This window comes from Cryptomeria japonica, chromosome 2 (assembly GCF_030272615.1).
Source record: "Cryptomeria japonica chromosome 2, Sugi_1.0, whole genome shotgun sequence".
In the NCBI taxonomy this organism is placed as follows: Eukaryota; Viridiplantae; Streptophyta; class Pinopsida; order Cupressales; family Cupressaceae; genus Cryptomeria; species Cryptomeria japonica.
In genome coordinates, this window is record NC_081406.1 from 422,958,895 (window position 1) to 423,030,983 (window position 72,089).

A 72,089-nucleotide genomic window follows, 5' to 3' on the forward strand; every position below is an offset into this window, starting at 1 on the left:
TAACTTTTTTAGCTTAGATCATATTTCGAATTGGTGCTTTAAAATTAACCAGTGTCTTTTGTGTCTTGAGCAATAGGCTCTTTTTGTTTTACCTTTTAGAGGGTCTACCTCCCGAGAAGCCCTTAAGGCTCAGTGAGAGGGAATGACCCAAGTGGTAATGGGCTAAAGCCAAACTCTTCCGAACCATTATAAATAAATGTGTTTGTGACGAAAGTTGCAAGCAACGAGTGCTGATTAGTTCATACCGACGGCATGTCTCCCCATAAACCCTATAGAGCGCAACCTCTATAGGTTGGGAGCCTTCCTTAATAGAGCGTATGCCGCCACATGTATGGCCACTCGAATGGATGCCCTTACTAGACACCTTTTGTGTTAGAAGCCAAAAACCTTCTAGTTGTTGACGCAGGAGGTCGGACCTCTGAAGTGGCTCACATTCTTATGGTTCTTAGTAGAGATACAAAGTTCGCCATGAGGAGTTTTCATGGGGATTGATGCTTGGCTGCCTTGGAGAAGTGAGTGCCAAGGGTGGAGCCAGTGGGGTCAAGCATCTAAGTATCCGCTCTGAATTGCGTAGCTCGGGGTAACCCCCCAAGTGAGATTCAACAACTATTGTCCTGACTAGCCTTAGGATTGTGCTTTATTGTTCTCTGAATTGCGTAGCTCGGGGTAACCCCCCAAGTGAGATGCATAATCTCCTTAGATCATACCCATAATCTTTGCATAGCCTTCCATCATTCCTTTAGGACATAACCTTAAACCCTGCACAAGTTCCTTAGGTCATTTCATCATTGGTCCTAGCATTTCATTATTATTTGCATACCAAAATCCAAAAAAAATTCAAAAATCCAAAAAAACCAAAAATATTGCTTGCACTTAGGATTTCTCATCTTAGGTCTGACATCAACTTTTGATCATCAATTACCCTTATCACTTGAGGTGCATCTTCCTTGAGTTAGGGAATCTATTAGTATCTTTGAGTTGGTATTTCGCTTGGAGTTCATCATCTCATATCATAGCATGCCCTCACTTTGATCACTTATTCTTGTGTCTATCCTTCATAGCACAAGTCAAACCTCACATTGCAAATATTTTCAGACCTAGAGTATCCTCAGTCCTTGCATCAAACATCCTCATATCTCATTTAGGGTTTAGTTGCACATCACTTTCCTATCATATATATCACATTTTTCATCAATCCTTTAACACATTCCCATGTCAATCATATTACATAGTTTGCACCTTAATCTTTGTATTGATCCTTATTTTCATCCTAATCTTACTCATATCATATAGATTGGTCTACATTTTTAGGATTTGCATCATACCATAGCTTCTTGTGTCTGCCATGTTTTCTGAATGTGTGCACAAACAAACAAGAGCATTTCATAATCAACACCACACTTGAAATTGAAACACTTTACAAAAACCTTGGTCTAAGCTTTGAAGTATCCATCCACATTGTACAACAACATTGTCCTTGAAACGTTGAACTTGTGTTCTCAAAACAATCATTTCAAATCTCTTGAGACATCACTTTTGAAGTTCTGATCTTTTAGGTCCTCACATAGTCACATCATTATAGTTTTCCATACCCTTTTCGATCCTTGCATAGTATTCACCTATTTGCACCTTTCATCCTTGCATATCTTATTTAATCATACCTAGTCTTTGCATATCCCCCCTAGATCAAACCCATGCATAATCCCCTTGGATCATACCCATAATCTTTGCATAGCCTTCCATCATTTCTTTAGGACATAACCTTAAACCCTGCACAAGTTCTATAGGTCATTTCATCATTGGTCCTAGCATTTCATTATTATTTGCATACCAAAATCCAAAAAAAAAAAAAACCAAAAATGTTGCTTGCACTTAGGATTTCTCATCTTAGGTCTGACATCAACTTTTGATCATCAATCCCCCTTATCACTTGAGGTGCATCTTCCTTGAGTTAGGGAATCTATTAGTTTCTTTGAGTTGGTATTCTACTTGGAGTTCATCATCTCCTATCATAGCATGCCCTCTCTTTGATAACTTATCCTTGTGTCTATCCATCATAGCACAAGTCAAATCCCACATTGGAAATATTTCAGACCTATAGTATCCTTAGTCCTTGCATCAAGCATCATTCATTCTCATATCCCATTTAAGGTTTAGCTGCACACCACTTTCATATCATATAAATTGCACTTTTGCATCAATCCTTTAGTAGTCGTATCACATAGATTGCATCTTTACATTGATCCTTAATTGCATCCCAATTTCACTCATATCATATAGTTCCCCCTTTGCATTTTAGGGTTTTAATTGCATCTAGAGTCTCATACATTGTCCTAGGTCAAAGATCAGAACAATCGTTTATGTCTCCTAACTCAAGAATCAAAATGTTTCAAAATCATCTATTTCAAAATGGAGATGACCTTATTAATTTTTATGAAGATGACCACATTAGTGTTGCGACCAGTGAAACTAGTGAAACAAGAGATGAAGAAATAAATCAATCCACTATTGACGAAGTGTTTCACAGCCATATATTTACTAAACTTCTTAAAGAGGTGGTTAAACGTGATCCACAAGCATACTTCAAAGCCCTTGCTGACGAGGGAGTTAAATTGCTGCCTGATTTTGACGTATCATTGCTCACAATTAAGGACAAACTGAGAGTTAGTGAGTCTAGACCTGCAAGGACAAACAATGAGGAGAGGATAAAAGATCATAGACCTTTCTACTTGCAACTGGGATACAAGAGATCTACGAAAACATCGAGACCTATGCATACCAATGATCCCATTTTGAATGAATTAAGAGCATTGAGACAAGAAATAGACACTCTCAAGAATAAGAAGGCATCATCACACAAGTTTTCTATTGAGGACATATGTCCCTATCCTTTTGATTTGAGTATTTCGATGCCACCTTTTCCTAGTCATTGGGAAATACCAAAATTGGATAAGTATAGAGGAAATGGAGATCCTAGAGATCACTTGAAAGAATTTTGCACCGCTACCTTAGAATTTGCAGTAGGTGAAACGTACCTCATGAGACTCTTTTCTAATAGTCTTGGAGGAAGTGCCATGGAATGGTTCTCATGATTACCTTTGACTATCAAATCTTTTCAAGAATTGGCTGATAAGTTTGTCTCACACTATTCTTACAACTATGAACATGAGGTGACCATGATGGACCTCTTCAACACCAAACAAAGACAAGGAGAATCCTTCATATCATTTTTACAAAGATGGAGACATTTGACCAAAAGGGCACCTTATGACATTCCTGATAAGCAACTCGTTGACCTCTTTTGTTGCAATTTAAACAAGGAAATTGGAAGAGAACTTTGCCTCAAGTGTTTGGACACCTTTGATGAGGTCATAGACATGGGATTCCGCATTGAACAAACACTTATTGACGATGGTACTATAAAGATAAATGATGATAAAGATTACAAAGGATCAAGTTCAAATCATAAAACACCCTTTTGGGCTAAGAACAAGAATGTGGTTAATGACAGAGTTGTTGATGCAAAGAATACTAAAACATCATCACCTATTTACAACCTTAAGGGTTCATCCTCAGACAAAGGAAAAGAAAAACAAAGAAGCTTCCCTAAATGAAATTTTACACCATTGGGACAACCACTTGAATTAGCATTGAAAGAACTTCTTGAAAATAATCTTATAACATTGCCAGAGATACAGGAATACAACCCTCAAGTTAAACCCCCATGGTGGAATGATGATCACTTTTGTGACTACCATAGACACAAGGGTCATAAGACTAATAGTTGTAATAAAATCCGACATGTCATACAAGACCTTCTTGATGAGGGAAAAATTTTAGTTGATGGACATACTCCTTCCAGTAACTCCGATCATGAGATATTCAAAAATCCTTTCCCTAAGCATGACCAAGATAAAGGGAAGGCCCCAAAATCTGGTGATAGTGTGAATTATACCAATGCTAAATATGACTATACCATAAACAACATCAGAGAGGTCGAAAATCATGTGAACACTTTTATCATAAAGGGGAAAGAAACTAATTGCAATGTTACCACCCGCAAAGGCACATTTATTCTTAAGGGATCTAATTCTAAACTTGCTAAACCATCTTCACAATACAACCTTATAGAGCATTTAGGGAAGACGCCTGCACAAATTTCTATACTTGAGTTGCTACGCTTATCCCCTGAGCATAAATCCATCCTTGATAAAGTGCTCGCTACCACTACTGTGCCTATAGACCTACATGTAGATCAATTTCAAGCTATGGTGGGACATATTGCCTCCCCTCATACCCTCACTTTTATCGAGAATGATGACTTGTCCATACAACAACCTCATAATGCACCTTTACATATTGAATTCCTTGTCCATAGAGTTAAGATCAAGCGAGTTCTGATAGATGGAGGAGCAGGTCTAAATATTTGTACTCTGAAATTGATTAGAGAGCTTGGATCTGATGAAAAGGCAGTTGATCTGAAGAAAAAGATTACAATAAAGGCATATGATGAAGAGGAACTCTCATCTAACGGATTAGTTACATTTCCTATCAAAGTGGAACCAGTGGTGAAGGATGTGGTTTTTCAAGTCCTTGATCTCCCATTGACCTATAACATTCTCCTTGGAAGGCCTTGGATCCATGCAATGCAAGCTGTACCTTCTACCTACCATCAATGTATTAAATTTCCATACAATGGTGTTGAAGTAACTATACCAGGAGATCCAAACCCTTTTATGTATTGCAACAATTTGAGTTCTAAGACTGAATCCATCATTCCCAATAACCGTGAAGCACCTCCTTCCCAAGCATACATTGATCTTGAATCCTTAAAAGCATCCACTTCCAAATCCAACGAAGCTGAGATTAGAATAAAAGTAAAAGACCATGGAATAGGAGAGTATTCTATGAGTCATGCTCTGTACATTGGAAAGCTACCTTTGTCCCCTCGCACTTATGGAAAACCACAAATGACTGAGACCACATCAGACACCACTACTATAGTCTATAAACCTACTATTTTTAGAAAATGGGGGGCTTTGTATGACGAAATGGAAGAAGAGGACCTCTTGAAATGGCTATACAAAGAGGAAGATACAGAGAAAGCACAAATTGCAGGACCTAAAGTCAAAATACCCACTGAGAAATATGGAAAGGGATTGAACATAATGAAAAGATATGGCTATGATGGTCACAGTCCTCTTGGTTTACACAAACAAGGTATACTTGAACCGATTAAACCTGACGGTGGACATAAGGTTCTTGGTCTAGGGTATGATACGCAGAACAATAAAACCTTGAGTACTAAGGGTAACTCAAGTGAGGTAGGGGAGTCTTCTAATGAAACACAGACTGATGAGGAAGGTACCATTGATGACTCTAATGATTTCATTGATATATATGAATATGATTCTATTTGTACCCTTGAGCCTGTTCATAACCTTGAACCTAATCATGATCCTTTACCTCTTGTGCACTCACAACTTATTGATTGGGACCATGAGGGAGACCCCCAGTTAGATGTTTTTCAAAATGATGAGGCAATCATAAAATTTCTTGGAGCACGAAGTGGTTTACCCCTTGGAGATCATAGGGCTGGATTCACCATAGAGCTCAACAGTGCGGCTTACTTTGGAGAAGGTGCCAAGCCTTTCAGTCGCAAAATTATGGAAAATATCAATAGGTCTTCTAGTGAAAACTGCTTTGCGGCACAATTAGACCCCAAAAAATTAAAAATAAAGGATGTATCCAAAGGTGAAAACCTCTCTGAGGTGCCTGAGGATGGAAGGCTTGACACGCTTCCCCTAGAATTATACCATGAAAAGTCATCTATGTTAGAGGAAAAGACAGTACTGGCAAACTTGGGCACAAAAGAGAAACCAAAGATTATACATCTAGCAGAATCATTGATCCCTGAAGAGAGAGTAGAGCATATCCAGTTTTACAAGGAAAGACAGGTTAATTTTGCATGGTCCTATGCAGACATGCCCGGACTTGACCCTGATTTAGTTATGCATCACTTGTCTTTACCACAGGGGGCAAAACCTATCAAAGAAAAATTGAGAAAAATGCATCCTCATGTGGCACTATTGGTAAAAGCAGAATTACAAAAGCTGCTAGATGTTGGCTTTATAAGACTTGTTGACTATGCTGAATGGATTTCAAACTTGGTACCAGTTTCAAAACCTAAAGGGAGTGTCCGTGTTTGCATACATTTCAGAGATTTAAATAAAGCTTGTCCTAAAGATGACTTCCCACTTCCAAATATTGACATGATAGTGGATTCCACAACTGGACACGAGATGCTATCCCTCATGGATGGGTTCTCGAGCTATAATCAGATCAAAATTGCTCCTGAAGACCAGATCAAAACATCATTCACTTGTCCTTGGGGAACTTTTTGTTGGAACGTCATGCCCTTTGGATTGAAGAATGCTGGAGCTACTTATTAACGTGCAATGACCACTATCTTTCATGACATGATGCATATATATCTGGAAGATTATGTAGATGACTTGCTTGGAAAATCTTACACCAGAGAGGGACATTTAGAAATCATGGATAAAATCTCTACAAGGTTGGAAAAATATAAAGTTGGATTGAATCCAAAGAAATGTGTCTTTGGGATAACCTCTGAGAAACTCCTTGGATACATTGTATCATCTAAGGGAATTGAAGTTGATCTTGAAAAAGTAAAAGCCATACTTGAGATGCCACCACCGAGGAATATTCGTCAGTTGAGATCTTTACAAGGGAAACTCCAATGTATCTGCTGCTTTATAGCACAACTGGCAGATAAGTGTCAACCATTTCAGCACCTGCTACATAAAATTGTTTCATTCAAATGGGATGACAAATGTGAACAAGCTTTTCAATAGATCAAAGAATACCTAATGTCACCACCAGTGTTAGTACCTCCAACAGATGACAAGCCTCTACTACTGTATATATCTACAACTGCTACAACACTGGGGGCATTGTTGGCTCAACATGACTCTGAAGGAAAAGAACGTGCAATATATTACATCAGTCATACCCTAGTGGGATATGAGCTTAAGTACAGTACTATGGAGAGAGCATGTCTTGCTGTAGTTTTTGCCTCATAGAAACTGCGACATTACATGCTTACACACCAAACAAAGCTCATTGCAAAAATTGATCCACTTAAATATCTTTTGAGTAAAGCAGCTCTTACAGGACGACTGGCTAAATAGGTCATGATTCTTAGCAAGTTTGACATTGAGTATGTATAAAGAAAATCAATCAAAGGACAAGCTATAGCTGATCAACTCGCTAATGCTCCTGTCACAGATGATCATCCACTTGTTACACAGTTACCTGATGAATCAATCTTTAACATGGAATCTTCAAACCTTTGGACTTTATATTTTGATGGTTCCTTCACACATGGTGGCTCTGGTGCTGGAATTCTCTTTGTCACATCACAAGGGGATTGCATACCAAAGGCTTATAAAATACAATTTCCTTGTACCAACAATATTGCAGAATATGAAGCATTACTTTCTAGGCTCCGTATGGCTGTACAATGGAAAATCTTAGATTTACATGTTCTTGGTGATTCCCAGTTAGTGATCAGATAGGTTAATGATGATTATAAGACAAAGGATGAAAAGCTTATGCCATACAAGAGAATGGTGGATGGTTTCAAGGCTTACTTTACCACAATCAAAATTGAGAAAATTCATCGGGACAACAATAGAGCAGTTGATGCAATGGCTACAATCGCCTCCCTTGTAATAATGCCAAGTAATGCCAAACACTATGAGTTCTTGGTTGAACCGCTCTTGGAGCCTACCTACAATGTACCACAAACTGAAATGATATGCCTCATTGTTGGTCCTAATTCCCAGTGGTATGGAGATATTAATGCCTACTTACATGATAATACCTTACCTCCTGATCTATCCAACAAAGCCTGAAAAACTTTTATTCATCTAGCCACCCATTATGCCATTTTAGCTGACACCCTATATCGTTGAGGTCTTGATGGTACCTTACTTAGATGTCTTGAGCATGACGAAGCCAACACTGCCTTGCAAGAGGTGCACAAAGGTATATGTGGGGTGCATTCAAGCGGTCCTACCCTGGCTAAGAAACTCTTCCATAATGGTTATTACTGGCCTACTATGGAGAAGGATGCTTATCAGTTTGTTAAAAAGTGCAAGCAATGCCAAATACATGGAGACTTGATACATGCACCAGCACAAGAATTGCAACCGCTTGTTACATCTTGGCCTTTTTGTCAGTGGGGACTTGACCTCGTGGGCAAAATCCATCCACCCTCATCTAATGGGCACAAATTTATCATCATTGCTACTGAATATTTCACAAAATGGATTGAAGCCATTCCCCTTACCCATATCACTGGAAAACAAATTGCCACCTTTATTTTGAATTACATCATATGTCGGTATGGTGTCCCCCTTTCCATCATTACTGATAACGGTCATCCCTTTAAGAACCAAGATGTTCATGAGCTTTGTGATAAATTTCATATCCAGCACCATTTCTCCACACCGTACTATCCTCAAGGTAATGGCCAGGCTGAGGCCTCTAACAAAAACATCCTTAGAATCCTCAAAAAGATGGTCAATGAAGCTGGTCGTGATTGGCATATCCAATTGAACCCTGCCTTGTCGGCCTACCGCACGAGTGTCCACACTCCCACAGGTGCCACTCCATACTCCCTTGTTTATGGTTCTGAAGCTATATTGCCCATTGAGGTTGAGATACCTTCCCTATAGGTCTCTTTGCATAACTTGATCAGTGATGAAGACTACAAAGTCTCCCGCTTGCATGACTTAGAATTGTTGGATGAAAGAAGACGAACTGCTTTTGATCACCTCAGAGCATATCAACAATGCATGTGTAGAAGTTACAACCACAGAGTCAGATCTCGCACATTTAAGGTTGGTGATCTTGTCCTTAAAGAAAATCCAAAGAACCAACAAGATAGAGAGAAAAGAGGCAAGTTTGAACCTAATTGGCTTGGTCCATATATTATCACTGCTATGTATGGATCAGGAGCATATCAACTAGCAACTCCTAAGGGTGAACCACTTGAAGATCCAATCAATAGCATTCACCTTCATAGATTCTATGCTTGAATTTAGAAAATTTTCATTAAAAGATCCTGAAAAAATACAAAAAAAATGAGAAAAAGATCCTGAAAAAAAAAAAAAAAAATTAAAAAAAGAAGAAAAAAGTTCGTCCATTGGTGAAAACTTGGCAAACAGGCGCCTTGGGCAAGTACCATGGTGAAAACCGGGCAACTAGCGCCATGTGTAAAGATTTGGCTCCTCTTTCCTTCAGTACTCTACTTGATCAATGCCTTATCCATATTTGCTCTCCCATTCCATGGTAGTCTTCCCCCCCCCCCCCCCACACCATAGCTTGTGGATTGTTTGCATACCCCGTGCAATACTTCTCGTGCATACTACACTAGTCTTATCCCTCATTGGGGCATATTCTTAAACTTAGGAATGGGTTGGGATAGTCGATGTCTCACGGTCAGAGGAACTATCTTCTAAAATGTCCTGAAAAAATCTTAAAAATCATAAAATGTCCTGAAAAAATCTTAAAAATCATAAAATGTCCTGAAAAAAATCTTAAAAATCATAAAATGTGAAAAAAATCTTAAAAATCATAAAATGACCTGAAAAACCCCTAAAAATTAAAACATTCATAAAACCCCTAAAAATTAAAACATTCATAAAACTCCAAAAACACGCAATAAACATTGCGATGACACAAACACTTCGGACAAGCATGCAAATTTGGAACATCAATAGACTCATGATAGGATGAGACTTAAATTGAGTGAGCAAACAGAACAACATCTGATCAACTTATACACCCGAACCCATCAACTGTGAAAAAAATAAAAAATCATTCAACATGAAACATATTGTTTGCTTATTTTCCTTTTTGGTGACAAGTCTTTTAGCTTTTCCGGGATGTCTCTGACTAGAGATTTTATCTCCAGGATGCCTTTGACTAGAAAGGCGAGGATGGGGCATGTTCACTTGTTTGCTGCTTGCGGGATGTTCCTTAGGAATATGACGACACGTCTTAGGACATGATCACTTAAGATCATTGAGGACATATTGGTCTGATACACACTAAGGCATTCCTTTACTGTCTGATATGTTTTCTTTCTCACAATTGGTGTGACTGATTCATTTCGATCTAATTTATATTCAAATGATTTTTAGCCTTTTACCATAATAAGCTCGATGATGATACAAGCACTTAAAAAGCACAAGAATTCTCATCACCTTTCATAACCTATTTCTCATCGTTCTTCATAATCATCACTTTTCTCTTCTCATCCTCCTTTTCATCTATCTTTTTCATCATTTCTTTCATCATCTTCTTCATTCTTCTTATTGCAGTGAGATTGATCAAACACTTTATCCAACTAATGCATGTTTTTGAATCTTTAATCTCTTTTTCAGCCAACTTGCTTCGTGCCATCTCAATGCCCCTGGAGTCAATCAATCAATCAATCATTGGATCACCTTATCTTGTGCTAGCATCAATCCCTATCAACTTAATCAGCTCAATCAGCTTAATTAGCTTAATCAGCTTATCAACTTGGCTATACTGTTCATTTCCATCAATTGTTCAATTATGCCTCATCAACTATACATTTCCATCAGATGTACATCTCAATCTCATTACTTGCACAATATCAATCATCCAATCTTCTCTCCCGTGATCTATCGAGAGATCAATCCCCATCATTCTATTTGATCAATCTCTCGAGGGGGCATAACCAATCAATCATCACCCTTACCAAGATACCTCTAGGGCATATATCAGTTGATCATTTTCTTTGAAACAACGCGACACACTGCATTGTCTCAAAGAGGGGCAAAATGTAGACACATAAAAATTTCCATTAATTTGTCTGCATTTAATTTCAAATTTCTCTGAACATCGGGTGAGTCATTATTACACTATTATTTCTCAATAATTCATTATTCATAATTCCCATCTTTTATTATATTATTATTATTAATATCTTACCATTTATCCATTAAATTTAGTAAATAAAATATTTTATCATATTCATTTATATGCCTTCATGCATTCATGTTATACACATTCCTCTATTTATTTAATAAAACCCTTAAATATCCCCTCCTACCACTTACCATTTCCCACTTACCATTTACCATTTACCACTCATCTTCCCTATACCACTCATCTTGCATTATCCCATATTCGTCCCACAACATGAACTTGCCTGGAGAAAATCTATTTAAACAAGTCCCTCTCTCTTATTTGAGCATCTGATCTTTATGCGTCGAACTTATGTCAGTTTGTATTCTTCAGCATCTTGGCATTTCATTTTCTTTAGCTTCCTTTCTATCAATCATCTTGAATCTCCAAAAAACCATAGCTTCTTGTGTGTGCTTCTGAGAGCAATATTATCTACATAAGATCTTGGTTTAAAGAGTGCAATGGAGTGGATTATGTAACATGCATGTGTGTTTTTGATAGGAAAAACTTCATTGTTGGATGTTGGAAGATTGAATCTTGTGTTCAAACCCATTTCCTCCATCTACACATAGAAATCTTGCATCAACCAAAAATATTTTCCTTTTTGTTTTGCTTTCTATTTGCAGTTTCAACATTTCTTTCTATATGTCCCGGTTTTGGCTCACCGGATCCTATGGAGTTGGATTCTACTTGAAGACTTGATCATCTTCCTTATTCCCAAACTGCAAAGCATTTGGATCTTTTTCTAGAAATTTACCACTATCGATTTCCATGACAGTTTCCTATTACTGGTTGACGATTTCCTATTACTGGTTGCCTAGACCTATTTGCATTTGTGATCTACCAGAACCCTTCTGTAGCTTGCGGAGCCCTAAGTGTTGATTCTGATGTTCCTTGGCATGTGGCCGACCTTTTCCCATGATCTACACTTCATCTTTTTAATTTTCCAGAGGAATCTCTTGGTGGAGGTCGACCTTGTTTGGTTTCACACGTTAGGTATTTTTCTTCGGGTTTTGATCCCTTTTTGCATTGATCGGATCCCCTTGGATCGTATAAATCATTGTAATTGAGCATTAGAATGTAACGATCAAACAATGAAGTAGTTATATTAAGGGTAGAAGATAGATCTTAAGATTTAAGGTCCCGGTTGTGACCTATTATGTACTTTGAGCATGTTTTAGCAGGTCTGTGAGGCAATTTCTGTAACCCGGTTGTTACCGGTTGATTGTAATCAGTTTTTATGAAATAAATCAATCTGTTATGCATTTCCTCCATCATATCTTTGTGTTTCCATTGTGTTTCCATTGTGTTTTCTCTTGCTGACTGGTCTAGATTGATCTCTTTGAGGTCCCTCCTAACTGGTGACTGCTTTAAGTGGTATCAGAGCGAGTTTTCATTTTGAAGGTTCCGTGTCCTGAGATTTTTGTTGTAGGGTGGCGGATTGTGGATCCAACTTGTAACTATAGAGGATTGGCATAAATGATGACGCAAAGAGGAACTAGGAATGATGGAGTGTGTGGGAATGCAAACCCTGCTATGCTAGAAATGTTGCGAGGGATAGAAGCCTGGTTTGAAGCCTTGGAGACAGCCCAGAGAAGAGGCTGATGCATTGAAGATGTAAGTGAAGATGATGTAGAAGAAGCCTCGACAGAACAAGTAAACCCACCAGCGGTTCATCTGGATGAGGAAATTTTTTTAAGGGTTTTGAGTAGGGTGAATACTAAACCTCATTTTACCCCACCAGAATATGATGGGAATTTGGATTCAGATGAATTTATGGATTGGATCTCAGAGATGGAGAAATATTTTGATTTTGAAAACACTGCAGAAGAAAGGAAGGTGAAATATGTCTGTACCCAGTTGAAAGGTCATGCATCTCTTTGGTGGGAGCATTTTCAAGTTGATAGATAGAGAAGAGGTAAAAAAAGATCAAGACATAGGATCAGATGATTGCTAAGTTGAAATTAAAATTTATTCCAATTGATTATCAAGTGAATCTATTCTGGAAGTTGCAAAATTTGAGACAAAAGGAATCTAGTGTGAAGGAATACACTGAGGAATTTTACAAGTTGAGTATCAGATCCAGACATGTTGATGATGAAGTTGAATAAGTTGCAAGATATTTGAATGGATTGTAGGTGTCTATACAAGATAAACTTAGTTTGATCAAATTAAAGAGTGTTGAAGAGGCTTACCAGTATGCCCTAAAGGCAGAACACACGCTAAACAAAAGACATGAGCAGAGGTGGAGAGACAAAGGTGGAAGGTTTACTGGAGGAATATTTCAAGGAGGAAGAGGATATACTAGAGGTAGAGGAACCTGTGCAGATTAGAAAAAGGACAACAAAGTGAAAAAAGAAGGTAATTCATACCAAAAAGATGATAGAAATTTCTACTGGAGGAGAGAACCGAATGCTATCGGAATGAGAATTTTGGAAGACAAGATGAGAATATTTAGAGGAACTTTCTTTAAGTGTGGAGGAGAAAGACATTGTGCTTTTGAGTGTAAGAAGACAAAGAATAATGAAAGATCAACAGTGGTAGAAGAAAACCCCACCAGATCAGATAATAAACCGGAAGATGGAGAACTATTGATGATGAGGAGAGGTTTGTGTCATACCGGGAGAGATGAAGAGCCCTTGCAGATGAAGAATTTGTTCAAGACCAGATGTAAGGTATCCAGTAAGTGTTGTAAAGTTGTTAATGATAGTGAGTTTAGATAATCTTTTTAAAGAAGAGATGGTGAATAAGTTAAATTTGGAGAGATTGAAACACCCTAAGCCTTATCAAACAACATGGATTCAGGATGAACATAAGTTGTTAGTAAGTGAGCAATGTTTGGTGAAATTAAAAATTGGGAATTATCATGATGAAGTCTTGTGTGATATTGTGTGTGTGAAAAGTGGATAAGTATCTGCAAGCTGTAAGACACAACACTTCAATTAAGTCATTACATGCATGGTTAGAAAATATAATCATGAATATAAAAACCATAAAAAATGGACCTATTGCCTTCTAAAAGATGTGAGTATAGACTTGCTCTCAGATTTGTCTAAGCAATACCAGTGACTAGACTACACCAAGACGAAGGATTTAATATATATGAGCACAAGAATAAGCTAAATGTATGCAAGATTAAGCTAGATGAATGAATATTAAGATAGATGAATGCAAGCAATAATGATTAAACTGAGTATGCAAAATGATAAACTAAGATGCAATAAACTCAAAGCACAATATCTTCAATGAATCCAGAGCAAAAACTGCACAATAACAATAAATCTCCAAGGTGCTTTGAATGAGAGATGAAGGCTGAATTTATAGAGACTCAAAAGAGAGACCAACAGTCAAGATCAATTAACAATGAGCGACTGAGATTCCTTAAGAAAAAGCACAATTCAGGATAATTGAAATAATTGAGAGATAAGATTACGTTAATCTTGAGATAGATTCCAATTATAGCTTGATTGAATGCATTCAGATTATAAGTCTAAGTCTCCATTGGAGATAAAATTTAGTTTATTCCATGCACTTGAGATAAAAATAGTTGATTCCATGCACTTGAGATAAAAATAGTCGATTCCATGCACTTTTCTTTAATTTGCTCAAGATTTTTATTTAGAAAAAGGCTTTTCAATGCAACTGAACTTCTTTCTTAAAAATCTTTGAGTTTTAACTTTAAAGAAAATGATTAATTGAATTTAATTGCTTTTTCTGATTTTTCAAGATCTCAATTTTAGAAAAAGAAACATCTTAAGTTTGATTTCTTCTCTCAATTTAATTCTTTTCTTTTGTTTTCAATTTAACTATTTCTTTTGCAGATTAATTCCTCTTTTTGTGATTAATCTCTTTTTGTAAATTAATTCTCTTTTTTGTTTATTAATTCATATTTTTGTAATTAATTCCTTTTTGTTTTATGTTTAAATGGCAAATTTATTTATTAATTAAGTATGCTAGGATATTTAATTAAATAAATAGAATAATTAATCAAAATGATTTACTTGGAATGATTTAATTAATTAAATAAATATTTAATTAATATAGAGTGATTTATTGCCATGTAATATTAATGATTGAAGAATTAATTAATTAGGTGCTCAAGGTTGATTTATTTGCCTTTGGTTAGGACCTTGGTGATGTTGTTGAGATTAGGGGTCCATGGTTTAGGTGACCATTCTTAGGGTATTACATTTGCCCCTCTTTGAATTAATGTGCGAGCAACGCGTTGGTTCAAAGAATAGTTGATGTCAAATAGATATCAGTTATGAACCTGATGGATCACAACCCGATGAAGAGAGAGATGTTCAGCTTGATTTGAAGCGATGAAACTGAATAGATTGATTAAAGTGATACCGATCCTGAACTTGATTGAACTAGGATCGACAAAGAGAAAGATATCGTTCTTGAACTTGATTGACCAAGAAACAAGAACCAATCTAGAACTTGATTGAACTAGATTGAGAAAGAGACGCAACCGATTCCGAACTTGATTGAACAAGAATCGACTGAGCACAATGATAAAACCGATTCCAAACTTGATTGAACAAGAACCGATTAGCAAGAGAAAATGTCAAGCTTGATTTGATGTGATGAAACTTGTCATGCCCAATCTTTTGGGCAAAAGCGCAACAACAATTTTTTTTAAAAAAAAAACATAAAATACTAAATACTCTACGTTAAAAATGGGATAAATAAGTTTTGTCTTAACTAAGGGTTAACTAATTACTCAAGGATAAAAACTTGATAAATAAATTTATCTAAGCTAAGGGTTAACTCATGTGTTAAACAGATGGGTTCCTAAAGTTAATTTAATTAACTCAACCATTATAGCATTAACATTTATGGTAGACTAATTATACCCCAAAAAGGGTCGTCACAACTTAATTAATTAATTTAACTAATTTAATTAATTTCCCCTAATTGAATTCTCCAATAATGAATCAAGATCTCAATAGTATTTAAATACTCAAGGACTAAATAAAATAACGTTAACTCATATTAAAATAATTAATTGAGCAAACACGAATAATGCTTTTAAAATTGACTAAGTTAACCAATTCAAATATAATATTTGCCTAATAAATTCATTTCACAATTAAGTTGAATTAACCCCCCTTTAGATATTAAATATCAACTTTTTAATATTCGACCAATATTGACCCTATAGGTTAAAATATACATTTTACTTTTTAATAGATTCCAATATTAAAATTTACAAAATAAATTTAACTTAAACATTAATATATTTATATATAAGATCATTGGCATATAAATGTATATATATATACACATAAATACATTTACCTATAATATAGGTTTCATTTTTAAAATATTAACCCAATAACAATTGTAGAAATAATTTTCTAACAATAGCTAAAATAACAAATGGGGTTACCTATTTCAAATTTGAAAAGGTTTCCCCCCTTTAAATATTTTATTATTATTTTCTTTTGGAACCCTAACTAGGGTTGGTTTTATTTATAACTATACATTATATATTTTTATCAATTCCTAGCCCTAACCCGAAATTGGGTTAGGGATTCTTGTTCTAACTTGTTTTATTTTTGTTGAATGTGTGTGTGTGCAGGTGGGGGTTGAGAAAAGGAGAGAGAGAGGCCGAAGGGGGGGTCAAAGTTCTCTTGGCGGGTAGCAGAGGGCAGAGGAGGGTTTCACATTCATTGCAGGAGGGGAGGGGTTCGACCCCTGTGGGTGCCACCCCACAGGATGGTTGTGGCCAAGCCTGTGGGTCACGACCCACAGTGGCGGCCGAGGCCACTACTATGGGTCATGGTCCACAGCGTGACCACGGTCACCCTATGGGTCGCCGCCAACAGAGACGGTCGAAGCCACTCTATGGGTTGCAGCCCACAGTGCGGTCGGGCCACTCTGTGTGTTGGAACCCTAAATTTTGCAATTTTTATAATTCTAGATTCCAAGACAAGGAACAAGAAAAATTATATATATATATATATATATATATATATATATATTGAATAAGTACAAGTAATATGTTTTATATTTGTTGCATAATATGAAACCATAACATAAACACAATAATGGGCATAAAAAATGGATTGTGAAGCACCAAAGGGGGTATTTACATCATTTAAAGACTAGTTATCCATTATATACCCATAAAATAGCCTTAAAACACCTCTAATATGCCTAAACAACTTGTAAAGTGACAATTAAATACATAAACTAAGGCAATTTCGGGATTTGGAATTATTTTTATTTAAAAGGGGGGTGTCTTTTCAACCAAAGGGGTATGAAAACCATTCAACCACATATATATGTGTGATGTAAAATGTAAAGAGGGGAGAATAGAGATACAAGAGGTGGAGGCAATTTTGTACTTTTAAACTTTTTATCAAAAATAACCAATTGCATTTTCTTTCTCATATGTGTTGAGAGTTAACATATTTTTAGAAGACAGTTGCTTGTGATATTATCTAAAGGAGATAAGGTTATTTGTGTTCTTCCAGTGAAATTTTGTGTTTCATATTGTAGATTTGGATCAAAAAAGATTTACTTGTGAATTGTAATTGTTCCATGTATTTCTTCCTTGGATGGTCTCTTAAAGTTAGGGTTATCATTCAAGCGGTTTACAATATAGACATTGAAGTAGAGCTCATAAGAAATAGTAACTGACAGACTCGTCGAGAGGGGGTGGGTTTAAAAACTGTCTCATAAATTTACACAATAAGTCCTAACAAAATATAAGACTCTGTAGCCCAAATAAGAGGAAAGGCACTGATCATTTGTAAACAAACCCTTTAACCATACCAGTTACCCTTTTCTTTTAAGCATTAGGATTAGTAGAGTAGGTATAGTAGGTAATTTAGCCAAAGTGTAATATATATACTTTTGTAAGATACATAGATCAATACACACATCTGAAATCAATTTGTTTAAGAAACTTATGCCATTCTGAGACTAGGAGATATCAAATTAAGACACTAAATCTGCTATAAAAAGCATTGGTTGAAGGAACAACTAGTGAGTAGGTATACCTGCCTAGGTCCTGCAGAGCCTAAAGTGAGAGAGTTAGTAACCAAATAGGTTCACTCTATAAGTTGGCCAAGTCAATTGGAGGGTTTGATCATAGGAGTTGGCATTTCCTTAGAACCTATCCAATCTGTTGATTTGAGACCCAACACTGTGGGTACCACCCCACAAGGACCCCTTGCCTCACACATTTTTTTCTGTTAATATATTTTTTTTTGGTAAAATCAAATAAGGTTTTTAAAATGTTTATAATAAATATAATATATAAATTATGGTATATGTATTTATATGTGTGTGTGTGTGTGTGTGTGTGTGTGTGTGTGTGTGTGTGTGTGTGTGTGTGTGTGTGTGTTATTATATATACTAATATATGTACTGCCCCACAGGGACCCCTTGCTTCACACATTTTTTCTATTAATATATTTTTTTCTGGTAAAATCAAATAAGGTTTTTAAAATGTTTATAATATATATAATATATAAAATACAGTATATGTATTTATTTATACACACACACACACACACACACACACACACACACACACATATATATACACACACACACACATATATATATATATATTATTTTGACAGTCAGGTTAAATATTAAATAACCAGAATAAGAAATGTACTTATATTTCTAGTCCAATAGTATTTCATTAAATGTGTCAAAATAATATATATATATATATATATATATATATATATATATATATATATATATATATATATATATATATATATATATATATATATATATATATATATATATATATATGTCTATTTTTCTAAAAGAATACAATAGTTTAGATGTAAATTTACAACTTTGGGGATAAACTTTATATAATGTGTGTGTGTGTGTATATATATATATTTCTATGATTAAATCTACATTTCCATAGCTTAGAGTAGGTTAATTTCAAATAAACAGAATAGAAGTAAATTTTATTTTCTTCCATTAGCCTATAGTTTTCCTTAGATTTAAAATATACAATATCTAGATTTACAAAGATATATTCTACTTCTACATGCATTTTTAGATTAGGAAAAGTATGACAGTAATAGAATTTATTTACAGCTGCAACTATCTTTAATGAATTTTTATTTTTTATAAATTTGTTCCCCCAAGGCCTCTGGTGGGTTGGGCTTAAGGAATATTGGTACTATGAATAAAGCTTTATTAGCCAAACAAATTTGGAGATTGAAAGGAGAGGAAAGAGAATGGAACTCAATCTAGAAAAACACATATCTTTATATGCAACCTTCTGAGGAAGAATTCCTTGATAATTCTTTCATTGTTGAAGGTTCGGCTATATGGAATGTTGTTCAATCTGCTAAAAGTTGGGTTGTTGTTGGTCGAACTTGGAACCTTGGGGATGGGAGGAGAATAAGATTCTGGGAAGATAGATGGATATTGGACAAACCCCTGGAGGAAGTCCCAATCCTTAAAGACTAGAAAGACTGGTTCAAAAGTAGGTTTGGTGAGTTGGTCAGAGATTACTGGAGAAATGGGAACTGGATTGATTTTAGCCAGCAGTGTCCGGGGCTCAAGTTCCTTTAGATAGCTCTTTCTACTAAAATCCCTATAGACAACAAAGATGACAGTTTGATATGGAGGGAAACCCTGGATGGGAAATATTCTATTTCCTCAGCTGTGGCTATTCAGAATGATTCTATGGAAGAAATTCCTATCTGGGCTAAAGTTTGGAACAAGAATTTAGTTCCTAAGGTTAACATCTTCTTCTGGATTTTCATCCAAAATAAGGTTTTAACCCTGGATAACCTTTAAAAGAGAGGTTTTGTTTTTCCTAATAGGTGTTCTATTTGTTGTAGGGAAGAAGAGACGGCCTGCCATATTCTCAATCAGTGGACTTTTAGTCAGGATATCTGGAAAATCATCTTAAACAGGTGGAACCTGAGTTGGGTTTTCCTGAACTCCCTAGGGGATTCCTGGTAGCAATGGCACTGCCCTAATTCTAATCATAAAATTGTGGAGACCTGGAGAATCACTTTGCTGATTGTTATCTGGAATATCTGGAAAGAGCGTAACAATAGAATTTTCAGGGATAAAAGGGCTATTCCCGAAGTGGTGGCAGATAAAATTTATAGGAGTATATTTGAATGCCTCTATGGCACTTATCATGGACCAACTGCTAAAGATGACTTCAAAGACAGGTGGAACCTCTCCACTACTACTACTAGCAAGGAAAAAGGAAGAGATGGTCTCGTTTGGCGTTTTCCTCCTCAGGGGTGGATTAAGGCTAACTTTGATGTGGCCTCAAAGGGGAATCTGGGTAAATCCAGATATGGGGGCATTGTCAGGAATTTTGCTGGAAGTTGTTTAAAAGTAGTGGCTGGTCCTTTGGGGAATCAAACTAGTCATTTTTTCGAAGCCTCAGCTACCTTGAACACCTTAATTTTAGCCAAAAGTCTTAATTATGAAAAATTATGGCTTGAGGGAGATTCACTTAATATTATTTAGTGTCTCAAGGGGGAGTCGGAGCCATCTTCGTCAATTGAAAATATTATCATGAAAGCTAGGGAGATCATTGCAAGTTTTAAAGAAATTATTATTCAACATGCCTTTAGAGAGAAAAATAGTGTGGCGGACTATCTAGTGAATATAGGAGTTTATTCTGACTCCCAATCGATTTGGCACAGGGAAGATCTCAATTTAAACATTAAAGAGCTCCTTAGAAAGGACCGTCATATGGGGAGAGAAGGACAATATAATCATGACAGAGATTATGAATAATTTATGCCTTGATGGAAAGGTCATCATTACTTGGCAAAGCGGCAGATCCCCAACAATCTTTAATAATTTTCCGCACACTTTGTGGGTTTCCCAGTTCAATTTCTTGAGCAACTTCGGGAAAGAAGGGCTTAGTTTGCAAAGAAATAGAGCAGATAGTTTGAATCTGAAGATGGGAGGAGACCTGAGAAGGGAGGAACCAGACAATACGTTGACTTGGAAAGAGATGCCGAAAGTGTGGGCAAAACTGGAAAAGGGTTCTCTCACAAGCTTCATGGAGAAGCTCATGGACTATGATAAAGGTAGGGTAAACCTCATCATTTCCAAGATTTCTAAAAATTGGTCTAATGGCTCATTTAAAATCTATGGAGTTAAGTTCAAGTTGGACATTGGGCTTATAGCTATAGTGACTGGAATGCCCCACATTGGGCTTAATTTCTTTCGAGACCTTGAAGTCTCCAACAATGCGGTCAATCTGTTCCCGAGGAAAGAGAAAGAGAGGGTTAGAATCGGTAAAGCCATTGGGGGCTACTACGAAGTAGCTAATATTAAGAAAATATGGGGATGGATTCTGAATGCAATTATAGAATACATCACGATTGAGGGTCGATTCTCCAGGGCCCACACCTACCACTTTGTTCTCTTAAACCATTTCAAACACAAAAAAAAGGTATCTCTACCCTACTACCTTTTTAGGTCCTTTTCCAGGTCCCTCAATAAACATAGTAAAAATCCCTCTAGCCTGATTCTCCACTGTGGGCTTTTGCTTCTCATCTATGAGCATTGTAAAACCCTCACCCTATTGGAAAATAGAAGGATTTCCGCCTCTCCGGGTAAGAGAAAGATGGAGGGAGGAGACTCCAGTAAGGAGAAGGCATCCTCTAGTAAAAAAAGAAAAAGTGCCCCTGGGATGGAAATAGAGGAAATTGATAAGGAATGCAGTGAAATGGAGAGTGATGACTCCAATGGCGAAGACAGATGGAACGATGAGGAGTTGGGAAATGAGGAAGAAAGTGGTGATAATGAGTCTGGAAATGAAAGCCCTACCCTCAGTGATCACCTTGGTAAGGACAACAGCCATCCCATGGAGGATGTGGATTTCAAGGATAATGAGGAAACTGATGTGAATTCTGAGAAGGAAACGAACAATGATTCTTAGAAGGATATGACCAAGGACAGAGCTAGTGAGGATAAGGAAAGTGCGGATAAAGGGCTTCTCTTGGAAAACCTTAAGAAACTCACTGAAGAGAGAATGGATTATGGTAGATGGACTTATGAGCTCTTGAAGAACCTGGAAAAAAGGGGAAAAACATGGATGAGAAGAGGGAGGATGACAATAGAGACTAGATAAATTGGAAGTAGAATATGGAGGATAAGGTTAAATCACTGGAAGAAGGGAGAGAGGCAATGAAAAATCTCATGGGTGTTATCCCGAGTATCCTATCTGCTATCACTAAAAACCTAGAGGATATTGCTAAGGTCATTGATCATACCATCTCTCCAAAAATGGTTGTGGAACTTGACTTGGATGAAGAGACTATCCAGACTAGTAGCGGTGAAGTTACTCTGGTTGGTGGCACTGCGAAGAGGACCAGGGCTAGTGTCCAGAAAGTTGTGGCTGCTTCTACAAAGGATCTCCCTAATCTCAGGAATAACATCAAAGAGTTGCATGAAATTAGCAACATCCTGGCGAACGCCCTGGAAAAAATCAACTAGTTTCTCTCTTGGAGCCCGCCTCGCTTGCTGGCTTTATGGGGCTTTTTCTGGTTTTCTTTGGTTTTCTGATGGCTTTTCAATGGTCTGTTCCTTTTTGTTTCTCTTTGTTTTTGCTGTTTAAGTTCTTCTTGTAAAGGGTTTCAGGGACCCTTCAAAACCTGCTTTTACCTTAATCAAAAACTAATTTATGTTTTATCAATAACAACAAGATGTAAAGCAGTTTAATATTAGCTCTAAAATGTCTATTTATTTATTTTGTGTTTAAACTATAGACATAAGCAATATTTCATTAATTTACTAATAACTGCACTACAACATTTTATTTATTTCATTTCTTTAAGGCAGAAATAAATTTCATTTCTAATCTATTTCAAGAAGTAATATCAATAAAGAATGACTCCAATATCTATAGGGAAATAACTTCAAATTTATTTTTTTCTTTGCAAGATTATACTCTAATAAAATACATCTTTGTTTCATGATAAAACTTAGTCAAATAAATACATTTAATACATCATGGTTCCTTTTTGCAAATAGGTAGATAACAAAATCTAGCCTCTCATTTCTACTGAATGAGGGCTTGCCAAATACATTTATTTTCTTTTGCAACTAATACAAATAAAAATAAGAGGATCAACCATAGCTTCCTTTCCAATATTTTTCCAAGCAAACTTGTAGGTTGTGACCATGGAGGCTCACCTCCCAACCTAGGCTTACAAGAAGCCACTGATGGTATGATGAAAGAATAAGTATCTGGTAGAATACTAAGACGGGGGGGGGGGGGGTTAATCAGTATACTGAAAAATTGATAATAAGCTCTCAAACTCAAACTCAGTCAAACAAAGTAATCATATCTCAGTCAAGATCAATAATCATAAGAATACTTGACATCATCCGATTTAACTATTATGACAACTTTAATAGTAAACAACTTCAATGTTGTGAATATCAACAATGCTTAATCATAACTCAACATATTCATCTCTTAATTCTTCTACTTAACATGCCTTATCAAAGATTAACCAAATCAACAAATAAGATCACAACCACAAAAGAATTCACCACTTGACACAAATGTTTATATGTGGAAAACCCAAATAGGAAAAAACCACGGTGAGATGAGACTCACAAGGATAGCTATCTGAACTCTTTCAAAGTTCGCCCTATTAGGAGCCAAAGCTTGTTAGAGTTTTACAATAAGTCCCGTTAAGAACTAATTCCAGTTAGGAATCACCCGGTTAAGGTATTTACAAATATGCCTTGTCAGAAGCACAATACCCTGTTAGGAGTAACCTCGCTAGAGGATTTAAGAATCCAAATTAATGGACCACCTTGTTAGAGGATTTAATGAGTAACCAAGCTTGTTAGAGCTTACTCGATTAAGGGATTTTACTTTTGTTGTAATTGTTAGAAAATAATAGTTTAGTTGACTTGTTTGAATAGCACTACTCTTGCTTGATCAGATCCTTCTATAACCTTCAGTCTGGCTTCACGCAAAGTGTAGATCCATTCACCGGTTTGGAAACTATACACTCAACAGGTTTTTTACCAACCTTGCTAACAACCTTAACAAACAACTTCATCGACCTTAAACAAAAATCAATTAGGTCGGCAACATACCGAAAACCTAATTCTCATCATCGAGATTACAAACAAGGTACAATCTTGACCGTTAGAAATTATGACAATCTCTTCACATTCTTCAAGACAATTTCAATCGCTCCATGATCACTGCTCTATTGGACTTTGTAACTCATCACGTGCTATGAATTAGATGAAATCCACTTTGCTCCTTCCATAGACAAGAACAAATGTGCCAAAATAATTTTAATATCTCCTTAATTAAATGATCACATGTGTCTCCATCATTATCACTTATCAGATAACAAACCATCAAACTTGGTCGATTAGGGTTTAATAGTTGATAGGGTTTACCAGTTGCATTACATAGAAAGGTTTAACCCTTTACACCGGTTTAACTCACAAAAATTAACATACAAGTTTACAATATCTTCCACAAATCTCTTCTTACCGATTACTAGCCAATATCAACAATGACATGAATACCATTTACCAATTCAATTGACATCAATGACAACATATCATTAATGAAATCTTGATGCAAAATACCAACAAACTCAAAATGCCAACAATCTCCCCCTTTGGCATTGATGGAAATACAAATATCAATGCCTCTGATTGCTGCTAAGATTGGTGTGATTGGTGAATAGGAATCCTGGATTACATTACCAACTATTCACCTTGCTCTGTTTGTCTTTAGTCCTGCCACTGGTTCCCTTAATCAGACACATAATTTTTCTCCTCAATCACATAATTCTTCTCCCCCTTTGACATCAATTCCAAAGTGAAAGTAAAAAATGTAATTCTGCTCTCACTGTGATGTTGATGCTCCCCCTGTGGAATACATCCACTCCTTCATCAATCCATATAATATTCTACAAGTGGTTCAGGGACTGATGCAATCAACATCATGCTTAACTAACTTCATGAAGAGGGACAACCCCCAATTGACTTCTAAGATACTCAAAAGTGGTCTTAGGTAGAGCTTTGGTAAAGATATCTACAAGCTACTCCTTAGTAGAAACATGCTCCGAGATAACATCTTTACTTTGAACTTTTTCCCTCAAGAAGTGATATTTCAATTCAATGTGCTTAGTCCTTGCATGCAAAACAAGATTTTTTGAAATGTTTATTGCACTTGTATTATCACACAAAATCTTTATAGGTTCTAAGATTTCTATCTTCAAACCTTCCAAAATGTGTCTCATCCACATCACTTGTGTATAATTCATATAAGCTGCTACATACTCAACTTCAGTAGTAGATTGTGAAGTGCAACTTTTTACTACTCCAAGAGACTAGCCTTCCTCCTAAAAAGAATGGTCCATCGGTAGTACTTTTCCGGTCATCAATGTTTCCTGCCCAAGTAGTATCTATGCATGCTTTCAGATCAAAATTTCCACCATATGGATACCGTAACCCATAGTCAACAGTACCTTTCAAATAACTAAAAATTCTCTTAGTTGCCATCAGATGTGCCTCCTTTGGATTCTTCTGAATTCTAGAAATAATACCAATTGCATAAGCAATATCCGGTCGACTGTGAACAACATAGTGTAGTTTTCCAATCATTTACGTGTATTCCTTTTCATCTACAGACTTAGATACATCTTCCTTGGGCAATTTACAACCTATAACCATTGGGGTTCCAACTGGTTTACAATCACTCATACCGAAAGTCTTCAAAACCTCTTTCATATACTTGGATTGAGTAATGAAAATACCATTCTTCATCTATTGTATCTGTAAGCCTATGAAATTTTTTATTTTCCCTACCAGTGACATCTCAAATTCATTCTTCATTACATCTGCAAAATAATTACTCATGTCATCATTACCTCCAAATATAATGTCATCTACAAATACTTCACTAACCAGTATTTCATCTTCTACAGACTTGAGATAAATGTTGTTGTCATCACTGGTTCTAGTAAAGCCTATCTTCATCAAATGAGTATGAAGCCATTCATACCATGCTCTAGGTGCCTTCTTTAATCCATACAAGGCTTTATGCAATTTGCATACCATGTCTTCCTTATCTATCAATTCTTAACCATCAGGCTGCTCTATATAGACCTCTTCTTCCAATATCCCATTCAAGAATCTAGACTTAACATCCATCTGGTATACCTTGAACTTTTTATGAGCTACAAATGCAAGCAATGTTCTAACACCTTCCAGTCTTTCTACTGGTGCAAAAGTTTCTCCATAATCTTCTCCTTCTTCTTGTGCATAACCTTTGCATACTAATCTTTCCTTATTTTGAACTACAACACCATCTTCATTTAACTTGTTTCTGAACACCCATTTAGTACCTATAACATTCTTGTTTATCGGTCGGGGTAACAGGGTCCAAGTGTTGTTCTTCTCAATTTGATCTAACTCTTCCTCCATAGCTTTCACCCAATGATCATCACCAAATGCCTCTTTAGCACTTCTAGGTTCAAAGGTGGATATCATGCAAGAGTTCTCTCTTATTCTCCTTCTAGTTAGTACTCCAGCATCCTTATCCCCAATTATTTGTTCAGGATTGTGATTCAGTCTCACATACCTAGGAATAACATGATCATTCTCTTCAGGTTCAGCTTCATCATTGTCATCTTCCTCTGAATTTATTTGTTCCAGTTGAACAAGTTCATTAGGATTTTCTTTACCAGTTTCTGATTTAACAGTTTCAGGTTCCAAAAGAAAAATGCAAGGGTCTTCATCCTTCTTCTCAGAACTGGTTCCTTTTGCAATTTCAGGACATTCATCTAAACGAACATCAACACTTTCAACAATTTTCTATGTCTGGTTGTTGAAGCATTTATAGGCCTTACTCTTGGTAGAATAGCCAAGGAATATGCCTTCATCACTCTTAGCTTCAAATTTGCTTAAGTAATCACGTCTTTTAATAAAACATTTGCTACCAAATATTTTAAAATAGCTAACATCAGGTGATCTCCCATACCAATACTCATATGGGGTCTTATCCTTACCTCTTTTTACTAGAACTCGGTTCATTATGTACACAGCTATACTTACAACTTCTTTCCAAAATGTTTTTGATACACCACATTGTATCAACATGGTCCTAGCAGCTTGAACCACTAACTGATTGTTTCTTTCTGGTATACCATTCTGCTGTGGTGTCCTTGGTGTAGAAAGTTGTCGCTTGATACCATTATCATCACAATATTTAGTGAACTTTGCAAAAGTGAATTTACTGCCTTGATATGTTCTTAGACATTTTATCTTTTTGCCACTCTCTTTCTCAGCTAAGGCTCTCAATGCTTTGAATTTACCAAATGCTTCATTTATATCCTTCAAGAATGTGACCCACATCATCCTTGAATAATCATCAGTGAAGATCGTGAAGTATCTGTTACCTTAAATGCTTCTTGTTCTTATTGGTCCACATAGATATGTATGATCCAAATCTAACAAGTGCTCTACTATGAAGGACTTGCTCTAAAATTTGAAGAAGTCATCTTTCTTAGTTGACATTCTTTACAAAGAGCATTAACCAGTTTGTCTAGCTGAGGCAGACCTCTTACTGTCTTAGACTTGCTTACTTTAATAATATTATCAAAATTAATATGACAAAATCTCCTATGCCAAAGCCAACTATCATCTATTTTTGCAATCAAACAATTGCTAACTTTAGGATTGAGATGAAACAAATTACCTCTGGTTTGTTTACTAGTTGCACTCAATTCTCCTTTGTTGTCAGAGATTTTGCATATACCATTTCTGAACTCTAGTGGGTATCCTCTATCATTAAGTTGTGCCACACTAAGAATATTTTTCTTTAGGCCTTCAACCCAATAGACATCATCAACACTTCTTTTCCCATTAAGAGAAATAACTCCCTTACCTTTAACCATACAGGGTGAGTCATTGCCAAATCTGACAACACCGCCATCGAATTCCTTCAAGGAAAGAAATTTGCTCCGATCACCAATCATGTGATGTGAACAACCGCTATCAATGATCCAATCATCAGAGTTATCCATTTTAGATACTAGTGCCTTCTGTTCTAATATTTCTTCCTTAATTGCTACAAACACAATACCTTCACTAGCATCATCATCCAATTCTTCATCAGTAGCATCACTGTCAATAGCTACAAGACAATCTCTCTTGCCTTTACCCTTGTATTTCTTAAATTTTTCTCTCTTGTATTCATTTTCACCATTAGGGCAATTTTCTGCTATATGACCAATCTTGTTACATGCAAAACATTTTTAAGGTAGCTTACCTCTATATTTACCAGTGCCTCTAGGCAGTCATTTTGCCAACAATGCTTCAAGTTCTACTAAGATGTCTTCATCTTCAGCATCTCTACTGGGTCTAGATTCATAGTTATGGCCGATATCTCTACTTCTTCTCACAGATGGGTTAGAGACAGAAGCTCTAATTGCAGATTCTAATTTTTGTACACTACCATCATAGCCATTTAATTTAAAAGCACTAAGTTTGCCAATAATAGAGTCAAGAGTTACCTTTGTCTTATCAATGGATTTCAGCTCCTAAATAGCTGCAACTCGGATAGCATAGACCGGTAGTAGGGTTCTCAGTACCTTACTGATTACTGTGGCATCTTCTACTTTCCCTCCTGCACTCTTTATCTCACCAACTATCTCTTTAATCCTTTGACCATACTGCTGGATATTCTCACCTTTAGAGATTCTCATGTCATCAAACTTGCCTCTTAGACTCTCCTCTTTGGCAATCTTAACATGTTCATCACCACTATAAATCTCTTCTAGTTTCTTCCATACTTCATATGTAGTTTCAAGACCATGAACATCTACATATTCAGCATCAGACATGGAACTGATAATAGCTTCTAATGCCTGGTGATTTTCTTGTTGTTCTTTCTTCTGATCATCAATTAGAGGTCCAGTAGGTGTAGTATAATTATTTTCTATATTCTCCTAATACTGACTACAAAGACTCTTAATGTAAATCTTCATTCTGTCACTCCATATTCTATATTTATCTTGTTGAACTTTAGACCTTATTTCTTCATCATGATCTACAAGATCTTTTCCTCAAGTTGTTAGGCTTTTAGATTAAGAGGACCTGAGATGCTCTGATACCAATCGATGGTATGATGAAAGAATAAGTATCTGGTAGAATACTGAGAGGGGGGGTGAATCATTATATTGAAAAACTGATAATAAGTTCCCAAACTCAAACAAAGTAATCATATCTCAGTCAAGATTAATAATCATAAGAATACTTGACATCAACCGGTTTAACTGTTATGACAACTTTAATAGTAAACAACTTCAATCTTGTGAATATCAACAATGCTTAATCATAACTCAACATATTCATCCCTTAATGCTTCTACTTAACATGCCTTATCAGAGATTAGCCAAATCAAAAAATAAGATCACAACCACAAAAGCATTCACCACTTGACACAAATGTTTATATGTGGAAAACCCAAATAGGTAAAAACCACGGTGAGATGAGACTCATAAAGGATAGCTATCTGAACTCTTTCAAAGTTCGCCCTGTTAGGAGCCAAAGCCTGTTAGAGCTTTACAATAAGTCCTGTTAAGAACTAATTATGGTTAAGAATCACCCAGTCAAGGGATTTACAAATATGCCTTGTCAGAAGCACAATACCCTATTAGGAGTAACCTCGCTGGAGGAATCAAGAATCCAAATTAATGGACCACCTTGTTATAGGATTTAATGAGTAACCAAGCTTGCTAGATCTTACCTGATTAAGGGATTTAACTTATGTTGTAATTGTTAGAAAACAACAGTTTAGTTGATCTGTCTGAATAACACTACTCTTGCTTTATCAGATCCTTCTATAACCTTCAGTCTGCCTTCACTTCAAAGTGCAGATCCATTCATAGATTTGGCAACTATACACTCAACAAGTTTTCTACCAACCTTGCCAACAACCTTGACAAACAACTTCATTGACCTTAAATAGAAATCAATTAGGTTAGCAACACAACAAAAACCTAATTCTCATCATTGAGATTACAAACAAGTCGGTACAATCTTGAGCATTAGAAATTATGACAATCTCTTCACATTCTTCAAGACAATTTCAACCGCTCCATGATCACCGCTCTATTGGACTTTGTAACTCATCACGCACTATGCATTAGATGCAATCCACTTTTCTCCTTCCCTAGACAAGAACAAACACACCAAAATAATTTAAATATCTCCTTAATCGAATGATCACATGTGTCTCCATCATTATCGTTTATCAGATAACAACCATCAAACTTGGTCGGTTAGGGTTTAACAGCTGATAGGGTTTACCGATTAAATTATATAGAAAGGTTTAACCCTTTACACTGGTTCAACTCATAGAACTTAACATACAGGTTTACAATATCTTCCACAAATCTCTTCTTATCAGTTACTAGCCAATATAAAAAACAACAATATCAACAATAACATGAATACCATTTACCAGTTCAATTGACATTAATGACAACATACCATTAATGCAATCTTGATGCAAAATACCAACAAACTCAAAATGATAACAACCACCCCAGAGCTAGGAGAACCAAGGCTAAATGGGTTACACTCAAGCATAAACACATAAGCATGAGGAAAAACACAACACAAACACTCCCAACCCAAGGATGAAGATAGTCAATTAGTGACTTTAACTTGTGGGGTGAAGGTGGACCAAATACCTAGAGGATAAATCTACAAGTAGGAGAACAAAATGCCATTGCAAGGCTACCAATTAGAATAACCACAAGTTCCAAACTTGTCCCAACAAATCCCAATGTCCCTCAAGGCATACAAGCCATCAAACTCCCCTTATGACCCCCATTGCATAAACAAAACACTATGCAACAAGGGTCCCATAATCCCTTATGTATCACTCTCTTCCAAAGAGAGCCTCTACACTCTTAGGTTGTCAAACAACCTTTCACCCCAAGGCCACTCTACCCTCCCAAGGGTGAGTATGTCCTTGAACACCCAAAACAATTACACAAATACATGCAATAAAAATTCACAAGGAAGAACTCAACATGTTCCTAAGCTTACTAAGAAAACAACAATGGAAAACAACAAACAATCTTTTCAAATTTATAAAACAACATACATGAGGAAGTATTCAACCAACCTTAAAACTGCAAATGGGTGAATAAAAGTTTATAGAAGAGCTGCCCAAATCCACTATATTTTTCTTCACAAGACTTAGCAAAAACTTCCAAATCCAAAAACCAATTTCTCAAGAATCTGTCTCCAAAAATGGAAAGTGGGTGATCAAACTTCTCCCTCCCAAACCATTCCCTAAGAACACACTCCTCACTCTTTCCAATCCTCTTGGGAAGGGTGAGGGATGTTCATAGGTTGGTCTTCCCAACACATTACAAGCTCTCTAGCCAAGGCACCTCAAAAAGGTAAAAGGAATGGGGAAGGTTGTCTAACCTAGGTAGGATCCTCAAAAGTTGAAATTCGGCCATCTTGGAAAACTCAACTTTTGGGGTGACTAAACAGTTCCTAGGGAGTGGACACATGGCTAAAATTGGTCTTCATACATAGGTACATCATATGGCCCACTAAAAATGTCCCTAACTTGACCCTAGGAGTTAGTTTAATCCTCTAGAAACTCACTCAAAGTTTACCTACGGGTCAACTCTGAGTTGACCTTTCTAATGGCTCCCTATCCAAGACTTTCTTGGGACCATACTAGGATATTTGAAAAATGCATTGGTAAAACAAATTCCTTCCAAGGGACATGTCACTGCCAACTCACTTTACAACATGTATCAAGTGACACCACAAAATTACACATCACTTAAATACACATGGAAATATCCCTTTTTTTAGAATTAATAAATTAAACAATTTTTAAATTAAACACACATCCAAGCATAAACATTTACAAATCAAAACACTTTTACAAATGAGGTGTTGTCTCTCCAAATAGACAACCCTTGGCTTCACAAATGCACATAGGTTTAGGCTTGATTCTCTGAATAGTTTCCATGGTCACATTGATTAGTTTTCTTGCACATCTCACTTTGCACATTAGTAATTCCAAAATCACATATAATATTATCATATGAAAAAGAACACAATTCAGATATATGCATACACTTTCAATTATAATAATCAAGTTTCCAACTGTCTAATAAAATCCACATGAAATAATCTACTAAATGGAATCATCATAATTATCATGAAATTTAATCATTTATAATGCATGCATCCATAATTTCTAGCATCAAAATAAAGTATTGCAAATCAGAGATAAATGGCATACACCATATCAATGTTATCCAATCACTGGATCATATAAAATCTATGTCCATAATGCATCAAAATATAGTATCAATAATAGGTCCAACATGAAAATAACTGAAATGCTATGGTGGCTCGGGGTAGGGCCTCACAAAACTAAACATCGATTTGAAGATTGATTCAGATAAGGACAAAGATTAATATGCCCCTAGAGATTGCTTTATTTGACATAGAAGAATCTCAACTTAATTCGATGTGATTTAGTTAAGATGCCCCTAGTAACAAGGTTTAGTTGATTTTCTTGGATTGAAAAGATTTTTGCTTGACTTTAGATGAAGATTTGAAATTTTTTTTGACTTTGAATAATGATAATCACTAAAAAGATTTCATGAGTATGCCCCCTCGGGAACAAAATCGAAAGATAGAGAGGGTACAACGATTGTAGGCAATTTTGAAAAGATGAAAAAGATTTAGCAACGATGATTGTTTGAGCACGAATATTGATGTTGAAGAATTAAAATCAGAGTTGAATTGAGATTTAGAATTGAAGTGAGTGCAAAATGATTTGAAAATTTACTTGAGGATAAAAGTGCTAAGTGGTCAATGTTGTGAAATTTCGACTAGAAAATTGACACCAGATTTTGATTTTGATCCTGTAAATGGACTCAGGACAGTCGATTTAGCTTAGGGTACAAATTTTATGTCCATCAGAGAAAGTTTAAAAATTAGGGTGTTGGGCTATATAAGGGGTTCAATGTGTCATTGTCAATTCATTTTTACCTCTCAAAGTTTAAAATTTGAAAAAAATCTTGCGAAGAAAAATGGCAATTTCAATTCAAGAGCATTGATACGAGTGCTAGAGACAACTAATCAACCATGGAACTACACCCCAGTAGTAAGTGATCGATCTTTAGCCTTTGTATTTCTGAATTTTTGAATTTTTGTTGAATTTTTACATTTTTAAATTTTTTTTGAAGTCATGGTTATCATTTTATTGTGTGGGTCGCTACTGTTTGTCATACGAGTTTCTGTCGGTTTGTGTTTCGTCGTATGGGATTGTAGGGTTTTTCATCTGGTAGTCACCCTAGTATCATACAAGAGTGTTCTTATGAGACCATTTAGTCATGTGACATGTATTAAATTGTCATTTTGGTCTATTTACTCATTCGGCTCATCGTGTTTGCTCGTACGAGTTGTTGCTTGTTTGTGGAAATTCATATGAAAAACAACAAATATTTTTTAAGGCTCTGTTGGGTCTCAAATCAATAGATTGGATAGGCTCTAAGGAAATGCCAACTCCTATTCTCAAACCCTCCAATTGAATTGGCTGACTTATAGAGTGAACCTATTTGGTTACTAACTCTCTCACTTTAGGCTCTGCAGGACCTAGGCGGGTATACCTACTCACTAGTCGTTCCTTCAACTTATGCTTTTTATAGTAGATTTAGTGTCTTGATCCGACTTCCTCCTATATCAGAATGGCATAAGCTCCTAGGATGGAGATATAGCAGATGAGTTCAATATTGTTGTTGTAGAATCTATTTGATCTTTGTGCTTGAAATATATATATATATATATATATACACTATTGCTAATTTATTCTAGAATTCCTACTCAACTACTCCTATTACTTTTAATGTGAAAGTATGAACTGATGAGTTGTATTTTATAGATGACCAGTACCTTTCTTTTCTATTTGGGCTACAGAGTCTTTATATTTCTTTAGGACTTATTGTGTAAACTTATGAGAGTTTTTAAACCCACCCCCTCTTGATGAGTCTGTCAGTTACTATTTTTTATGAGCTCTACTTCAGTGTCTATATTGTAAACCACCTGAATGAATTTAACTCTAACCTTAAGAAACCATCCAAGGAAGAAATACAAGGAACAATTACAATTCGCAAGTAAATCTTTTTGATCCAAACCTACAATATGAAACACAAAATTTTACTGGAAGAACACAAATAACCTTATCTCCTTTAGATAATATCATAAGCAATTGCCTGCAGAAAAATGTAGTAATCCACAACACATATGCAAAGGAAAAACAACTGATTATATTATATATTTTTGCCAAAATAGTACAACGATAAGCCTGAGGCTATAATCTACTCCTTTTTCTAATTCATCCCAATCCATATTACAAAAGTTCCCTTATTTATATGAGGGTATACATTGTCACCAAGGGTCATGGCTTTTCAGCATATAGCTATTAATTAACACCCTTGTTAACAAATTGAAAGATAAACAAGTTTAGCACTCCTATGTGCTCGATATACTTATCATCTTTATACATCACAATATCACTATTTAATATCCTCATGTCATTTTCTATCTTTTAGGCTTTTCTTTTGCAGTGATAGGTTCCTTTCCCTTTCTGGTCTTACTGGCCTTAGATGATGATTCCATTCGAATTTAAGAAAGAGGTATGTGTGTAAAAAACTTACTTGAAATCACTGAGTTTTATCTGTGAATTCACCCAATTTCTGCTTCTAGTTCGTCATCTGTGAATTCCTCAATGCTGTGTCTTTTGATGTTGATCTATTACTTATGGTGCATTTAATCAGTTAGTAGTGGTGGTTTGGACAATGGTCACCTAGGCACATGTTTGAATTTAATGGCGATGTGAGCTTGCCTGAGATTTGTTTCTAATTTTCGCGGCAATCAATAACCATTTCGATGAGAATATATCTTTCAATCATTAATTTCTTTAGTCCATCAATCTCTTTGTTTCTATCGACAACACTTTTATTTCGAATATCACTTTGATCAAGTATTTCCTTCATTCATCAAAATATTGTATTTGGTCACTATGGTTGTCTCCTCACTGATACCTATCTGATATCCATCAGGTTTTTATGTCGAAGAAACCTTGGACTTCGGTGACATCCTTTATTTTTCCATAAAAATACCTCTTCCATCGATATCACTATGTCCCATCGATGAATGGATCTAATGTCTCACTGAAGCCTTTCTTGATCCTCTCTTGTCTTCTTCCACCAATAAAGTTGTATTGGCAAAACAACGCATATCAGAGACATGCCTTTTAGCCTCCTCGAAACCTATTTTCTCATCGACATCACTACACTCCTTCAATGAATGGGTCTATTGTTTCATCGAGGCCATCTTTCTTTTGATGATTTGCTTCCACTATCATCTTTCATCGATGAGCTCATTAGTAATCTTCCTCGATAAAGTTGCATCGATAAAACCACACATATCGGTAACATGCCTTTTAGCCTCCTCGAAACTCATATTCTTATCGATATCTTTTATCGATGTAGCTTCCTTTTGTTTGATCAATATCATTTTTTTGATAAGAACGCTTCTTTTGGTAAGTTTCCTTCATGTTGCACCGATGGTATTATTTCCTCGGAAGCCTTTTCCCGTCTATGAAAACTGTCTCTGCTTTCTTCAATATCCTCTTTTGGTGGAATCATTGCTTTCGATGAGTCCCTTTTAGAGTTCATCGGTGTTCCCTTCCCTTCGATACCCTTTTTATATCAATGAGACATCACTGGGTCTCATCGATACTATTTGAATTTTGGATATTTCGATAGAATGCTATTAGACTTGTTCGATAACTTATGGGTTATTATGGTATCAATGAAAATGATGATTTCTTCCAAAGATAGATGGCTTCTATGATTTAATTTCTCAAATCAAGATATTTTACTTAATTCAGATTTGATGCTCAATAGTGGCTTTGACTGGGGATGGAGGTATGCTACGGATACCTTCAAGAATCTAGACTCTCTGGTTTATATAAGGGAAAGGAGATTTGAAGAAAATGTGGCCTTTTTACAATGGAAGTGAGACCTAAACTATTGTACATGAGGAAGGTTCCCCCCTTTTCCCTTTAGGAAAATAATTTTTTAAGAATTGTCCGTGCACTGGCAATTCTTGGACTTCTCCTGTAACATTTTGTAGAAAATAGGAATCCTCTCCTGCTCTATCCATAATATTATAAGGTCCAAGCCATAAAGCTTTGAACTTGCCATGTTTACCTTTATCTTGACTCCTAGTATTCCACTTCAAAACCAAATCACCAATTTGAAATTTCCTATATATTGTTCGTTTGTCATACAACCTTTTCATTTGATTCTGGATTTTAATGTTTTGTTCCTGAGATTTTGCCCTGACTTCATCGAGCTCTATCAACTACATCAACCTTTTTTGTAAAGGGTCATCAATCTCTATCCTTCCTTGTGTTATGAATTTATATACTGGTAAGAGGTTATCCAAAGGGAGTCTAGCCCTTTTACCATAGACCAGCACATATGGAGATTTCCTTGTAGATTTTTTTACTGTCACTCTATCTGCTCATAATGCTAAATTCAATTTTGAATCCCATGCCTTCTTATTTTGTCCTAACATCTTTTTGATGATTTTTAGGATGTTTTTGTTACTTGACTCGGCCTGCCCATTACCTTGAGGGTGATATGGGGATGAATGAGATATTATAATACCATAATCCCTACATAAAGCATTGTATTCTTTAGACCTAAAGGACATGCCGTTATCAGAGATGATCCTTGTAGGAACACCAAATCTAGTGATGATATTTTCCAGTATGAATCTTATCACCACCTTACTAGTAGCCTGTTTAGTAGGTATTTCTTCCACCCATTTGGTAAAGTAATCTATGGTGACCAAGATTCATCTATGTTCCCCACTTGATTTCTCTGATATTTCTCATGTAAAGTCTATTCCCCACTGTTGAAATGGTTCTTCAACTTGCATTGGTCTTAGTGGGAGTGATCCTTGATATTTCATTTTGCCCGTAAATTTTTGACAGGCCTCACACTTCCTAACATAAGCATAGGAATCATTCAAGACTCGTGGCAAAAAATAGCCAGCTCTCAATATCTTGTGTGCGGTAGTTTTGGCTGAGAAATGACCACCACAAACCCCTTCATGCATCTCTTGTAGGATTTTCTCTACTTGATGTTCATCTAAGCATAACAATAATATCCCATCCCTATTCTTCCAATACAAATCTCCATTGATGATCACATATCTTGCGGATTTTAATTTCAGTGTTCTCTTTTGATTATCAGTCATACCATTTGGAAATTTTATGTGTTTGATATAGTACATGATGTCTGTATACCAGGTTGTATTTCCAATACTGAAGCTGGCTTCATCCATGCCAACCTCATTTACCTAAAATTATTCAACCTCTGCTCCTGCCATAAGTTTAGCTAGTCCCTAGCATTTGATAACTTGGGAAATTTTGAGCTCAATATTGAATTCTTTAATTTGATTGATCCATTTGCACCTTTTCCCTGTGACCTCACTCTGCCTGAATATGTATTTTACCACTGCATTGGGAACATGTGCTATGACTTCTGCACCTACCAAATATGGTCTGAATTTTTTTACTACTTTTACCAAGGCATAAGCTTGCTTTTCATTTAGGTCATATTTAATTTTGGATGAATTCAATGACTTACTGAAATATGCAATAGGTTGTTCATAATTATCCTGGTTCTTTTGTAGCAAGACTGTCGCTACTGTATGGCATGATGCAAATGAAAAAACCAAGAAGGGTTTATCAAAATCTGGGGATATCAATACTGGTGCCTCAAATATTGCCCTCTTTATGTTTACAAATGCATCTAGTGCCTCTACATCCCGGTCAATTCTAGCTTCCTTTTTCAACATCCTCACTATAGGTTTTATGATATTAGCAAAATTAAGGATGAACCTCTTGACAAAATTGATTTGTCCTAAAAAGGATTGAATAGCTTTGACAGTCTTTGGGATAGGCACTTCATTTATTGCAGCTACTCTTTCGGGGTCAATTTTCACCCCTTCCTTGGATACTATGTGTCCCAGGAGCTTCCCTTCTTTAACTACGAAGTGACATTTCTTCGGATTGAGTGAAATTCCATATTCCAGGGCTTTCTTGAATATCTTCTCAAGGTGACCACAATGGTCTTCAACCCTTTTTGAATAGGCTGTTAAATCATCTTGATACACTACCATTATTACATCAATCAGTTCTGCAAATGCTACATCCATTGCCCTCTGAAATGTGGCTCTTGTATTTGTTAATCCAAATGGAATTCTTGCATACACATATGTGCCCCATGGTGTTGTGAAAGTTGTCTTATATTGTTCAGCTTCTTTAACTTTCACCTAATTATACCCCGAGAATCCATCCATCATGGACAATAAATCACATCCAATTAGTTTCTGCAACATATTATCCATGTTTGGAAAAGGATAATTATCTTTTAATGATGATATGTTCAGATTTCTGAAGTTCACACATAGTCTTATGTCCCCATTTTTCTTTCTCATAGGCACCAGGTTTGAAACCCAGGTATAATATCTACAAGGTTTGATTATCCCTGCATCTTTCATCTTTATTACTTCCTCTTTCATTTTAGGTAGTAAAGTCATATTTATAGGTCTTTGTTTTTGTCTGAATGGTTTAGCATCAGGTTTGAGAGGTATCTCATGTTGGAAAAGATCTTCATTGTATGCTTTGAGGTCATCATAAGACCATGAAAATATATGCATATATTTTATGAGTAACCTTACTAACCACTACTTCATTTCAGGGGTCAATTTATTACCAATAAAAACATGCCTTGGTGATTCTTTGCTTCCCAAATCAATCTACTCAACATCAGTCTCTTTTACTGAGGCTCCTTTGATCTCGACTTTGTCCTGTATGTTGAAAGCTCTTTCTAATGCGACTAATCCTCTAGGTATCTTATTAGATTTTAACTGTATGATTTCTTGTCCCAACAAAGTCTCCTTCCCATTTGTCATCTCTACAAAGTTATTAAAATTGATAGCTTGTTCTTGGTAGTGATCCACATAGTGCAAAAACTTTAACAAGTCGTTGTCATCGTGAAAAACTTGCCAGTTGTACAAATTATTTGGAACAGAAGGCCTGACTTTTATTTCCATTTTTGAGACTCTATTCAGTGTTATATCATTCTCCTTCAAAGAAACATTAGCCAAGAATTCAGCCATGATGTTCTTTGATCTGTCAATCCATTTTATTTGGAAAGCATCAAATAGTTCTATGGTATCCCATACAGCATCCCTGTATTGTTTCAACCTGAGATGTTTGGAGGCATATTTTTGTTTGATTTGAGATATTACTAGTTCTAAGTCTCCAAAGACACTGAGCAATTTGATTCCATGCTTGGTAGCCACATTTAGTCTAGTGAGTAAAGCTTTGTATTCTGTAATATTATTTGTACACTCAAACATCAGTTTAAAAGAATATTTGAACGTTTTTCCATTTGGTGAAATAAATATGATCCTAGCCCCACTTCCTTCCTTGTTGCATGATCCATCAAAGTACATCTTCCATACTTGATCTTTACTCTCCTTGACTGTAGACTCTATTGGGGTCAATCCTCTCAATTTTGTTTTCTTCAACTCTACTTTGAAGTTGTCCATATCTATTGGATGAAACATACCGAATCAACAGGTTCCGCCTCCATGATGATGTATTCAGAGTGAGGTTCTCTCTCAATCCTTACCTCCTGTCCATTTAATGGTATAGTAGCATATGATAAGTCTAGCTAGACATGGCCTCCTATTAGATTTGACCATTGTCTTGACAATAACATACCATAGTTAGGAGGGACATCAACCACAGTGATGTCTATTTTATGAGATGCTTTTGGACATGCTGCCAATTTGAATTCAACATCCTTCATGACACCAACTACTGGGATGGAATGGTTATCCATGGCATAGCATTAACCAAAATTTGTGTCCACTGACATTCCAAGTTCCCTCATGACTCCTACTGGCATAACATTTATAGCAGTTCCTGATTCAATCATGCAATTTTTTATCATCTTGTTATTAATCATTAGGGTTACATAAAATGGGTCTACTTGAGAGGGATTTTTTGTTATTATTGACCCCAAATATATGGTTGGAACAGGGTTATCATTATTTTGGCTATTTTATTTATGTTCTTTGGTCTCTGCCTTAGATACACCATTGATCACCTTCAAGGTTTTTTCTCGATACTCTAGGAACTTCATCATCTCAAGTAGTGGGACAGAGACCTTCATCTGTGTCAAGGTGTTGGCAATATCAAATGATGTTGTAGTAGGCAGTATTGAAGTGTCCATCATCCCATCCTTATCACCCTTTTGCATCCTAGAAAATTGCAACTCCTTTTCCTTAATTAACATTGTGTTTTCTCCCTGGGTTCTACTCGGCTTATTCATCAGTTTAGATGTTTTATTAATCTCCTTCATGAACATGCCTAATGGTTTGCCTTGTTCAGGGTTTATAGTTTTGTTTCTTAGCATATAAGTCCTTTTGGCTTGTTCAACAATAACTATAGTAATCCTCTCTCATTCTTCTTTAGTAGGGATCCTCAGCCTAACTTCATCTTCCTCATCTAAGTATACTTGTTGCATACAGCACTGCTGATTAATCCACCTAGAATTTACATCATTTCCTTCACTCCCCTTAGATGAGTCACGGTCCTCAAAGGATAGTAAGTTTATCGCATGATCATCTGCATATTCTTCACATTCTTCCTCTCTTCCCTACAACTTCATTGCCACTGCACACTGGTAAGGAGAATGAGGCATATCACATGCTAAGCACCACATATCTTCATCAACCACCTGGTTCACCACTTTTCTCAAAGGATCTGGTATTTGGTTACCTTCTTTTGGGTTCTTGTCCAGTGTTTTTCCATCTTTCCATGTGGTATTATAAGGCATATCATGCAATCTGGGCCTATCATGGTGATAAAACTATTGTTTCTCTATTTTATTCACTCTGACAGACAAGTCCTTGAAATTATTCAACACCTTGTCCAACTTGTCATCGTCCTTTGTTTGTTTAGGGGCCTTTGGATTGAACAACCTTGCATCCTCCCTTCTTCCTATAGTTCCAGATGATTTTCTATTATTCTCTATAGTTATGGCCACTTTCATGACTCCTTGAAGGGTTGTAGGATTCTTTGTCCTGAGCTCATAATTTGTTTTACTATCAAAAGCATTCATGTAGTACAAAATGCTAACTTCAGGAACCAGTTTTATTCTATTAAGGATTTTATTCATAACTCTATTAAATCTCTTATTGAAATCAGCCATTACTTCATTTGTATCCTTCTTGATGCTTATGATCTCATGTAAGGCAAACTCTGGGCTATTGTGGTCTCTGTATTGTTCAAGAAAAACTCTTTTGAATTCTGTAAGGCTGTTTACTGAAAAATTGGGCAGTGCTCTGAACCAATCTTGGGTGTCCTCTATCAATGACTGCATGAACAACTTCATCTTGACATCCTCATATGGGAGACATAAATCCTCCATAACTATGTCAAAATCTTTGCAATGTGCTTCCCCTGAGATGGCATTACTCCTAGTGAACTTTGGTATTGCAATCCTAATTTCATTAGGGATAGGATGAGGATACACCATTATCCCTGAAAAGTTGAACTGCCTGATGCATTCTATATTCATCAACTTGTATCCACCTTGGAAAAAGTTTCCATAGTTTGGTCTCACATTGTTATTACCAACAGGAAATTGGTTTTGTGGTTGAAAGTGGTTTTGATATGTAAAGGCATTGAACTAGTTATGCTGATACTCAGGAGGTAAATTGGGGTATGGGAAGTTGTTGGGGTGGTTGTGTTGGTGCTCAAGAGGTATATTATTATATGGGAAGTCATTTTTTCAGATACTCTATAGGTGTTGATTTTTTCACCAGTCTTATCTATGTTGCTTCTTCCTCTATTTGATCCTTGGGCCGCACATTCACTTCTCGCTCTATATCTCTCCAAGTCATGATTAATATCATCTTCATTGATATTTATACCCAATTTAGCACATAATTCTACATACTCATGTACTCTTCCATCATCTCTCATCTAAATGGCTACTTCAATAATTTGTTTCATCAAGTCTACCATACGGTCTGATGCATCCACCTTGCTTGAGCCTGAGGAGCTCAAAGCCCCTACCCTTTAATTTGGACGGTGATTCTCAAAGCTAGGAGGGTATTTCCCTTTCCGCGCTCTATCCATAGCTACCAAATCCTCATCCCTGGGTATGTGGGAACTGTATAATTCTATTTACTCAAGGTTGGATGTGAATGGTTTTCAGAATAGTGTTGATTATACTTCCCATTCATAAAGTCATTTTTAGGTTCCATCGGACTATCTATTGATTTCTCCTTTGGATTTCTTTTACTTCTCTTCTGATCAAAGTCTAATTGGACTATTGGGTGGCCTTGTGTTACTGACCTCCTATCGTACATAAAATTTCTTATTTTAGAGTCACCACCTTTCTTCTAGAAAGGAATTTGTATTTTGTATATGAGTTCCTTCCCACAACAGAGTACCTTTTGAATGAATCTCCCTAGTAGAGTTGCCAATCTGCTGGGTCTCAAATCAACAGATTGGATAGGTTCTAAGGAAATGCCAACTCCTATGGTCAAACCCTCTAATTGACTTGGCCAACTTATAGAGTGAACCTATTTGGTTACTAACTCTCTCACTTTAGGCTCTGCAAGACCTAGGTGGGTATACCTACTCACTAGTTGTTCCTTCAACTTATGCTTTTTATAGTAGATTTAGTGTCTTGATCTGACTTCCTCCTATATCAAAATGGCATAAGCTCCTAGGATGGAGATATAGCAGATGAGTTCAAGATTGTTTTTGTAGAATCTATTTGATCTTTGTGCTTGAAACATATATATATACACACTATTGCTAATTTATTCTAGAATTCCTACTCAACTACTCCTATTACTTTTAATGTGAAAGTATGAACTGATGAGTTGTATTTTATAGATGACCAGTACCTTTCTTTGCTATTTGGGCTACAGATTCTTTATATTTCTTTAGGACTTATTGTGTAAACTTATGAGAGAGTTTTTAAACCCACCCCCTCTCGATGAGTCTGTTAGTTACTATTTTTTATGAGCTCTACTTCAGTGTCTATATTGTAAACCACCTAAATGAATTTAACTCTAACCTTAAGAGACCATCCAAGGAAGAAATACAAGGAACAATTACAATTTGCAAGTAAATCTTTTTGATCCAAATCTACGATATGAAACACAAAATTTTACTGGAAGAACACAAATAACCTTATCTCCTTTAGATAATATCATAAGCAACTGCCTGCAGAAAAATGTAGTAATTCGCAACACATATGCAAAGGAAAAACAACTAATTATATTATATATTTTTGCCAAAATAGTACAGTGGTAAGCCTGAGGCTATAATCTACTACTTTTTCTAATTGATCCCAATCCATATTACAAAAGTTCCCTTATTTATATGAGGGTATACATTGTCACCAAGCGTCGTGGCTTTTCAGCATATAACTATTAATTAGCACCCTTATTAACAAACTAGAAGAGCTTATGATACTAAGAAAGATTGGAATCAAATTTGGTTTGACAAATACATTCAAAATCAGACTATCCAAGGGGTCCTTAACTCTGAAGATATCCCTGCTAGATCCTTCATCTGGAATAGCATTACTAAATCCATAAAAGTGGCAAAAGTTGGGGCTGGATGGGCCCTTGGAAAAGGTGATAGAATAAGGTTTTGGGAAGACCCCTGGATGAAGAATGAAGCTCTTTATGATCAAAACAATAGTCAAATTATTGAGGAGTGTAAAAGGAGGTTTGGGCTTATGGTATGTGACTACCAGAAGGAGGACAAGTGGTTTAGGCTTGATGACATCCATTCTGGATTTTCCTCTCTCCAGAAGGAGTTGCTATCCTTTTCCCCTAACAAAGGCTATGATGATGTTTTCCTTTGGAAAAGTGATCCTAAAGGTGAATTTACGATTGCCTCCGCCTATAAAAACACTTTTTCTCAAACCAGCAATCCCATTTGGAGTAAAGTTTGGAACAACATTCTGATCCCTAAAGTCAACATTTTCTTTTGGCTTGCTTCTCGTAATAGCACCCTTACTCTTGACAATTTAATCTAAAGAGGTTTCAAATTCCCTAATAGATGTGAGCTATGCCAGAAGGAGGGGGAATCAGCTGATCATCTCTTTTTTCGCTGCTCCTTTACCTGGGATATTTGGTGCAAAATGTGGGAAAAATGGAAGTTAATTGGGTCATGAACAAGAGAATCAAGGATATTATCTGGCAATGGAATTTTCCAACCAAATGCCAAATCATCAAGAACCTTTGGTATTTGACCCTCCCCATGATTTGCTAGGGCATTTGGAAAGAAAGAGATAATAGGATATTTAGGGAAGCTAAGTGTAATACTCAGGTGGTCTTTGAAAAAATATGCAGGGCTATAAAGGAGAACATCAACATTCCTCACAAGAATAATCAACAATGGTCTATTACTGATATGAATGATATGGAAAGAGACATCCTGACTGAATGGAACCTAATGCATAAGGTCTACAGATTAGAAAATAAGAATAAGAGAGATAACATTGTATGGCAGTTTCCTGAATATGACTGGATAAAGGTTAATTTTGATGGGGCTGCTAAAGGGAACCTTGGAAAGGCTGGTGGAGGAGGAGTTATTAGAAATGCTCAAGGAATTTGCATTGCTGCTTTTGCTTCTCCTTTTGGAGTCCAAAATAACCATGTGGCTGAAGCTCTGGCAATGCTAAAGAGCCTCCAGCTAGCTCAGGAATTCAAATTCAAAAAAATTTGGCTCGAAGGGAACTCTTCAAACATCATACAAGCCCTCAAAGGTACAAGTTTTGTTTCCTTGAATGTTATCAATTTAATTAAAAATGCTAAAGATATTCTAAATAACTATGTTAGCATTAGTATAACTCATACCTTTAGAGAGGGCAATAAGGTTGCGGATATCCTAGCCAATGAAGGGGTCAATTTGGAGAAGGATGTCAAATACATTGGAGAAACTCGCATCAAATGGGAGGTTAAAGAGCAATTATACTTTGATCACATCAATGGGTCAAGTTAATCTCATGATTAATTTCTGGGGAACAAGTTCCAAAGATAGATTTTAGGGGTGGATTAACTGTCAGATTATGAGTATTTTTTGGCATCATATCCAAGATCATATGTGTGCAAAAGATTATAGTAATAATAGCTGGGTTTGTGTGGCCATAAGCAACAATTTCAAAACTATGAAAGAGTCCTTACATGAGAATTCTAGAAATAACAAGTTTTCAGAGTTTTATCTGCAAATTGAGAACTGCAGCAGTGGGTATCTTTGCTTGGAGCTCAGAATGGGCGGTAACCTAAACAAGAACAAGCCTCCAAGATGTGAGAATTGGAAGAGTGAAAGAAAGGTCTGGAGAAGGCTCCATAGACACGGCTTCACTGACTATATGGAAAAGCTTCACGGAAGCAAAAATTCTGTGTCTTACGGTTTTGCTAAAAGCTGGAGTAACAACAGAGCCACCCTGTTTGGGGAGATTTGGCAAATCGATGAAAACTTGATTGCAAAGGTCACAGGGCTCAAGATAGAGGAGACTAAATTCTACAGGGATCGGAAGTATGCAGCTGAAGCTTTCAAAAATTTCTCGAAGTTAGAGGATGAGAAGGGAAAGCTTGCGAAGAAGGACAACATCTCCTACTACACTCCCCAATAGGTAAATCCTTTCTGGCAAAAATTTCTTAGGGATTTAATGGAATATTTGACTGTGAATGATAGATTTACAAAAATTTATAACTATCATTTTGCTATCCTGAACCATTTCCATCATGGGGCTAAAATTTCCCTGCCCTTCTATTTAGCGTCCTCTCTAAACGAGAGCCTTGCAGACCATGCTAAAAAGCCTAATTCTTACCCTTTAGCCCACCAGGGGCTCATTCTGCTAATTTATGAACATCTTAAGGATAAGGCTAGGGAAACCAAGGATGATCCTTTGATCATTAACGCTCATATATCTGAGAGTTGCAAAGACTCTGACTCGAATGGGGATCAGCCCAACACCCCTACCCATAAAAAAAGGAAAGTTGAAATAGAGCATGAGGAAAAGGAGGTGCATTGTGATGAAGAAGAGGAAAAGGATAAGGACATTGATACTGAAATGGAGCTAAATAAGGACGAGAACTATGGTGAAGGGGAGGAAGGGGGTGATTCTGAAAATCCTCACTCTAACCCTAAGAGTTTGGAAAGCGAGAATGAGGCTCTGAATCCTAAGGAGTATGACAACCCTAACTCTGAGGAGACTGAACAGGGCAAGGACTCTACGAACACTATCTTGGACACCACCCACAACTACACTCTTGAATTCTTCAATTTCCAGAAATGGGTTGTTGAAAACATCACTAGTATGCAAGGTAAGAAAAGGGAGCTGGAAGATAAGATTAATAAGCTGATCAAGATGTCTGACTCTGGGAAACAGAATGAGGATACAGAATACAGTGAAGTAGAGGAGGAAATGGAGATGGAGGACTGGTTGGAGAAAGATTTGATCAAAGGGGACCTGAAACATTTGGAGGATGTTATTAGAACTATGAAAGAGCAGGTGGAGGAGGACAAAGACCAACGTCAACACCTAGATTGCCTGTAATGAGAAGGCTTTGAAAAGCCTTATGAACCACAGCCTCTAGGTCCTTAAAGTTTCTTCCTAGAATATGAATGCACTGGTGGATCATTTGGAAAAGAAAAATCAGGATAAGAACCTGGTAATTATAGAAGATGCTCCAACTTCCAACCCCACCCACCAAAACCGTAGGTGCGGAACTAGACAGACCACTATTGAGAAGGATACCAAAATGAAAGAGAGTCAGATTGGATAGGAAAACAATGACCTGAGGGAAGCGGCCAAGGCAATGATGCTCTTGGTATAGAATGCTAAGGAAACTATGAAGAGTTTTTAATTTTCTTGTAATGTTGGGCTTGGGGTCAATTTCTTGCTAACCTCTTATTGTCCTTTTCTTTGCTGCTGGTTTTTTTGCTAGTCTTTTGCAGCTATCTTGTTTTGTTTCCTTCTTGAATATCTTTTGAATGTAATCGGGTTTCGGGTCCCTTAAAACCTATTTTTTCTTAATCAAAAACAAACTGGAAGATAAACAAGTTCAACAGTCCTATGTGCTCGATATACTTATCATCTTTATACATCACAATATCACTGTTTAATATCCTCATGTCATTTTCTGTCTTTTAGGCTTTTCTTCTACAACAATAGGTTCCTTTCCCTTTCTGGTCTTACTGGCCTTAGATGATGATTCCATTCGAATTTAAGAAAGAGGTCTATGTGTAAACAACTTACTTGAAATCACTGAGTTTTATCTGTGAATTCGCCCAATTTTTGCTTCCAGTTCATCGCCTGTGAATTCCTCAATGTTGTGTCTTTTGATGTTGATCTATTACTTATGGCACATTTAATCAGCTAGTAGTGGCGGTTTTGACAATGGTCACCTGGGCACACATTTGAATTTAATGGCGATGTGACCTTGCCTGAGATTCATTTCTAATTTTCACGGCAATCAATAACCATTTTGATGAGAATATATCTTTTGATCATTAATTTCTTTAGTCCATCGATCTCTTTGTTTCTATCAACAACACTTTTATTTCAAATATCACTTCGATCATGTATTTCCTTCATTCATCGAAATATTGTATTCAATCACTATGGTTGTCTCCTCATCGATACCTATCTGATATCCATTGGGTTTTTATGTCAAAGAAACCTTGGGCTTTAGTGACCTCCTTTATTTTTCCACCAAAATACCTCTTCCATCGATATCACTATGCCCTGTCGATGAATGGATCTATTGTCTCACTAAAGCCTTTCTTTATCCTCTCTTGTTGTCTTCCACCAATAAAGTTGTATCGGCGAAACAACGCATATCAGAGACATGCCTTTTAGCCTCCTCGAAACCTATTTCCTCATCGACATCACTACACTCCTTCGATGAATGGGTCTATTGTTTCATCGAGGCCATCTTTCTTTTGATGATTTGCTTCCACTATCATCTTTCATCGATGAGCTCATTAGTAATCTTCCTTGATAAAGTTGCATCGGTAAAACCACACATATCGGTAACATGCCTTTTAGCCTCCTCGAAACTCATATTCTTATCGATATCTTTTATCAATGTAGCTTCCTTCAGTTTGATCAATATCATTCTTTTGATAAGAATGCTTCTTTCGGTAAGTTTCCTTCATGTTGCACCGATGGTATTATTTCCTCAGAAGCCTTTTCTCGTCGATGAAAAATGTCTCTGCTTTCTTCGATATCCTCTTTCGGTGGAATCATTGCTTTCGATGAGTCCCTTTTAGAGTTCATCAGTGTTCCCTTTCCTTCGATACCCTTTTTATATCGATGAGACATCACTGGGTCTCATCGATACTATTTGAACTTTGGATATTTTGATAGAATGCTATTAGACTTTTTTGATAACTTATGGGTTATTACGGTATCAATGAAAATGATGATTTCTTCCAAAGATAGATGGCTTCTATGATTTAATTTCTCAAATCAAGATATTTTACTTAATTCAGATTTGATGCTCAACAGGTTCAAAGAGCATTTTTTTATTTTGAATGTGTTGGAACCCTAAAATTTGAAGATTTTAGAGTTATAGATTCATGCCAAAAAGCAGATTTCTTGATGCAATTGTATGCAATACCTATGATCAGCTCCTGAAAACCTATGAACACATTAAGAGGTCAATTTATAGGTATGTATATGTATTCAAAAGTTGAATTTTCAGGTACGCCCTTCTGAAACATTATTATGTCAAACTAATTATTCTTTTGCATTTTGTGTATATCCAAGTACCTTCGTTTCAGATTTTGGATTCAAACAGTGTCATTTGATATGTTTTATAAAGCTAACTCAAATGCTCTTTTCTTGAAATTAAAGTATACATTTTTAGAATTTTTATCAAAATGAGTGCATTTGGATATTAATAATTTTCTCTTGCAGGAACATTACATTGATTGGATCATGCCTATGAATTATCTATGTCATTATATGACAGCATGCAGAATCTTGAAGCCTCATGATTTCGTTTGATATTTTTATGAAATCCATTTTAGTTACAATTCATTTTAATTTTCCTAAAAAGTATAATATTAATTTGAAGTGTTTAGCTTTGGATATTATATTTTTGCTTCAATTAATATTATAATGTTATTTATTTAAATTATTTATGCTGCAAGGTAACAAAGGTTTATATGATATTTTTAACTAACATGAATTATAGTCATGTTACCTGCACGGAAAAGAAATAATGAATTTATTTCAAAAGAATTAAAATTAGCTCATAAAGATTAGTTGAAGATAATAAACAACACAACAAAAAATGTATTCACGTTTTTGCAGTTCGGGCCATCATTTGGAGTTGGATATGAGTGATTAATGATGTTTTTTGTTGGCATTTTTTATGTTTATGTTGTGATTGTCATTGATGGACACACACTTGCTTTGAGATAACTTTTTGTATGTATAAGTTATGCTCAACGGGTATTTGTTCCAAACCGGTATTGCATTATAGTCTATAGGCTATCGGTGTTTTGCAGAAAGTGTTTACCGATCTCAAGTGGTATGGAGACCTCAAGCGGTTCGAGGATCTCAAGCGGAGCGAAGAAACTGAAGCGACATTTATCATTTTCCCAGTCTTCATTTTTAAACAACCAGTAATTGGTTTAATGTTTGAACCGGTATTACTTTGTGATGAGGTACCAACCAGTAATCAGTAAAATTGTATGAACTGGTAATACTCTGTGATGAGTTACCAACCGGTATTTATGTGATGGGTTACCATCCACTGACACTTTGACGGTGATTTGTGTTGTGTTATCAAATGTGTCTAGATGCAATGAACCTAGGAACTTGCAATATAATCCTATTGGACCAACATGAAATCAGATTCCTTTTTTAAGGACATCATGTCTAGGGTTTTAGGTGTGGCAACTGTTAGGGTTTGTGGTGGTTGGTGAGTTTTTGTATGTGTGATCTTAATAGAGAAGATCAAGTCTGTGTGCTATAATAGAGTGTGGATTTACTAAAGACTGAAGTAATGCTAAAATGCATTAGCAATGAGCTATCATGGATCTAACCAAGCAGACTATGCTATTTTCTATATCATTCACTTGTTGATTACTCACATCTTTGACAAGTCTGAAACCCTTAATCGGGAAGGCCCATAAAAGCCTTTGTAAATCCTCTAACAAGGTGGTTCACATCCGTGGATCTGAAATCCTCTCACAAGGTAGTCTTTAATCGGACTTATCTCCTAACAGAGATTGAGATTCCTAATAGGATATGTTATGGTGAAGAACATTGTATGACCTTAACCAGTCTGGTTACTATTGTATAGATAGTTACTTGTGAGTTTCATCTCACCGTGGTTTTTCCCATTTGGGTTTCCACGTCAAAATCTCTTATGTTATGGTGATTGTGCTTCTATGGGTGAAAGACTTATTTGCTGTTTGGTTTGCATTTGTGTTAACCAGTTTGTTAGTCAAACTATTTTACCAGTTTACTACTAAACTGTTAAAGTGTTTAAGTTTAGTATTTTCTGGTATACTAATTCAGCCCCCCCCCCCCTTCTTAGTATTCATCAGTTTTTAGTCTTAAAATGATTGTCGTGACCATATATCTCACCTTGGAGGGCCTTTTTATGATATTTTTATTGTTTTCAAAGTGTCAGTGAGTCCATAAATAACCCAGATTTGAAAGTGATGGCCTAAACAGGTGTAAATTCCAGCAATACCCCGATGGAGGCATTTGCATTTTAGTTTTTTTTCATGGGGAGATCGGTGCAACAAAAAGAATGCTTCCCCGATGACATATGTTACTTTGATGACAATCCACTATGAAGGTATTGAATTTTATTTTTATTTTTGTCGTTGGGGATAGGAGAAAATTATATCTATTGGGTACATATTAAGGAAGTATTTCTACCCAAAGGTTTTAAAAATAATATTTTACTTTGATCTTTTATCGTTCATGAAATTACTTCACAAAAAGTAAATTATTATATTTTCCTATTTTGGGGGCAATATTTATAAATTTAATTTATAATGTATTGTAAAAGAAATGTTTTTATCAAAAGGGAAATATATTTACATAGGTTCTTCCTACCTTAAGTTTTGACGTGCGGTGAAATGATGACTTAAATGAACTTTACTAAATTATGATTGTCATCTTTCATTATTTTCATATGAATAATTTTTACTCTAAATATATGAATTGAATACATATTAGGGTGAATTTTATTTATACAATATAATTGATATATTTTGAGACCAAAAGTGAGTTTCTCATCAGGTATCGGCATAACTTAAAATGTACTTCCCCGACAATGCATAGCTACCTTGATGAGCTTGAGGTAATATTGTTTTAATTTTTGCAAAAGGGGTTAAGTTAATATATTTTAATGTTTTACTTTTGAGTTAATGTTTGAGAGTTGGAATTTTAATATTTTCAAATAGGGGATTAATAAGGTAGTTTTATTTACTTTGGGAAGTTTTGTGACTCAAAAGTAAAAATATTCTCAAATGCTATATGCTTGTTATGCTTATGTCTTGAGATTTTTTATTATCAAAATGATTTTTTGTCACTTCTATTGGTAAAAAGTATTTTTATTCCAATGATAAAATGGCTATACTATTATGGATTAAAATCAATTTTAAGGGCAAAAGTATTTTTTATTTGTATAGGGATTATATTACTAAAGATTTTATATCTCTAAAATATCCCTAATGCAATTTTTTTGATTTATTACAAATGTCTAACTATACCATTCTTGTGTAGATAATTAAATCATATTCCCTTGGCACATATTGCACAGGAAGTATTTTTTACCCAAAGGCTTAATATAATATTTGGAGATATAATGATTTTTATTTTTGCAAAAAAATCTTTAAATCATGATCTCAAATATAACATTTTCCCACTCAATGTTATTTTGTAATATTATTTACTAGTGAGGAATATTTTGTCAAGGGAATTACATTTTATTTATAAAAGCCTTTTGACATATAGTGAAAATAATGAATAACATTTGATTATCAAATGGTTGATATTTTCTTTCATCAAATATATTTACCCTAAGTAAATAAATTGAACATATGCATTAGGGTAAATCATTTATATCATATGGATAATGGTTTGATTGTTTTTTTGCAAGTATATATTTCATATTTCCAAAAGAATTGAAGCTTCCCTAAAAGGTAAAAATGTATTCTTATCGCATTATTGGAATATTTGTCCACGGATATCATTTTCAAAAGGGAAGTATATTCTTTTATGAATCATATGTTATTATTTGAAAATCTATACTAGGATAAATTAATATTTTCCAAAAGGGTTGAAATACTTTGGTTACTCTAACCAAGTATTTACATGCAAGAAAAGGTTATTAATTTTTTGAAGGCAAACCCTAATCAAGGGTAGAATATGATTAATTCTTAAATCAAGGAATTTGATTGGATTATCTTATGTGCAGGAGATCATTGGGTGATAATGAATATTTAAAGATTTGCATGATCAAGCCGAGGAACTTTATCAAGGTGGAAAATAAAAGAACATTATTAAAACATTTATTTAGTATGTATTTTAGGGTTTTCATTTGTAATTATTTCTTAAACCAAAGGGTGTATCCTTTGGGAATGAAACTGTTTGCAACTATCCCTTATGTTTATAAAAGGTAAGTCACACAAAATAAAGGGGGGACAATTTTTCATCTTTCAGATAATTCTCCCGCTAGCAGGGCTGCAAGTGTTATGTTTTAGAAAGGTCTAGTAGGAATAAGAAGTTTATTCTGTGCAAACTGAATGTATTGGAGTATTTGTAAGTACAATTTTGTTTACATTCTTATTCCAGAAGTTAATATACAAGATTTCATGTTTTTATCTTCAGATTGTTGTGTGTAACTTTGTGTTTGATGAAATCATATGTCCTCTTGATAAATATTTTGGATTTGTTTTGATGTGCCATCACATGATGTTGTATCGAATGCAAAATTGGGTTTTATTGTTCATGCAACACATAATGAAACCTTCATAGTGATGGTCTTATAATTGTCTCTTGAGTTGATAGTGATTCTTGTCCACAAAGTTGTGCATTAACTGTCAGATAAAGGCACTAGTCTATTATTAATCTTTGCTGAATAAGTTTGTATGCATCAGGTCCTTATCAAAAAAACAAATCTTCTAATTTCTATAAGTACTGCTCTTTTTCATAATTTCTTAAAGTCCTAACATTAATATTTTGCATAATACAACTATACTCACACTCATTTTATCAGTTTTAAAGGCATTCAATAAAAAGAACTTCTATATTTCAACCCTTTCGAAATTTAAACTGTGAGAATTAGCAGTTGCAGAAAAACCTTTTGCCATCCCTGCAATTGCTAATTCTCATAGTTTAAATTCGCTCAAAACAAACCTCTTTTGTGCTTGAGAGCGCAAGGTACACCCACCTACGTTTAGTGGAGCCTAAAGTGTAGAGGGATTTGGTCTTTGACCATCCCTGTTCATTGGCCAATGCTGATTGGATCAACTAAGGATTAGGCAAGTCTTTGGTTTTCTAATTTGTGGTTTTGGGCACCAATAGAATGTTGCATATTTGGAATCTTTAGCATGTTTATCACATTCTAGGCATAAATCGGGTCATGTACTAATGATTTGTATGTTCAATTTTGTAGATTCAGTTTCTAGATATTCAGTTTTGGTGTACATTTTCGTCGACGATGAGGCTAGTGCGTGATTTATCAAACACAAAGAGAGGTCATTTTGGTTTGTGTGGATTTAGATACCTATTACAGATTCCTGATATCTGTATGAATCATGGTGTGTTGACCATTTTAGTTGAGCGTTTTCATTCTGAGCATAACACCTTTCATTTATCAGTTTGAGAGATGACCATCACGCCCAAGGATATATACAGGATTTTGAGGATTCTGTTTGCTATAGATAAGGTGGATTATGATGCTACTCCATGACTGGGTATTTTGGCTTTGAGATAGATATTCCATGATGAGACTATGCTTGACTATGATATTACTTGGGATGATTTGATGAGCAGATATGGTGCGCAATACCCTCTAGCTTGCGTTTTGGCTTGTATGATCAGTTGTTTTGTGATGCTTGATAGAAGACAACAAGGGTTTTTATGTGGTTGGGGTAGAATGCTTGAGAGGTTATTGACTCATCTAGTGAGATTAAGGAGGGGATTATGCTTACTCGCTCATATGTATCATGAGATGCATGAGATTGTGTATTAGGATGGGAAGAGCATGGCAGCTGGTGTGTTAGTTTTACATATATGGGCATGAGAGCATATCCCGCTATGCAGAGCTATTGTAGATGATTCACAGGAGGTGCACCAACCTATTCTATGTTGTTATTCAGGTTATGTTACACAGCCCCACTTGGGCAAGACTGACTATTGGAGGGGGCAGTTAGATGATTTGATCTTTGTAGTATGGAGACCGTATAGGGGTCTAGAGCTATGGGATGATTGGAGAGCACAAAGGAAGGATATGTTTATGACTCGACCTCTCATTGGTAGATTGGTGTCTATTATTGAGTGATTTGTAGTATCTAGGGTGATGAGATAGTATGGGAGACTATAGAGTATATCCCAGGAGTTCACAACCTATGATCAATATGGGGAGGAGGAGAGACAAGGATGGGCACCGAGACTGTCATATGTGCTGAGCATGCAGGAGTTAGCAAGTTTAAAACTACAGAGATGGGATTATCTAGAGGATGTGGTAGACACGGGGGCATTGCCCCGGTATAGAGATTGGTTTCAAAGACATCCTTTTCCTTATTTTACAAATCTAGCAGAGAATGCACCTCTTATAAAGGAGATTAAGGAGGATGCACCAGCATAGGAACAAGTACTAGGTTAGGTACAAGGATGAGGGAAGGTACAGGGACAAAGAGGGGATGTACCTAGATGGGCAAGAGTGGATCCTGGTGATAGTAGCAGCAGGGTAGTAGCGGGAGGTTGACAGCAACAAAGAGGGGAGGGTGGATCCTTAAGAGCTGTTGGAGTTGAGGCTTCTAGTTCTAGGGCAATAGAGGTTGGAGGTGAGGAGGAGAGAGAAGCTCCTAGGTAGGTTAGGTAGTGGAGAGGGGGGTGTTGGGAGAGAGCATGGAGTACCAGATGTAGTATGGTCATTGAGGGCGAGGTTGACAGGTTTATAGTCATAGTTGATAGTGGCGCAGATGCAGCTGGCAGAGCGAGTCCGATAGATCATTGAGATCATAGCTGAGCGTGATCGATAACTTGCAAAGGTGAGAGAAGAGTGTGATGCTCTTTGATGAGAGGTTTTGCATCAGACGAGTCGTGCAGCTTATTACATTGTAGCTTATAGTGTAGAGGTCCCAGTAGCGCAACAAGTTGTTTTGTATTCTTAGTATATGGCTCGATCTGAGGGAGCTAGGGCACCCAAACAGGACGTTAGTCAGCAGGAATCACCTCCTCCACCTGGCGATGAGGGAGAGGCAGAGAACTAGATTTTTATATCTCCTAGATTTTGTTATCTGCCCCATTTTTGTAGCCTATACGATTCTTGCTCTGATGAGACATTGTATTTGACAGTTGATATCATTTTTACTCTTAAACACTGAGCTTATGATGAGATATATGAGCTCTTGATTTGATTTCATCTTACTTGTGTTGATGTATTATGAGATGTCTTCCTATATGCTTTATTCTATATGTATGCATATCTTTTCAGTATGGATGTATGTAATGCAGATGAATATGGATGTTTGTTTTTTGTTTTTTCTTTTTCATATGCAAATAAATGATGAAAATGAGTAACTAGTAATGCAAATATTTATTTTTCATGTAATAATATGAATGCAAATAAGTATATAATGAAATGTATGGATCTATATAAGATTCTCATGTATGCAGCTAACATCTCAATACACAGGTACTCGATCGAAGAAACGATGATGAAAAAGGGTACCACTTAGCCAAGATATGATGATTGCTTCAGACTCTGATTCAAAAGGTAAAGAGATCATTGTTATCATGTCTAAATCACCTAAAATACTTAAAATTTAGAATGAATGCACTGGATTTGGTATTGCTTAATTTTCATCACTGAGCATTTTTACAAACAGAGCAGGCAAAACAGAGCTCCTTCCTTTTCATATGCAATATTAATTATCTTGTCCATAATGACCCTTTTATCGTTCATATCTTTGGACAGATTATGCATGCATCTGGATTGCATATTAAAGAAATTTCCTCAAAATAGACAAAGAAATAACTCCAACCTGCCTGTATCATACAAATAAGCCTCGAGGTATGTGTGGTGATTTCACCTTGATGTGAAGGCACTTATCACAAACACCCAATTGATTAGATGTTTTCAAATAATCAAAATCACTCCTACAAGTAGAAAACAAAGAAAAAGTATCATGCCCCCAATCCTTTCTCCTCTTAGTCAAGATAGACTTCCTTGAGTTACTCTGAGGGAATAATAATCGAAAACCAATGTAAAAGACAACACATAAAGAAAAATTCATGCATATCTCAAACAGTTTAGTGATTGTTTTCAATAGTCTTGTTTTTCTCGTTTACTCAGTGATAAAACTCTATAGTGGATAGGAGATAGGTGACTGACTCAGATTGGATGACCTGGTACTACCAACATAAAGATGACTTGGTTGATACTGCTTAGTGTTGGCATTCTACACTCTTATGAGAATGATGGTGTTGTCATTGATGGCAACCTAGTGGCAACCATTTGGCAACCTTCTGGCACTCATCTAGTAAAGCCACTGGCAGGCACCAGCACCAACACGGCATAGACATCTATATACACTGGCAGGAACTTCACGGACAATGTCTACAATGCATACCGGCACCCCAGCCAACAGGGAATAAACTTTTGTATATTGTATTTAATTGTAATTATCTTTTGTAAAGCCGACAAGGCATATTGTAAAAGACTCATATATATGTTTGAGATCTTATAGGTCATTTATATACATGGTATGGATTAAAAGTTGCGAATTATGTATAAGGTGGTATAAGTGACAACGAAGGTTTTGGTTATTGTATGAGCTCAAACTGGTACTGAACCTAGCATAGTTCATGCTACTTTGAAGCAGTACATTGTATTGGATTTCATAATCCTCTTTTGTAGTCAGTGTGACTCTTATTGAGTAGTGAGCTCTAGGTAGTTGGCCTTCCTGCATGTGTAGGCCCCTCATTGTAAGTAATATTTATTCATTGGCCAGTGAGTGAATATAGTGGGTCACAAATCCCACCGAGGTTTTTCCCACACTAGGTTTTGTTATCACTGTTTAAGAAATGGGTTTTCTTTTCCCATAATTGGCTAAGTTTTTTGAAATTTTGAGTCAAGCACACTATTAACTACTTCAAATCTGTGTTGTCTTTAAGGGTTTAGGGTTTTTGGTTTTAAATCACTCACATGTTTGATTAAAACCCTCTTGTTTCTATTCCTGTGTTACTTTAACTCACTTAAGTAATGGGTCTTGGGGTTGTATGAAGTGTTCCCCCTTGTCATTTACCTAGGCGATCGTTAAATAATCGTAAAATTTTTTATGCCTTATGTCTTTTCCCTTCTAATGTTGTCGGGCCCAGTAAGTGTCATGCAATTCTCAGATGGATCTACGACTTTCACTCTTTCATTAGGCAAAGTTGTTGATGTTTTAAGCTATACAAAATAGCGAAAGGAAAAAACATGTTCAGCTGTGTGCATTTGGTCTAGTTTAACGGGACTCCATCTCGCTCAAGATCTAACAGCTGGCGTTGATTCGCAGCCAAAAATAGTGAGTGAAATACCTTTCACGAAATGGTGAAAAGGCTTGGTGGGACCCAGTGGTGAAGACTTTTCAAATGGCTAAAAGGTAATCAAGTTTAAGAAAAATTGATGGTTCACGTTATTTCGTGGCTGACAGATGCAAGCGTGTTATGCCTTGCGAAGCAGCAAAAGGTTTTTTGGCTCAGGCAAAATAGATTTAATAAAAGCATAACGGATGCGCAGGTTCCCAAAGATCCAATGGTTAGCACAGTTTCGCATAAGAGAGATGCTCGAAGGATAGCTTTCGCGAAACAACGATATGACATGGCATTCCAGGCAAGCAATCCAGTTGGTTGAGATGGTGAGTAAGATGGCACCACATAGAAGAAAGTCAAAGTAGTCAGCAAGTCAGATCTAAGGATTAAAAGGTGGGTCCAAGAGGATGAGTCATGTCGCGGGGTGTGAAATGACTTGGCAGATCCATATGCCAAGGATGAAGTGGAATCCGGTGTTTTCTCTCAGTGAATAAAAGGTTGACATGTCAGTTCAGGAATGATTAAACACCAGGTGGATAGAGTTGCGTTAGAGGGCCCATGTATGCCGAACATTAGTAGGTTGTTAAGCATCAAGCAAGTCAGCTCTAATCTAGCGGTCCGCGTGAGTTCGCGAAGGTAAAATGCTTGTACTTTAAAACCTGCAAAATAGCGAAAGGTTTTTGGGGCAAGAAGAACAAATAAAGCATGAAGGTAAAAGGAGATCAACTCCAAAAAGATCCAAGGACTCACGTTATTTCATGGCTGCAAATTAACCGAATGTTAAGGCCCGAGAAATGGTGAAAGAGAAAAGAAAGTTCTTCCCAGTGTAAAGATCGATGGTGATGTGTCGATTCACATGTGGTTTCAAAAGGAATTGAGGGCGCCAAGGTGTAACCGGCGGTTATAAGGGAAATACGACATGTGGCTGACTCTGAACTAAACTCGAAGAGTTTTCCAATGCTAATGGCTAAGTGCCACATGGTATTTAGTAAGAAGTGGAAGACCGGGGTAAGCGATGCAAGCATAAAGGTCTTGCTTAAAGGATGGTCATCTCAGGATTGATCCAACACTTCACGTTGTTTCATGACCCAAAGTTGAAAGCGGGTTAAGCTATGCAAAATAGCAAAAACCATTAGCTGTCAGGATGAGGCACGGTTAGTGGAAAAGTTGACGGTCTCGGTAAGGGTTAAAGGCTGAGCGGTTAGAGTTCCATCTAACATTTGGCATAGCTTTGCGAAAGGAAAATGCTCATGGGATAAAGCTTGCGAAGTGGTGAAAAGAGGTAGGGCCCGATGCAAAGGCAGAGATGTTAAGACAGTGTAAAGGCCAATCAAGTCTCATCTGATCGGATGGCTGGCGTGATTTCATTAAGAGAAATTGCTAGGACGTTATGCTCTGCGAAGTGGTGAAAGAGTGAAAAGGAAAATACACAGGCATATTGTGACCCGTTGGAGCGAAATTTTTGAATTCTCCTATGAATTAAATTCTAAAGGGACAGCCGAAGCATGCCGTATCAATGTCACAGTTAAGAGCCCGACTACCATATATGATCTCGTATCAATTGAATGAAGGTATCATTCTAAAGAATAGTTGCAGAGAAGTGGTTGCAGAGCTAATTTCTTCAGTCATAGAGCTAATTTCTTCAGTCGCAAAGCAAGTTTCCTTGAGCAAAAAATAGGTCCTCTTATACTCTTGTTTGGCAGCCACTTAATAGTGTGTTTAAATTAAGGTCTTGATTTGTCACAGAACAGTTGGGGATAATAGTTAGATTGCTTGCATAATTTTAAAGATGGCACCTAAGAGAGAATTCTCAAGAAAGGTTAATTACCAGGAGAGGGCTATCTGTGATAACTTCCTTGAACAGTTGACATTGTCAACTAATGTGGCCGCAAAGGTAAAAGAACTTGTGCCAAGAGCTCCTTGCCTAAAAATAGGAGACGGATTATATGATAAGGGTAACTGGCTAAGAGACCCTCAAATTGGGTTGTTTGGGTTGGGATTGTTTAAAGTTGGATTTGGCATGAGAAACTCCTCAGCCCCACAGAACAGTATCTAGGAGTTGGATGTAGGAGAATTGGTAGTCCATGGAGTATTCATGGATGTGGATCTCCTAACCTAGATTGCACACAACTATGACCCAATTACAAGGAGTGTTAAAGATATAAGTGGGAAAACCCTCATTGAAATAAATAATGAGGAGTTCAGAAATGCTTTTGGGCTTAGTGAATTTACTAATTTTCTAGAGCCTATGAATTTTAAATCACTAGCTCAAGTATACAATGTGTAGAGGAACCACCTTAGAAATAGGCCTCTCAAAGAATTCTTTGTGAAGATAGATGGGCTAACAGTTGTAGGACCTAACACTAAGGAGCCTTTCTCTTTAAATTTTTTTACCCTTAGGGCCAAAGGATTATATTGGTCACTCTGCCAAATTCTAGGAGAAGATGCTGAAGCAAATATGCCAACCCATTACATGTTGATGGTTGCTCAAATTTTGAATCCCTATTTGGCAGTGACCTTTGATTATGCTTCCTTTATCACTGATGCTATCCATGAAGGATTGATAGGAATAAATAATGGGAAAGTGGATAGGCCTTTTAGGTGGTACTCCCTCCTCATGCATTTGTTTTTATTCAAGGGTGGTGACTATTTTGCAAGTGGGATGGATATTGTGAAAGAGAAGAATGGAGAGAAGATGCCAGTGCAGTTATGGAGTACAGTGCTGTCATGGGACAGAGAAGATGAAAGCTTCTTAAAGTTTGATAGGTGTTTTGCATCTAAGATTAGGACTCTTATCTGTTAAGAGAATCCAAGAGTCCCTAAGGTTGTTTTGGAATTCATTAGGCCAAAAGATTTTATTGAGAATGTTAAAATTGTCCACAATTGGGGTGATATTTACTTATACCCTGTCTCCACAGTTTTCAGAGTATATGGTTTCATAGGCACTCCATTTTTGTTACCCTATCAGGTCCCTCTTAAAGTGGGAATTGCAGAGATCCTCAAGCAAATTGGTGGTGTGCAGGAGGCAGAGTTGACATGCAGAGGTAAAGGGACCATTTTCCCTACAATTACCATAGCACGCCAATTTGTGATAATTAAAGGAGGTTGGAAGTGTTTTGAAATTTTCCTTCAACCGTATCATTTGTCAACTACAGTATCCTGTTGTGCTGACCCTGAAGACTTCTTCAATGACATGTTTAGAAAGAGGGCAATATGCAGAGGTAAACCCCACCAATTCCAGTTTCCTGAAGACCTCTTAGGAATGAGTTTGATTTAGATGAGCTAGAGCTGAGGAAGGAAAAGTGGGTGGCCTACAAAAATGCTTTAGATTTTGTACACCAATTTGATACCAGCTATGACCCATTGTCTAGCTTCCACCCTTTTGAGGAGAAGATAAAGTTCCTAATTCTTTGTTTTGAGGATGTGATGCAGACTTTGAAGGAAAAGAGGGAGGTTGTAATTAAAAACAACCCTGAGAAAGCAAGACTGGTTCTAAGTAGGTCTGCATCCACTAGAGCAATCCCTCTTGGTGACTACATTTTGCATAAGAAGTCCAATTACAGTGTGTTGATGACTACAACAGGGGAGCCCTCTACCTCTAAAGGAAAGAGGAAGATACAGGATGTCGTTGACATTCAAGATAGCCCAAAGAAACAAAGAGTGGGAAAAGAAATACAATCTGATGAACCTTTGTACTCTCCATCTCAATCCCCTATCCATATAGGAGATGAACAGGCAGTAGCTGAGCAACTGTTATAGCTAGGCAGTCTGGGAGAGATAGCATATACATATGATGAAGTGAAAGAGGGAATGCCAGAAGAGCCCCTTACTACAAATGAACATCACTGCTAATGAGTTCAAAGGCCAAGAATGGGATCTTGAGATTAAGCAGGCTAGTGAAGATTTCTTGGCTGACAATAACTTTGTCACATCAGGAGCATTCATGCAATTTGTGTGGAAGCCGAAAATTGACAAATATAATGCAATGTGTGAAAAGAGAAAAGGTGAGTAGCCCCACAAAGATCCAGCTGTGGTGGAGGAAGAGATTAAGCAAGAAATGGCTAATGACTTTAAGACCATCACTCCTGAGCAGGGAAGAGACATGGTGGCACAGGCTAGGGTACTCAGTCTCCCCAAATGGGACATAGCAGATGCCTTGGTATTAGAGGTAGTAAGAAAAGAGACCAAACCTATGGAGGGAGTCACTTTCAGCAAAGACAATGGTGCACTGGTCATGTGGTCTCTTAAAAGAGATGAAAATAAGAGGAATAAGGACACCTCAAGGTCAAGTTACCTTGGTGGAATGATAGTAAAAAGAGTTCAGAGCACTGGGGTAGTGGAAGCTGCTAGCACTGTGCTAGAGACTGCAAAGTCTAGTGTTGCAGTAGCAAAAAGGGAGGCTAAGGAAAAGGCAGATCTTCAAGTTAAGTTGGAGACAGTTTTAAAAGCCTATAATAGTGCCAAGGAAGAGGTAAGGGGTAAAGACAGTATCATTGCCAAGCTACAAAGCCAGTTGGTAGGATAGTACCATCAAGGTGAGTCTTCAACACTGATGATCTCCTCTTCTCCTGCAAGACCTCCACCTACCAGCCCCATTATTGAGTTCCCACCATCTCCAACACCTTCTGGCTCTCAATTGGTTTAAAACAGGCTCAAGCCTTGTATGCAAAGAAATATGAAGAAAGAGTAAGGGCTACAATTTCAAGTTTTGCCAACACCATGGGGGCCTCATTATTGTATAACAACATGAGAAAGATTCTAGATATGTGGAATGAACTTAATGGAGATAAGATCATTTTAATGCCTATTTTTGACAAGTGGAAGCCTAGAGAGCAAGATTTGGAGCTTATTTGTGTATCCTATGATGAAGCAGGGGCCAATCCTATTATCAAATCCACTTGTGATACCACAAAGGACCTAGTAAAATTAGCAGAAGGAATAGATAATGCAGATAGGAAGATCAATTTGTACAAGAAAGAGTACACTAATCAAGTATTTGAATTAATTCCAGGGGGTTTTGCTAGCCCAGTTCAATTGAAGGACAAACAAGTATGGCTTAAGGAATTAGAAGCCAAATTGTCAGTTAGAATAAAAGGAATTATTAACTCAGAAGATGCTTCCTTTTTTGTCATAACAATTGAGGAGATAGAGACAATCAAATCTCATTATGGTTTTCTCAATTCAGAGGTTAACAAAATGAGGAATTCTTGGAAAAGGTTAACCAAGGCAAAAACAAAGGTGATTAACTTCACGTGGCCAGCTGATGATGTATACAATGAGTGGACAAGAAAATATGGCATACAAGATGTAGAACAGTTAGAAGAGGTTGCAACTGGACAACAAGTAGAAGAAGCCACGGAGGTTGAAAAGGACTTATAACTGCATTTGTAAAAGATTTTGTAACTTCTTCTTGAGAAGAAATGATTGTAAAAAACTCTCCTAGGAAAGTCTGAAGCTGTGTATGCATCCATATTGTTATAAATGGATACCAGGACTAGTAGAAAGGGATCACAAAGAATTGTAAGAAAATGCTGCAGAAATTTATCTGGGCTTTTCCAAGTTTTAATGGAGAATATTCAAAGGTTTCTTGTAATACGTTTTTGAAGAAGATATCAATATATAGACCATTGGTTTTGAGTTAAAACTTTGTGTTATCTTCAAATGTGTTTGCAAGTGTTTACTATTTCATTCTAAATAATCTAGGGTTATTTCATTTGAATAGGGGTTGTAAGGCAACTTTCAGTAGATATGTTTCTTAGCTTTTCTCTTCAGGAGGGGAATTAAATATGTAGGAATCATTTCTACCAGTAAATTCCTTGCGAGATATTTTGAATCTTGATGAGCGTAGTTTAATTTGGTATGAATAAATTCTTATGTGTGTCAGGCATATATAGGGATCTACAGAAGCCAAACTAATGGGATATGTATAGATATTTGATTGTGGGAGTATTGTTTGAACTTAGATGACCCCGTGACCTTGGATAAGGCACTGGTATATATTGAGGTTGTCTATTACATATTTCGTAGGTCAATACTGAACATGAGTACAATTTTCATTCCTTTGTTTCAGTTAGATTTAAGGTGATTAGATCCACTGGTTTCTGGACTGGTTTGTTGTGGATTTATCTTTTAAAAGTGTGAATTTAGTTCACAAAGGTATACCTACCTGGACTTTGAATAAGTCCGAAGTGTAGAAGGTTAATCAAACCTTGTCATATGTTGTCCTAGAAGTTGCCTTCTCTTTAATATCACTTATGCATACAGAGTTATTATGTCACTATAAGGATGTTAAAGTGAATCAGATTTTGAAGACAACAATAGTGGTAACTCTACTAGGAAGAGTCATAATAACGATCCAGGCGCAGATTTGTGTTTAAATTTATAAAGAAAATCATTGTGTGTTTGTGGATTAGATCGGTGCGTAAGTGAATATAAAAATGGTGCTTGGAGGTCCCTATTTGGAAGCTCCCTCTATTTTCTTTTGATAGATGATTTTGGTCTGAAGATTTCTGACATTTTTTCAAAGCTTGTTTTCATAATTCCCATAGTCTTGTGGGTGGCAACTCTGTTATCTTGTAACCAGTCCTTGTGAAGTACAAAAAGAAAGGAAGACAAGCACATTGCAAGGAGGAAAAAACACCAGATCATTCATGAAGAAGCACCCTTGTGAAACTTTGCAAGAAGGTTTGCTAGAACAGTCACGAAGAGGTCAGAAGAGATCAGTGCTTCATGAACCATCAAATGCTACTTGGGTGCAAAAGAATAACAACACCGGTAAGATACCTGATCGACCTATTTATGAAAAGTCTAATTCTTCTTCTAGAGAATCTGAACATGATATATTAGGTTTCCATTCTAGATTGTTTGGAAATATAGATAATGCTTAGGCTATAAATCAAGATATATCTCATGTTAGTGTGTCTGCGAGAGACAGGACTAGTTCAAATGCAATTAGACATTCTTTTCCTAGGGTAATTGATGGAAACATCAGCTTGATTGATATAGATCAAGTCAATTTATTTGACTCTGAGGAGAATTTCCCTGATGAAGATGAAGTGTCACAAGAAATAGAAAATTTAAATAGGAGAGTTCATCACTTAATCTCCTTAAGAACCTAAAAGGAAGCAGATAAGGAGAAGGAGGTTAAAGAAAAACTAATGGAGAGAGATAGGCTTCTTAGACAGATAGTTGATCTTGAAGTATTGGCCAAAGAAAAGGAAAAGAGTGATGAGGAAGGCCCTGTGATCAGAGAAATTTTGATCCCCAAGGCTAAGCCAGCATATAGGTCAGTAGTCCAACCAAACAAGCAAATGCTCAGTGATTCACAACCTCCTAGGAATAATGTTGATAAAGGAAAGCATAAATGGGTGGATGATGGAACTGGATCTAGAAATACAGAAGAGATTTCTCATAGGCTTTCAGCACATGAGAGAGAGATGGAAAGAATGAGGAAGGAAAAGGAGGATCTCCAAATAGAACTAGAGAAAGTTGAATTGGAAGCAGCTAATCAGGAAGTGAAAAGAAAAATTAGCTACTTAAAAGCTCCCCCTATTATTTTCCTATCAGAAGGTCTTAGTAAGCCTGATCCTCAACAAATTACGCTTCCCCCGGTTAAAATTCAATCTATTGTGCCTACTAACATGACAATAGTTAGTCAAATCCCTGTGAGCAATCAGCATAGCCAAATATCTCAGTCCCCCATTCTAAAAGTAAGGATGAACATGCGAAACAATAATGTTGCTAACCCTTTTCAAAGGAGGCCTATCAATTTGGAGCAATATAGACAACTTCTCTTTGATGGGATCCTAGGGTATCCCAACCATGTTCCCACTGAGTTAAGGGACAAACTCCATAAGTTTGCTAGAAACAATGCAATTAGTGCTGAAGAACATTTGAAATCTTTTGGGGACCTAATAAATGACTATGAGATAGGGGATGAAGATGTTATAATGAAACTGTTTGTTCAGTCCCTGGTTGATGATGCAAAAGATTGGTACAAAGGTCTTCCAGTTAATAGCATCGGGTCATGGGAGGATTTTAAGAATTGTTTTCAAGAACAATGCGGTGATAAAACAAATGTGAGCTTCATGCTCAATGAATTTAATAACATCAAAAAGTCTGACAATGAAATGGTCACTGATTTTAATGCTAGATTCCAAAAGGCCATGCATAGATTGTATCAGGTGATGAGGTTAGATGATAACATGTGTCTGAATACCTATTACAATGCATTTGATTCTAAGATGGCCTATATCTTGAGGGATAAAGATCCACATAACCTGAGGGATGCATTTAGGATTGCCATTAATGTGGAGAGTAATAGGAAAGCATTGAGGAAGTTAGGAAGGAGAATAGATGGTAGGTTATGGCAAGAAACAAAATAGCAACCTAGCAAAGCTGCTAAGGAGGAAGACAAGATAGAGAATTTGGTCATTACTATGAAGGATCTGACTGCCAAAGTGAACAAAAATGACAAGCCTCATTATAACTGGCAAGATAGACCCCCTAGACTGCATGATATGCCTTATAATACCAACTGGAAAGGTGGTAAACCCTAGAATGAGAAGCCTAAAATTGCTCAAAATCAGGACACTCCAGATCCCTTAAAAGGAAAAAATGTCCATAATATAGAAAATACTCCTTGGTGTATTGCTTGTGATGGGCCACATTCTCCTCATCAGTGTGTAGTAGCTCAAGCTCTCGAAGAATCCATGAGATAAGAAGTTGAGCCTGACATTAACATGTTTGAGACTATTATAGAAAGTGGTGAGGAATCTATACAAAGTGAATACAGTGATGTGTTGGATAACGAAAGGTTTGTTCAAGGACAACTAACCTTGGACTGGCATCCTACATTGAATGTGGTAACACTTGAGGATGAAGAAGTTCATCTTAGAAGGCCTAGTGAGGAAGAAGTTAAAACTGTCACCAAAGCTACTATTGCTAAAGCAAAACATAATTATAACTTAAGGAGCACCAAGAAGGACACTGATCAGGGTGAACCTGGTTCCATGTTCATAAAAGAGATTACCCAAAAGGGGGCAACAAGTAGTGCTACTACTGTCCCTAAAATTGGTCAAGAAAAGAAGGAACAGGTTAAAGATGTACCCAAGAGTACAAATGATAAAAATACCAGTGATATACAAGGAGCTGCCACAGCAAAAAGGGCAAATCAGCTTAAGGCAGAAAGAGTTAGAGCTAATACTGAATCAAGCAATAGTTCTACATTTGACATGGCTCAAGCTCTTACACAAATGAAGGTCACTATCCCATTAGTAGAATTACTGAAAATAAAAGAGCACAGGGATGCAACTTTGTCTTTGTTTTCTAATATATCTAACAGTGACATAGTCCTACCCACCGGTTCAGCTAAAATTGGAAAGGATCAATAATTCCAAACCCTAGAGGTTTATGTTGGAACTACTATCACTCAAGAGCCTTCACAAGTAGATCCTTTCTATGTTACTTTGTTGGTAAATAACAGGTTGATAAAAAATTGCATGATAGATTCAGGAGCTACTGCTAATGTGATACCCTATGGTGTCATGAAGGAATTAGGACTATAAGTGACCACTATATATGGAAAATGTTATGCTATGGATAATAGGGAAGTACTTGTGATAGGTACAATGAGAGATGTTGAAGTAAAAATAGCAGCATTCCCTAAGGCAACTTATAAAATGGATGTTATTGTTACTGACACCAAACCCCATTATGGTATGTTGTTGTCCAGGCAGCAGCAGCAGTAGGAGGAAATGTCCAACTGGATTTTTCTTATGCCACCATTCCAATAATTGGGAATCAGGTCAAGTTGTATAGAGAACCATGTGCTCCCAAAGTAATTGAGAGTGTAGATCCTAATATGCTCAATTGTATGATTGATGTGGATCTTGATATTTTCAGACTACAACCAATTTTACCCCAGTTGAAGAATACTGACCCCATTGTGGTCGAATTAGAATCACAATAGTATGGTTTATGGCAGATGTATTTTGATGGAGCTTGTTCCAAAGAAGGATCTAGAGCAGGGGTTCTTTTTGTATCCCCATCAGGTATAACTTTTAAGTATTCTTTCTTATTGGCTTTCCAATGCACAAATAATACTGCAGAGTATGAAGCCCTGTTATTGGGACTTGAGGTTGCAAAAAGGCATGGAATCCAACTGTTGAAAGTGTTGGGGGATTCAAAATTGGTTGTATCTCAGGTAAGATCCAAATATGCATCCAAAAATGACAGATTAAAGAGATATAAACATGCAGTTTGGGATGTTATTGAGCATTTTGATGCATTTTCTATTAATTGGATAGAGTGAGCAAAGAATATTATGGCAGACTTCCTAGCTAATGTTGCCTTGAAAAATGATGATGCAACACTAACCGGGATCTCCACTGTGGAGATAAAATCTAGGCCTGCCATCCCTGATAATGTGTATAATTGGCAAGTTTTTGCTGATGATGAAGATATTCTTAGGTTCATCCAGTGTGTTGATGATTATGATGGACAAAAGATTGATTGCAATGCCCTGGTGGAGGTGGTTGACAACAAGGAAATAGTGTTTGGAAATGACTTGGTTCAGTTGGAAACAAATGAGATACCTAAAGGGTTAGTAGAGCTAGAGAGCATGTTCAGTTATAATGATAGTCACTTAAGTCAGCAGTCTACCACTAAGTTGGAAGAATTGGAGGAGGTAAACCTAGGGACTGAGTCATCCCCTAAGTTAGTATACATCAGAAAGAAATTACCCCCTCATGTCAGAATTAATCTTATTAATTTATTAGAAAGATATAAGCATGTTTTTGCTTGGTCTTATGAAGACCTAAAGGCGTATAGACAAGACCTTTTTCAGCATGAAGTTCCATTACTTCTAGATGCTAAGCCTTTCAGACAGAAGTAAAGGCCTATTAATCCCCTGTTAGAAACTAAGATGCAGCAAGAGTTGACTAAGTTAAGAGAAGGGGGGATTATCAAACCTAGAAGACATTCCTCATGGGTCTCCAATCTAGTTCCAGTAAGAAAGAAAAATGGGGACATTAGATTGTATGTGGATTTTAGAAATTTGAATGTTGCCTCTTTAAAAGATAACTACTCTTCCCCAAATATGGAAGCTATGCTACAAAGAGTAATAGGTTGTGATCTTTTGTCCATGATGGATGGTTTTTTAGGATACAATCAAGTGTTAGTGAGAGAATCTGAACAGTTTAAAACTGCTTTCACTACTCCATGGGGAACATATGTCTATGTGAGAATGCCATTCGGATTAAAAAATGTTGGAGCTACATTTCAGAGAGCCATGGATGTAGCCTTCAAAGAATTTATTAATATCATCATGGTGGTTTGTCAAGATGATCTAACTTGCTTCTCCAAAAGGGCTGATGATCACTGTGGACATTTGGAAAAGGTGTTCAATAAATCTTTGGAATTTGGTGTGTCATTAAATCCCAAGAAATGTCATTTTGGGGTCACTGAAGGAAAATTATTGGGGCACATTGTCTCCAAGGAGGGGGTAAGAATAGACCCTGAAAGAATTGAAGCAATAAACAAAGTATCTGAACCGAAGAACGTTAAAGGTATTCAATCCTTTTTAGGCAAAGTAAATTTTGTTAGAAGATTCATTGCAAACTTTGCAGAGATAGTGAGACCCATTGTCAAGTTGCTCAAGAAGGATACCAAGTTTTGTTGGGATCAAGAAGCCTCAAAGGCTTTTGATGAGATTAAAAAGGCCATTTAGGAAGCACCAGTGCTGAAATCTCCTGATTACAGTAAGCCCTTTTCTTTGTTCTCTTTTGCTTCATACCATACAATAGCTGCAGTATTGTTACAAAAAGATAATGAGGGATATGAACATCCAATAGCTTTCTATAGCAAGTCTTTGCAAGCAGCAAAATTAAAGTATGAAACCATGGAGAAATAGACTTATGCTTTAGTTAAAGTTGTCAAAGCTTTCAGGCCATACCTTATGAATGCAAAAATTACTACTTATGTCCCACATGCTGTAGTTAAGGATATTCTGTCATAGTATGAGGTTATGGGAAAAAGGTGCAGATGGATCAATAGAATCCAAGAATTTGACTTGGAAATAAAGATCACCAAATTGGTGAGAGGCCTAGGTCTGGCCAAGCTCATGATTGAATCTAATCTTCTGAATGTTGAGGTAAATAATGTTGAAATCAAAAGTACTTCATTCACTAGTATTGAAAGGAAACCTTGGTACTCAGAGATAGTCCAATTTATGAAAAATGCTACATTTTCAGAAGGAATGACACATAATCAGAGAAGGACTCTGAAATTGAAGTCTCATAAATATGTTCTTATTCAAGGTGACTTGTTTTGGAGAAACAAAGTTGGAGGATTACTCATGTGTTTAGATGAATTCCAAGCAAAGAAAATGCTGATTGAAATGCATGATGGAATAAGCGGAGGTCATTATTCTGCTAAGACAACTGCTGGGAAGATAGTTCAAGTTGGGTATTATTGGCCTACCCTGTTCAAGGATGCTCATGAATATGTCAAGAGATGTGACCCATGTCAAAGGTTTTCATCCAAACTAAAATATGAAGGAGCTCTGCCCTTGAACCCAGTTACAGTGGAAGCACCTTTTGTCCAATGGGGGATAGACTTCATTGGAGAGATCATTGAGAGATTAGGAAGAGGTCATAGATGGATCATAGTAGCCACTGATTATTTTACTAAATGGATTGAAGCCATTCCCACTAGAAGAGCTACAAGTAAAATTGTTATTGATTTCTTGATGGATTGTATCATAACTAGATTTGGAGTTCCTGTGAAATTAGTAATGGACAATGCTATGAGTTTCAGATCAGAAGAGTTTGTCAATTTTTGTACTAGTCATGGGATACTCATGTCTTACTCTTCACCTTACCATCCTCAAGGAAATGAGCAAGCAGAATCCAGCAATAAAAGCCTCTTGAATATTATTAAGAAAATCTTAGAAGAAAACAAGAGGTCATGGGATCAAAAGTTGAAACTAGCTTTGTGGGCAGACAAAATCACTATCAAGAAGGCCATTGGGATGTCACCATTTGAATTGGTATATGGTACACAGGCCAGAGTGCCTATAAACAATCTTCTTCCAGTGTACAAGTTCTTGGAGGCTGAGGACATGGATTTATCAGAGCCTATGGAGGACCGAACGATCTAGGTGGTCGAAGTGGAAGAGACCAGAGCTCTAGCTCATAAGAGAAATCTAAAGATCCAAATGCAGCCCAAGTACCTTTTTGATAAAAGGACATCATTAAGGAAGTTTCAAATTGATGATATTGTTCTTTAGTGGACTGCAAGAGGACAAGAGAAGGGAAAGCACAAGAAATTTGAATCATTATGGATTGGCCCTTTTGTGGTCTGTGATCTAAATGGAAAGGATTCTTATTTTGTGAAAAATATGAATGATGAAGTACATGAATTTCCAGTGCATAGACAATTCCTAAAACATTATTTCTCTTGAAGTCCATGCACAGTATGTCCTTTGTTTGTATATATTTTGTTTGTTTCTTGTTGTTTTGTTTGGGTCTGTGTTTTGGTCTGTTCTCCATATTTTTCTGAGTTTCTTGTGTTGACCTTGCAATCAACCATCCCCAGTCAAACCCGTTGTTATCACTGTTTAAGAAATGGGTTTTCTTTTCAAATAATTGGCTAAGTTTTTTGAAATTTTGAGTCAAGCACACTATTAACTGCTTCAAATCTGTGTTAAGTCTTTAAGGTTTTAGGGTTTTTGGTTTTAAATCGCTCACATGTTTGATTAAAACCCTCTGGTTTCTATTCCTGCATTACTTTAACTCACTTAAGTAATGGATCTTGGGGTCGTATGAAGTGTTCCCCCTTGTCATTTACCTAGGCGGTCGTTAAATAATCATAAAATTTTGTATGCCTTATGTCTTTTCCCTTCTAATGTTGTCATGCCCAATAAGTGTCATGCAGTTCTCAGATGGATCTACGGCTTTCGCTATTTCGTTAGGCAAAGTTGCTGATGTTTTAAGCTATGCGAAATAGCGAAAGGAAAAAAATGTTCAGCTGTGTGCATTTGGTCTAGTTTAATGGGACTCCATCTTG